Source organism: Prunus persica, chromosome G8 (genome assembly GCF_000346465.2).
Source record: "Prunus persica cultivar Lovell chromosome G8, Prunus_persica_NCBIv2, whole genome shotgun sequence".
In the NCBI taxonomy this organism is placed as follows: Eukaryota; Viridiplantae; Streptophyta; class Magnoliopsida; order Rosales; family Rosaceae; genus Prunus; species Prunus persica.
The window spans coordinates 6,680,035-6,745,414 of NC_034016.1; the positions used below are offsets into that span (position 1 = coordinate 6,680,035).

At 41.7% G+C, this 65,380-nt stretch overlaps 2 protein-coding genes and 1 pseudogene across 2 annotated transcripts; 2 read left to right on the top strand and 1 right to left on the bottom strand.

Moving 5' to 3' along the window:
• Positions 13,143-14,583, top strand: LOC109946322 (annotated as a pseudogene).
• On the top strand, positions 38,793-41,070 carry LOC18766373 (histidinol-phosphate aminotransferase 1, chloroplastic). Its single transcript, XM_020570562.1, has 4 exons — positions 38,793-38,908; positions 39,160-39,317; positions 40,027-40,169; positions 40,682-41,070. Exons 1-4 carry the CDS (start codon positions 38,880-38,882, stop codon positions 40,811-40,813), a joined length of 462 nt encoding a protein of 153 aa, XP_020426151.1. The 5' UTR covers positions 38,793-38,879; the 3' UTR covers positions 40,814-41,070.
• Positions 42,009-49,993, bottom strand: LOC18768289. Its single transcript, XM_007199655.2, has 7 exons — positions 49,471-49,993; positions 48,229-48,990; positions 47,070-47,425; positions 45,598-45,809; positions 43,150-43,406; positions 42,872-43,050; positions 42,009-42,550 (listed from the first exon to the last, which is right to left on the bottom strand). The coding sequence occupies exons 1-7, from the start codon at positions 49,736-49,738 to the stop codon at positions 42,467-42,469; spliced, it is 2,118 nt and encodes a 705-aa protein (XP_007199717.1). The 5' UTR covers positions 49,739-49,993; the 3' UTR covers positions 42,009-42,466.

The window sequence follows — 65,380 nt, forward strand, 5'->3', positions numbered from 1 at the left end:
ATTCATGGTAGACTTGGTCAATAATTCTTTCAGTCTTGAATTTATCCCACCATTTTTCTGAGATTTGTCTTAATAAGATTCTGGATTGAAGACTGACTTGATAGGACCATTTGAGGATCCAATGGACTTTATATTTGGCAACAAAAATTAATAGGACTGGGAAAAAATTGTCTTCTTCTTTGAATTTGAATTTAGTGGAGAAATAGTTGACTGAGTTGTTGAGATCAGGAGGTAGAATTTCAGTGACTGGACCATGCTTTTCCCACCAAGAAAGAAAACAGAATGGGAAAGAGCATCGAAATTTACTATCAAAGTTGACAAACAAAGAGTGACTGAAGTCTTCAGTGTGATGTAAGAAAAGAACATTCCATGCTTCAATATAATCATAATTACTATACTGGATTTTTGATTGAAGGGTTTTGAGAGAGTAGGGGCGATCACCCCAATCGGATTGACTAAGAATTCTATGAATATGCATGGAGTGGTAAAGAATAATTTCTGGGTTATTTCTGTCTTTAATTTGTTGAGGGATGAAATGGAAATGGGGGGCCAGGGGCCGATGGGTGCGAGGGTGGCAGTTTGTAGGATTGGAAAGATAATTGTAGCAGGGTTCCATGGTAAAAAGGTTGGTGTTACTTTTGGGGTGATAAGGAGAAGGTTTTTTTTATGACTAATGGGTGACTAGGTTGAATGTGGAGTAGAGACTTGAAAAGGATCATAATTGGAAATTAAGGCTGATTGGTAATTAGGACGAATACTACTAGCAGTGGATCCTAGGCTGGTGAATCTGTTGGTGATTTGAATAGGTGAGTGTCCGGGGTAGGGGACTATTTGGGAGGGCTCTGTTTTGACTGGGTTCATGGAAGCTGGGTGGCTTCTGACTGATTTGTCGTCTTGTTTACTTGGTCCTTTGCTTGCCATTTGTTTCCCTGTAGAAATTCTCGGGTAAGAAAATCGGGAATACTATTCTCACTTCCTCTCAAATACTCAATTTCAAAATAAAAAATACTTAGAATAGCTTGCCACCGTACAAAAATTTGTTTGGATGCAATATTTTGAACATCTTTTTCTAAAACATGTTTAGCACTTTCACAGTCAACTCTTATTAAAAAAAAATTGATTAAGTAAATCATCTTGAAATTTTGAAATACATAATACAATAGATAGAATTTCTTTTTTAATAGTACTATAATTACTTTGTGACTGAGTCCATACTCCAGAATGGAATCTAACTATTTGTTCTGTTTGACTAGGAGAGACTCTTTGTTTGAGGATACCTCCATAACCAATTTCAAAAGCATTGGTTTCGATAACTTTGAAGGAATTGACTGAAGGAATATCAAGACAAGGCAAAGTCTTGACATGAATTTTGATTTGTTTGACAATTTCTGTATGAGTAGAAGTCCAAGGAGGAGGGTTACTTTGGAGTCTGTCAAATAAAGGTTTACATTGTTTTCGCAGATTCTGATAAAAATCAGAGATATAGTTAAGAGATCCTAGAAACCTTTGAAGTTGAATTTTGTCAAGAATTTGATCTAGAAATTTATCGGCAAATTGGATGACTCGATCAATTGGACTGATTTGTGACTGACAGATATTGAAACTAAGAAATCTAATGTTGGTTTGGAATAACTTGATCTTTTTAGCGGAGACAACTAAACCATTCTTCTTGACTATTTGAAGGAATTTGTACAGGTGTTTCCAATGTTGTTCTATTGACTGAGAAAAAATGAGGACATCATCAATGTAAACTATGGAGAAATCACTGAAAGGGTTGAATATCTCATTCATTATATTCTAGAATTCAATAGGCGCATTTTTTAGGCCAAAAGGCATGACATTCCATTCATAGTGACCGAATGGGGTGACAAAGGCGGTTCTATATCAATTTGACTCTTGGATTTGAATTTGCCAAAATCCACTTTTCATATCAAATTTAGAAAAAATGACTCCTTTATCTAATCTATTGATTAAATCTCTCTTGTTGGGAATTGGATATCGAATCCATTATAATACCGTATAAAGGGGTTTATAATTAATAACTAATCTTGGGGCTCCTCTTTCTAATTCGGCATTTTTCTGAACATAAAAGGCTGGACAGGACCAAGGTGACTTGCTTTTACGTATTATCCTTTTTAAAGTAATTCTGCAATTTCTTTTTTGCAAAATTCCATGACTTCTTGACTCATTTGGATTGGTCTTTCTTTAGTGGGAATATTTTTTTATTAAAGGTTTTGACGTAAGGAAGGCTCAGTACATGTTGTTTCCTATGCCAAAAGGCATTGGGGAGATTATAACAAATTTCCTGCTTTAATTTTTCTTCAAATTTTTGAATTTGTGACTGTAAAGACTTATCAGTAAGCTGTTGTTCAATTCTCCTGAATTTGACTTCTTCTTTAAGAAAATCTAGTTGTTTATTTTTATTCTGGATTATTTTGATTGTTTTTGAAACTGCATTTTGCTGCAAGACTTTTAAATTATGTAACTCAGGTTTTGTTAGAAATTCAAATTTGACTTCTTCTTCCATATGGGTAGACGTGGCTTTGTCATATTCTACTTGGAAAGGATATAGGAGAGCGATGAATGGTAGACCAAGGATGACTTCGTCTGTAATATTTTTAACTAAAACGTAAGAAATTTTGAAACATATTTTATTTTGACAAATATGGGCTTTTGGAATTTCGTAGTCTAACTGAAGTGGTTTGCCAGAGGCAGTGCCTAACGTTTCTTTTGACTTTTTGTAATATTTGGTGGGGATCACTTCTTCTCGTATGCAATTAAGGTCGCCTCCTGAATCAAAAGAGCTATTTTATTTAACTCAAATTTTTTTATAAAAATAGTGACTTTAGAGTACCATTTTCTAAAATTTATTTGTTTTATTAAATTAATGGCTGCTTTATCTCTGCGTGAGGGTTCCTCATCTCAATTTACTGGGCTTTCAGATTGACTATGGGAATCAGACTTTCTTTTTTCCATTAAACTAATTAAATCTTGTTTAATTTAGTAGTTTTCATTTTGTAACTTGTGACTCATCTGTCTTAACTCTAGTATCTCTTTTTTGACTGCTTTTACTTCCAATTGTAAATCTTGTAAAGTTACTTCTTTTCTTTTGTTGAATTTTTCTAAGGTAGTATTTAGAATTATTTTTGGGGGAATGTCGTTTCTTCCTGACTAAATATTCTGATTTTAATTCTGGATAATTCTGGATTTTCTACTTTACTAATTAAATCAATTCATAATTCTTCTTGCTCTTCTTGTTTTGTAAGGACTTTTATTGACTTAGTTAAGACATTACAACAATTATCTTTACAACCAAATTGGACTTTTGGGGAACTTGATTGAGAATCTGAGGAACTATAGTCTGCTGAACTTGTTATTGGGGTCTCGATTTCACTAGACTCAGAGTTTCTTAATTCTAACACCTTAATTAATTGGGCTTTTTCTTCGTATGTGATTTTCAATTATTTGATTGTGTCTTTAACTTTACATTCATTAGCATAATGACCATGTTTTTTATAATTCCAGCACTCAATTTTTCTTTTGTCTGTATTTTTCTTTTTCTTGTCTCTTTTCAGTGCTTTTGACCAATTTTTGCGAGGGTTAAATTTCTTTTTACTGTAAAATTCATCATTATGTCCAAAGGACTGTTTTTTACGTGAATAATGCCTATTTTTACTAGTTTGTGGGTTATTGTACCTAGACTTGGCTTTTCTAGAGGGAGGAATATATATTAAACCGTATTGTTCACAAAAGTCTCCTAATTCATATTTAGCTAAATTTCTTTTTGATTGAATTTGTTTACCTATTTTCATGTCAACACACATTTTCATTCCTACTTGGTTAATTATACTGATAATATTTCCATAAGTTAAATTATCGAAATCTATGTGACCTTGATCATTACTTAGAACTGTTCGTATCTTGTAAGCAAACAAATTAAGAAGACCATTAATAATGGTTGGTTACTATCATCTCTTAACATAACTCTAGAAATAAAGACATCTTTATACCATATGAAATCACTTAATTTGGGACATCTGAGATTACTGAGCTAGTCATGGATTCTAGTAGTAATATTACTAGGTGTTCCTAGAAAGTGTTCAATTATGGCATACAGTAAAGTATTGACTCTGTCTTCTATTCCTGTACCTAATCGTTCGTCAAAAATAGGGAGACCTTCTTCATTTAGTTTTACTGCATGTGTGATTTGTCGTCTTGACTCTTCAGTTAAGTGCTTGTCCCACCAAGAACGTAAGGTTCCGATGAATCCTGTTTCTAAAAGAGGAACAATTTGACTGTCAGAAATTGTGATTGGTTATATAACTATTGGCTACCATAGACATGTTTTGAAGTTTATTCAAGATTTCTTGCCCTAAAAGACCATCAATATTCCATTCGTATAGTTTATCAGATGAGACTGAGAATTGACTCTGAGAATTTCTTTATTCAAACTGGATGTTAGGAGGAGTTGGTTTGGGGTACCAATTTTTTGTGAGACTAGTGAGATTGACTTTGTTTCTTAGCCTATTAAGTTTCAGATCATTGGTCATTTCTAAATTTTTAAAGGCATTTTCAATTATTGATATATTACTGGAGTTTGTTTCATTACTGGTTATGGACTCGGCTTCAGAGGAATTGACTAAAACAGAGGATTCTAGGATTTTAAGACTAAAAGGCTCAAGTTTTTCTTTAACTGGAGTTAGCTGTTTAAGCATTTCTTCAATTTTTACCATTGTGGGAGTGGTCTTGAGGGTGAAGCTTGACTTTAAGTCTTGGAATTTTACTAGAGGTTTTTCTCTTTGAGACTTAAGGGATATTTGTTGAGGAATTATTTTGTCAATTGTTGTTTCTATTTTGTTTAATTGTTTTCCAATTACTATCAGACTTTGGTTTGTATAATTATTTTGCTCAATTATTTTTTTGTCATTCAATTCTGGAATTTTGAAAGTACTGGCCTGGAGTTTAACATTTTTATGGGTGATAACTATAGTTTCGACCGAGAGGTGATTGGGTAAAACTTCAGTGTTACCTTCTTTTTTCCATTTTTCTTGGGTTAAAGTTTTTAATTCTTTGGACAAGTAGTGACTTTCAACAAAATCAAGGTAAAATATTTCTGATTTGGTGTTTTTCATGAAATTTGTCCATTCATTAAAGATTTTCTGCGGCATTTAGATGATTGTCTAAAATTTTCCAATGAAGTTTGAATTCTTTGTTGAGGGTTCATAACTGGTTGTTTACTGGAATAGCTTCGGCTTCAAAATCAGTTTGTGCAGGATAATCTAGGGAATCTAATTTCTCATATTCTTGTTTGGGCCCAAAATTCGGCACACCCAAAACCAAGAGACAAGCCCATGATGAAATTGCCTGCCCAGCCCGAAAACTTGAGAAAAACAAAATAGGATCCAGACAGATTGGGCTTCACACCAAGAATGTTGAAAACAAAGCTTCAGCCCAAAGAAAGGCCCAAAGAGGAAACTGACAAGATGGGCTTCAAAAGATCAGCCCATGAATTATTGATTAGGTTCAGACCCAAGGGATCAGAAACACACCCACGTGATTGCCTCAGCTTTAGAAAAGTCAGCAATACCGACTGAAATTTAAAAATATGAAAGGGACGTCTCTGAAACACTGCTAATTGAAGATCAAAAAACCCATCTATGTTCAAGATTTTGCTCCAAATCGATGCACCACCCCCCCAGGGATTAACGGATCACGCTTTCTAAATTAGAACGGGAAATAGGGAACCATTCAGAAAATATAAAAGAAAAAGCCAAACCGCCATAAAAAGCCTACACAGATGGTGGCGGTGGTTTGAATTAGAAACTGCCACCTAGGAAACCAGGGAAGGGACTGCTTTAGGAGGTGACTGCTCAGAACCTATCTGTCTTGATTGATAAGAAATCCTTCTTACTTTATATTATAAGAGATCTTTTTGCCGCCCATTATTTAGGATTAAAAATCACCTCCCCAGGAGGGTCTCTTATAAAAACGAAAGTAGGCAAAGGAACAAAGGACACTCAATTCATCAATCAATCAAAAAAAACAAACAAGAAAAAGCTCACTTGGATCCAAAGAAAACCAGCTTTAGATCAGAATTCCAAAGTTCAGACTTAGAAAATAAGTCCTCTGAAAGCGAGATCCCTCTCGTTACAAGTTTGGTTCAGCAAAAGCCAAGACAAAAACAGTTTGAGTTTTCACAAATATGAAAACCTCAACAAATTTTATAGCATAGTTCCAGCTTGCTAAATACGGATAGCCACTTCTGTCCCTTCAAACTGAAGAAGTCGCAGTTCTGCCTGCTTAAAAGTCTCCCAAGGCTTGAAGTAGATTGAAGCTCTGCCAAAATTGAACTTTGGTATCGATTTACAGCTGAAGCCAAGCAGCTAAAGTTGTTGACAGTACAGTCCAGCATAGACATGCCCAGTCCGGCCCGGATCAGAAGTTTCCACCCAGGCAGAAATGGAGTTTCAGCCATCTTTTTGCCTTTCTAGAGTCGATTTCTCCCTGCTTAATTTTGTAAAAGAGAGTTCTGCCTGGAAAAAGTACTTTATTATTATCCATTCTGGCCAGAACAACCATTTGATACTGAGATAAATTGTGAAAGTCCTCACCAGCCTGAGGCAAGAAAAGAACTTACTTGGGAGATATTCCTCACCCAAATTCACAATCGTTTTGTTTTAGAAGCCAGTAACTTGAGGCGCAAGTTATCCACTCTCAAAATAAGTCTGCTAGAATCTACATTGCTAGCAGTGGCACGCTCACACACCAAAGAAAACTGATTTGTCGACCAGCTAGTGGTCTTCAAGCCAGTGGGGAACTTTGCCCTTCCACATCAGGAGTTAAACACGAAAATGGGTGAACAATTTGGCACGCCCGGTGGGACTTCTCAGTATACATATTCTGACGGAATCATTCACAGATTTACAAATACCGGAAGATCTAGTCAGAACCCACACCAGATATGGAGAAAAACAAGATGGTCCTCAGGGAGGGCCTCGAGTCAGAAGAAAGCGATGCTAGGCATTCTGCCCACGGCAGTACAGGAAGTAGACGTTCCAGGACTGGCTCCAAAAGGATGGATCAAGTGCAGGAGTCAGTACTCCGACAAGAGATCACAGTACAAAGGAGCCAGGAGACTCTCAATAACATGACAGCCATGATGCAATGGCAGGTGAACAGACAATTCCGGAAGGACCGAGAATCCGCCATGGCCAGAAACCCAAACCCAGATCCTGTAATCCAGCAGTTGGATCTCCCTTATGGCCCTCCGCCAGGACTAATATGGCCATACCAGGAAAATCCCCTAGTTGCACAGATGGCTGGAGTGCCAGACCACAGAGAAATTCAGGCTGGTCCGAGGGAAAGAGCCCTTCCTAATCAAGAGTATGAGGCCCCAGCCCAACCAGACAACCAGGCACTGGCTAAGAACCAGCCAGAACCTCAACCCATTCCATATCATGTGGCCCCGCTTGATCAACCTTTGGCACTTCTGCCTGAGCCACCGGCAGTATTGCCATATAGACCCAGAAGGATGGACCCTAATCCATTCCCTCCACTTGCAAGAGGGAGGAGAGGCCGAGGAGGGAACAACCTCTTTGCTAATCATGACAGGAATAGACCAGGGGCAAATTGGAGGAATCATCCAGAAGTCGAAGAGCAGGAAGAACACAGGGAAGGAGTTCCACCCAGACCACACAGAGCAGAGCCCAGATTTGATTACGTTCAGCCAGAACAGGGACAAAATCTTCCCCCAGTCAATGCTTTGAATAACATAGGGGCATTACAAAGAATGATCAGAGAGATCATGGAACCCGAGGCTAGGAGAGGAGAAAGGCCTACTTACAGGAAGCCATACCCAGCCTATATTGATCAAATACCGCTGTCTCCAGGTTTCAAAGTGCCAAATTTCACTTTGTTCAATGGGGAAGACCCCCATGCTTCTTCAGTTGAACATATAGGCAGGTTCTCCGTCCAATGCATAGCTATAGAGAATAACCCTCTGCTGAAATTAAGGCTTTTCGGCAACTCTCTCTCTGGACAAGCTTTTACATGGTACACCAGCCTGCCAGCTAACTTTGTTCAAACCTGGGAACAGATGGAAAATGTCTTTCACGACTACTACTACAGGATTCAGCCGGAAGTCACCATCAGTGATCTAGCCGCCCTCAAGCAGAGTGAAGATGAACCGGCACAAGATTTCATAACTAGGTTCAGAAAGCTCAAGATGAAGTGCCGAATCCCTATGGAAGAAAGACACTTCATCCAGATGGCCCAGGCCGCCCTTAAAATCTCTCTCAGGAAACGGTTCGACGGGATATTGTTCGGAGATCTGACAGAACTGGCTGATAAGGCATCCAAATATGAGGAGTTACTCAGGGAAGAACAGCAAAGGAGGAACTCCTCCAAAGGTACATACTATAAAACCCCTTCTTCTTCAGTCCACCTGATCGAGGTGGAATCACAAGAAGATGCGGAAGAATCAGAGGAGAAAGAGGTTTCAGTGGCAGAAATGGCAAAACTAAAACATCCCATTAGTTGCAAAGCCCTCACAAAGCCACCTAAAGACCAAAAGCCGCCACCATTCATAGGAGGATTCGTTCCAAATAAACCAACACAAAACAAGGTTTACTCTTTTGACTTAACCAAGGTCGATGCCCTGTTCGACGAAATGCTACTGCAGAAGGCAATAGAGACGCCTCACAGAATACCAAAACCGGAAGAACTCAAGGGCAGACAGTACTGCAGGTGGCACAACTCTTGGAATCATTCTACCAATAGTTGTGTTGTTTTCAGGGACGTGATACAAGAAGGGATAACGGCAGGAAGGCTTAAACTGGCAGAAAAACCACCATCGGTCATAACGGATCCTTTTCCTCAACCTCAAGTCAATATGGTCAACTTAAATTGGCCAGAACAGAGGAAAACCCAGCCAATCACAGATGCTGGCTGCAGCAGAGGCAGAAGAATCATAAGAGAGACCAGTCAAATACCAAGAGCGACCATCTCAGCTGGGGTAGTGCTCTGCAGTAGGTGCAAATGTGAAACAGAGCTAGAGGTGGTTCTAGACAGACAAAATCAGCCCACACCTAGTGTCTTTGACAGGATTGGAACCTCATCCCAAGACAAAACAAGGCAGAAGAGTTGTCTTAAGCCTACACAGTACAGCGAGAGGAGGATGGAGCAACCCAGAAAGGAAATACCAGTCAAGACACCCGGAAACGAAAAACCCTTGGCGACGATCATAGAAGGGAGATGGTATTCCGTAGGAAGAAATGGTAGGCCAACTCTGGAGCTGACCAGAACTCAGAAAAGAAGAATCCAGAGGCAATACTGCACATATCTTAAGAGCCAGGATAATACGCAGGTACGTTCACAACCCAGTTCTGCCAGGAAAGGAAAAAATCCTAAATCACTTCCCCAGACAGAACAGAAAGCTTGCCAGTCAGGGGAATTGCTGAAAACAGAACCACCAGCCAGATCTCTTGCCCATATAGCCTCATCGTCCAGTAGCTGTCCTGACACCGCGCAGATACCAGAGATATCCGGGTCTACCCCGTTACAAGGAGAAGACGACTACATAGAGGAAGAAGAGCAATTGGACTATGAACTTTCTGCAGATGACCAGAAAGAGCCCCCTGAGGTAGCAGAACAGGATGACTGGACGGAAGAATACGGGGAAGAATTAATGGAATTTGGTGAAGAATTGGACCCAGAGACAGAAGCTTTTGGCGCAGAATTAGAAGACCTCCTACAGGGTGATCTGGGAATTAACATGGTATTTATCCTACCAGGTAAATTCAGGGCTACCGAAGGACAAGAAAGCACTCTGGAAGGAGATGTTTTCTCTCAGGAAAGCTTTGAATGTAGATTGGCAGAAGCAGAGGAGCCACCAGAACCACAAGCAGACAACTCCAGGACAGGCAGAACAGCCGATAAACCAGCTACAGAGCAACCTTGGTTCGCCAAGCCAACCAGAGAAATGGCAAATCACCTCAGACCTTTGTTTATAACGGCAAATCTTGGGGGTATTCCTATTTCCAAGATCATGGTAGATGGAGGAGCAGCCATTAATCTATTACCCCACAGAATGCTGACCAAATTGGGCAGGACAGAGAAAGATCTGATTCCAACACGATTGACCTTCACCAACTTCGCTGGGGGCATCACCAAAATATATGGCATCTTGGACGTGGATGTCATAGTCGGAAGTAAAGAATTGAAAATAGCATTCTTTGTTATAGGCACTACTTCCACCACCTACAATGTACTGCTTGGTAGGGATTGGATCCACCAGAGCCTTTGTGTTCCTTCCACCCTCCACCAACAGTTAGCACTATGGAATGAAGAAGGCTGCATGGAGATTATAGAGGCCGATCCACGGCCATTCCTACCCTCTGCCATGTGCTTTGAAGCAAGGTATTATCATGATGACCTCGGTCCTTTCACTTTCCTTGGAGTCAATCAGAACGGCCGCCCACATGGTGTTACGGCCCAAAGACTCATTGAAGAAGGTTTAGCCAGTTCTCTAGAGGATTGGAATAGACCTTTCTGCGCGAACTTCCAGAATTTTGAAGTTTAGTCCCAATCAACTAGACAAGGATCGAGCTGCAACAATCCGATCCATCACAAAAAGATTGTTGATATACTGGGGAGGAAGGGGGCTTTTCATGCAGAATCCAGCCATCAATATGGCAGAATTCACCCACGAAAGCACAAAAGAACAAGAGGAGGAAATTTTACAGGAAGAAGTATTAGATTTTGCACCAGCAGCACTAGACGACTCCCTACCAGAAGTGGAGGACCCTCTGCAAGAAGTAAACTTAGGGACAGAAGAAGATCCAAGACCTACTTTCATCAGCACACTTTTGAAGGAACCACTCAAGTCTGAACTCATGACACTTTTGCAGGAGTTCAGAGACTGTTTTGCTTGGCATTACCACGAGATGCCAGGGCTGGACAGGCAGTTAGTAGAGCACAAGCTGCCAGTCAAAGATGGCTACCTTCCAGTTAAACAGGCCAGAAGAAGAATGTCTATGGACACAGAACTGAAGGTCAAAGAAGAGATAGAAAGGCTGCTCAAAGCAGGATTCATCAGGCCAGCCATCTATGCAGATTGGTTAGCAAATATTGTGCCTGTTCTCAAAAGAAAAACAGGGGCAGTTAGAATTTGTGTGGATTACAGAAATCTGAATGAAGCATCTCCCAAGGACGAATATCCTATGCCAATGGCAGACATGCTAGTAGACGGAGCCGCTCACAACCAAATGCTATCTTTCATGGACGGCAACGCAGGTTATAACCAGATTATGATGGCAGAACAGGACATCCACAAGACAGCCTTTATGTGTCCAGGACATATAGGTGCTTTCGAATATACTGTAATGCCTTTCGGTTTGAGAAATGCGGGAGCCACCTACCAAAGGGCAATGAATTCTATTTTTCATGATATGATAGGACATTCCTTGGAAGTATACATAGATGACGTGGTGATTAAATCCCCTGAAGAAGGAAATCACGTGGCAAGCTTAAGAAAGGCGTTCCTAAGAATGAGGCAGCACAGACTAAAAATGAACCCCAAAAAATGTGTTTTTGGAGTCCAAGCAGGAAATTTCTTAGGATTCTTGGTCCACCAGAGAGGTATAGAGGTTGACAGAAATAAAGCAAAATCCATCATAGAAGCTCTACCACCTCGGAACAAGAAAGAACTTCAAAGTCTCTTAGGAAAAATCAATTTTCTAAGGAGATTCATATCCAATTCTGCAGGAAAAATCCAACCCTTTTCTTCCCTGTTAAGACTGAAGCAGGAACAGACATTCAAATGGGAAGAACAGCACCAACAGGCTTTCCAAGAAATAAAGCATTACCTCTCAAATCCGCCAGTTCTGTCCCCACCAAAAAGGGGCAGACCCCTCAAGCTTTATGTATCTGCATCAGAAGTATCCATTGGAAGTCTGCTAGTTCAAGATAACAAAGAAGGGAAAGAACAGGCAGTCTACTATCTAAGCAGAACATTGACAGAAGTGGAAAGAAGATATTCCGCGATAGAAAGGCTTTGCCTGGCCTTATATTTCACTGCTGTAAAGCTCAGGCACTACATGCTGCCACACACTATTTACATCATTGCCAAAACAGACCTAATCAAATACATGCTAACAAGACCAATGCTGAGGGGCAGAATTGGGAAATGGACTTTGGCTTTGACAGAATTCACCCTCAGGTATGTTCCCCAGAAAGCTATCAAAGGACAAGCTGTGGCAGATTTCTTGGCAGAACACCCGGGAGAGGAAATTGAAAACATGGATTCTTTGGACATAGCAAATGCAGATCTGCTAACTAGAGCTCATGTTTGCCTTAACAATCCAATCTACTCGATTCATCTCACACCTTGGAAATTATATTTTGATGGATCAAAAACAGACAAGGCTTCAGGAGCAGGAATTGTGCTAGAAGAACCCTTAGGGGTCAGACATTGCTATTCCTTCCAGTTAGATTTCCAATGCACCAACAACAGGGCCGAGTATGAAGCTTTAATTATAGGGCTCGAGATGTTGGTAGAATTGGGAATTCAATCCGTGGAAATCTTGGGAGATTCCATGCTTGTCCTAAAACAGATTGCTGGAGAATACAAGTGTCTAAATCCTTCTTTGGCTGTATATCTGGTAGCAGCTAGAAATCTGCTAACAGAATTTAGAGAAGCTACTTGGGAACACATCCCAAGGGAAGAAAACTTCGCAGCCAATGAACTGGCTCAGGTAGCATCAGGCATACAAATGCCTGAAGACTGCGTCCAGAGGATCATCAAGATAGGAAGGAAAAGTCTACCGTCAGTTCTGACTAGAGGAATGGAGATAGAAGTCAATTCTGCCTTGATCACTAAAGACGATTGGAGGGAGCCTATCATGACTTACTTGCAGTATCCCACTTTACCCTCTGAGAAAAGAGTCAGAATCATGGCTACAAACTATCTCATGTGGAATGAAGATTTGGTCCGAAAAAGTGAGGATGAGGTGCTATTAAGGTGCCTCGGAAAGACAGAATATATGAAAGTCATGGGAGAAACCCATGAAGGGGTCTGTGGGGCTCACCAAGGAGGAAGAAAGATGTGCTGGTTAATTAGAAGGTATGGCTACTTCTGGCCAACCATGTTGAAGGATTGCATCAACTATTCCAAGGGATGTGAAGCTTGTCAAAGACACGGCCCAATCCAGCGGGCTCCTTCAGTCCCCATGAATCCAGTAGTGAAACCATGGCCTTTTAGGGGATGGGCAATGGATCTCATTGGCAAAATCTATCCAGCCAGCAGCCAGCAGCATTGTTTTATCATTGTTGCTACAGACTATTTCACCAAATGGGTAGAAGCCAAGCCAATCAAAACCATAACTTCTCAAGAGATCATCACCTTTATAGAAGAACAGATCATACAGAGATTCGGCATTCCAGAATCGATCACAACTGATAGGGGTTCTTCTTTCATATCTAGGGATATGCTAGATATGGCAGAAACATTCAAGTTCAAGCTACTCCAATCCACCCCCTATTATGCTCAAGCTAATGGACAGGCAGAATCAAGTAACAAGGTGATTATCAATATCATCAGAAAGATGCTGGAGAGGAATCCGAAGCAGTGGCATGAGAAGTTGTCAGAAACTTTGTGGGCATACAGAACTTCAAAAAGAGAAGCAACTGGCATGACTCCCTATGCTCTGACCTACGGCCATGATGCAATTCTGCCCATGGAGATAGCAGTCCAGTCTCTTAGAATTGCTCACCAGTACGATCTCACAGGAGAAGATTACTCTCAAGCCATGCTACTTGAATTAGAAGAATTGGATGCAAGCAGGATTGACACCCTCAACAAACTCTTAGCAGGAAAATAGGTTGTGTCAAAGGCATACAACAAAAGAGTCAGAGATAAGAGTTTTGAAGAGGGGGAAATAGTCTGGAAGGCAATTCTGCCCCTTGGAGCGCACATAGCTGGATATGGAAAATGGTCACCTACGTGGGAAGGTCCTTTTGTGATTAACCAGATCCTCGGAATGGGGGCATATAGGTTGCAGGACAGAGATGGAGTTATTCACAACGCCCCAATCAATGGCAAATGGTTAAAGAAATTCTACCCAACCATGTGGGATTCACAAGCTGTACAGACAGATCCCGGGATAGAAGAGGAACAAGGCTAACTTCTTCTATTTTTTTGAATCCATTTTTGCTTTAAAGATTGTTTCGTTTCTGCTTTTACAGTATTGTTTTGTTTATTACGTCAAGGGTAAATAAAAATAGTGAAATGCTATTTAAAAGGAAGGTAGAACAAACTTTATTTAAAAATAGCCACCATAGCGGCAAAGGTGTCCAAGAAAATAAAATAAAATAAAATAAAGAAACAGAAATGAAAAACTAAAACCCTAATTTTCTAAGGGTTTCCTGCAGATTCGCCTTCTTGACAGAGAGTTCTTTCTGGAGCAGCACTCCTTGATGAATCGAGGCTTCTGCAATTTCCAAAGCTGGCCTGGAAGCTGCAACCATGCTCTGCACAAGAAAGGTGGCTTTGGTTTTGGAACTCAGTCCAGCCCCAAGCTTGTTCTGCACCTCCCTACATTCTGCCAGCTGTTTTTGGAGTTCTTCAATCCGCTTCTCCAACTTATCCGCGGTAGCCTTGGCCTCCTTATATCCAGCCACCATCTGGTCCAGTTCTGTTTTCTGCCTAGCAAAGTCAGCCAGATTGGCTTCATGTGTGGCCTTACAGAACTCAGAAGTTTTGAACGTAGGCCTAAGATCTTCATAGCGATCATGCAGATTAAGCACATCCCTGGCCAGGCTTAGGCCCATCTCAAGAATAGGCCTCGGAGCCATGTTCTGTCTATGCAGCAGGTCCAGGTCCTTCATCAGCTGATCTAGAGCCCCTGTATCTTCATCAAATTCCAGCTCAGTGGACCGCCAGATTTTTAACCTCTCCATGGCCTCCTGCACTGCTCTAGATTTTGCCTTGCTCGGAGGAGAGCTGAGTTTCTCCAGCCTCTCCAGTTGAGCATCCAGGTCCATGGCTTCAAATTCTTCCAGCTCTAGATCAGCAAAAGAAGTCGTGGCAGATGATCCTGGAAAGGAATGAATAGGCATCTGCAGAAGAGAACATAAGTTAAGACCAGGCAGAAAGTGGAAGATAAAGGAGGCTCAAAAGTTATGAAAACTTACAGCGACAATGGGAGGTTTCAGGGGGCTGGATACCGCAGCCAGAGCACCAGTAGCCTTAGGCACTTCCACCTAGAAAGACTACAACTGTTAGAACAGACAGAACAGCAGAAAAACATGAACAATCAAGGAGGAAAATTACCACAACCACAGGAGCAGCTGCAGTCGTTCCCACCTCAGCCTCCGGAACCACAACAGTTAATTCTGCCTGGTCCACAGGGTCTGATGCAGACCGTTCCTCCTGATCCTCAGCCGCTGGAACGGCAGTAGAATGCTCTGCCTCGGCATCCTCAAATAGGGCTAGTTCTGAGCTAGTCAGCTCAGCCCTTGGACCCCCTTGTTGCTTCTGCGCCAAGGCAATGCTCTCTGCAATCACCTCAGCAGGAATCTCCTCCTACAAAACGGGGGTCAGAACGAAAGAAACAGGGCAAGAAGGGAACTGATGCGAATCATAGAAATAAAACTTACCTCTTCTTCCACCACTGCCGTTTTGTTCTGAGGCGTTTCTTCCAGCTCCTCCAATTCTTTTTCCTGCTCCACCTCCTCAAAAGCCTCTCGCAGCTCTTCATCTGTCCCAGAGGTAGTGGTGGGGACTGCTGCCGTTTCTTCCGCAGCGACATACTCCTCCTCACTCTTCTTTCTAAGTTTTTTCAACTTGGTAGGAGGAGGGGAAGGACTTCCAGCTGCACAGAAAAGCAGTATTAGGGAAAAGAAGGCAAGACAGAATAAAAAATGGTTGGAACATCATGAGCTTACCTGAAATACCAGGCCGAATGATATTATCCGAAGGAGGGGCAGGCCCTTTCCTTTTTCTTCTGCCAGAAAAAGCGGCCTCGGCAGGTGTTTGTTCTGTCTGGACCTCATCTCCTTCATCTGCAGAGGGGAGCTCCAAGTCCCCGGCAGCAATAACAGAAGAGACTGCACCAAGGCATTAGACATTAGAAACCAATCCAGCTGGAAGGGACAGAATAGAACTAAAAGAAAAAGACTTACCAATCACTTCTCCAGCATGAACAGATTGCCCACCTACGCTAGTCAAAGAAGGATCTAAAACAGGCAGAACATATGTTAGAGATCGACAACCAAGACAGAACAAAATCACAGACAGAATTAGATGTCTACCTTCTATGATCTGCGCATTGATATCTTTGATGGTCTGGATCAGGTGCGCTCTAGCATCCCCATCCACAAAAGTGTGCCAGTTCTCCCAACCATCAAAAAGCACTTTGAGAGCAGTGACAGAAGCCGGCAGACTCTGGAATCTGGCGTGCCACCAGGCATCAAAATCGGCGGAACTGCAGGAATTTGGTTCCCACGAGGGATAGAGGGCATCCGTGCTATTGTTGATCTTATTCACTGCACACCGGGCATCCTTGTGCACCTCCAGATCATCTGCATCCCTCCAAGAAGAGGCCTGATTGCAACTACGGTATGATTTCAGCGGAATAAGCTGAGGACAGCCAAGCTGCCTTGCACAGAAGTTAGGATGATAGACTTCTGCCCCCAGATGATAGTTTGGAGGTTTGCCCCCACCATGAGGCAGATCTCTAGGCAGAGTAATGCTCAAGAACTTCTTCCTAAAGTCTGTTCTGGCAGCCTCATCTTCTGGCTCCTTCTCAAAAAGCCAAAATCCAGTCTGGAACCAGGGATAGGTCCTTCTGATCACCACTTGCCACTGAGCAGCCGACCTCTTGGTACAATGCCTGAAGAACATCAAATACTCCTCAAGAGAGCGCTTAGGCACTTCTGCAGACATCAGGGGAAGAGCCAGAACTTGGTTTTCAGGCAGAACTATGTCTGGGAACCTTAACTCAGGGAAATATACCTGCAGCCAGATCTGGATCATCCAGAATGCGCCAGGGGCAGACAGGTTCAGCGGATTTTCCAGAGTGGCAGTATGCAGATTCTTGAAAAGGTGGGCCAGAACTGTTGGTCCAAGCCCCACATCAGTGTGATTGTGAAGAGCTTCTGCCAGATGTCTATACTCAAGCAGAACTGCCGAAGACCGATTGGGGAAGACAAATCGGTTCAGCCAATATAGAAGGAACAACATATGTTGCTGATCTTTGTCCTTCTCAGCACTGAATCTCTTCAGATAATTGGAGAAAGAACAGTTCTGGTTGATCGTGGCTGGGGAGACAGTGAAGGGGGTAGCCACTTTCTCTTGGTTCTTTTGCCTGTGATAGTCCCCAACAGCATCAACAGGTCTGCCATGGGGCCTAAACCCAAAAATCTGAGCCATATCTAGCAGAGTTGGAGCCATGGGACCCACACGGAAATCAAATGTGTTGCTGGCAGAATTCCAAAAACACAGGGCAGCAGCAAGCAGGTTCTCATCTCTGTTAATCGACTGTTTGGACAGAAGAATGGCGTCATAAATCCCAGCTCTCCTCCAGTGACCCCCATATCTCGGGAGAAGTCTGTCAATCCAGTCTGCCCACTTGACGGAACTGTTCCTCACCTCGCTGGACGGGAAAGATCGACTCAAATTCTTGCTAACCCAAGAATGATAGGCCAGGGCAGAAGAGCTCTCAAAACACAAAGGAGCCTCGGCATCCTTTTTTAGCAGTTCTGCCATCTCAGCTGGAACAGGACCAAACCAGTGAGGCCCTAACACCAGGGTATTCTCGAACAAATGGAGGACATTCTCGTCCAGATTCTTCTGGGCAAAGGGATGAAGCTTGCTCCTGATTTCTATCGCGTGAGCATCAATCCCGCTCCCAGTGATATAATCGGGAGGAATTGGAGCGGAAGAGGATTGAGCACGAGACCTTGGGGAAGACATTTCTGATTCAAAGGCAGAAACAGAAGAAGGAGAGGTTTGAAGAAAGATATGGAGATCTCGAAAGAAGCTCGCAGGAATAAGAGTTGGAAGGTTTAGGGTTTTTAGAGGCTATGAATTTGAATTTCTTTTAAAGAGGGGCTCGAAAACGTGGGAAGAAGAAGATGGGACGGCACCTGATGATTATTAGCTAAGTAACTAGCTAATAACTAGCCGTTTTCCCACGAACTCTAGTTCGTAGCAAGCAAACGTGGCAGACGTGGGCGAAAAGACGGAAGAAACTGGCGCGCGAATTAAATGGCAAAACATTAAGTCTAAAACCGTCCAAAGAACGATTCAGACTTAATGGGGGCATTGTTTGGGCCCAAAATTCGGCACACCCAAAACCAAGAGACAAGCCCATGATGAAATTGCATGCCCAGCACGAAAACTTGAGAAAAACAAAATAGGATCCAGACAGATTGGGCTTCACACCAAGAATGTTGAAAACAAAGCTTCAGCCCAAAGAAAGGCCCAAAGAGGAAACTGACAAGATGGGCTTCAAAAGATCAGCCCATGAATTATTGATTAGGTTCAGACCCAAGGGATCAGAAACACACCCACGTGATTGCCTCAGCTTTAGAAAAGTCAGCAATACCGACTGAAATTTAAAAATATGAAAGGGACGTCTCTGAAACACTGCCAATTGAAGATCAAAAAACCCATCTATGTTCAAGATTTTGCTCCAAATCGATGCACCACCCCCCCAGGGATTCACGGATCACGCTTTCTAAATTAGAACGGAAAATAGGGAACCATTCAGAAAATATAAAAGAAAAAGCCAAACCGCCATAAAAAGCCTACACAGATGGTGGCGGTGGTTTGAATTAGAAACTGCCACCCAGGAAACCAGGGAAGGGACTGCTTTAGGAGGTGACTGCTCAGAACCTATCAGTCTTGATTGATAAGAAATCCTTCTTACTTTATATTATAAGAGATCTTTTTGCCGCCCATTATTTAGGATTAAAAATCACCTCCCCAGGAGGGTCTCTTATAAAAACGAAAGTAGGCAAAGGAACAAAGGACACTCAATTCATCAATCAATCAAAAAAAACAAACAAGAAAAAGCTCACTTGGATCCAAAGAAAACCAGCTTTAGATCAGAATTCCAAAGTTCAGACTTAGAAAATAAGTCCTCTGAAAGCGAGATCCCTCTCGTTACAAGTTTGGTTCAGCAAAAGCCAAGACAAAAACAGTTTGAGTTTTCACAAATATGAAAACCTCAACAAATTTTATAGCATAGTTCCAGCTTGCTAAATACGGATAGCCACTTTTGTCCCTTCAAACTGAAGAAGTCGCAGTTCTGCCTGCTCAAAAGTCTCCCAAGGCTTGAAGTAGATTGAAGCTCTGCCAAAATTGAACTTTGGTATCGATTTACAGCTGAAGCCAAGTAGCTAAAGTTGTCGACAGTACAGTCCAGCATAGACATGCCCAGTCCGGCCCGGATCAGAAGTTTCCACCCAGGCAGAAATGGAGTTTCAGCCATCTTTTTGCTTTTCTAGAGTCGATTTCTCCCTGCTTAATTTTGTAAAAGAGAGTTCTGCCTGGAAAAAGTACTTTATTATTATCCATTCTGTCCAGAACAACCATTTGATACTGAGATAAATTGTGAAAGTCCTCACCAGCCTGAGGCAAGAAAAGAACTTACTTGGGAGATATTCCTCACCCAAATTCACAATCGTTTTGTTTTAGAAGCCAGTAACTTGAGGCGCAAGTTATCCACTCTCAAAATAAGTCTGCTAGAATCTACATTGCTAGCAGTGGCACGCTCACACACCAAAGAAAACTGATTTGTCGACCAGCTAGTGGTCTTCAAGCCAGTGGGGAACTTCGCCCTTCCACATCATGAGTTAAACACGAAAACGGGTGAACAATTCTTTTACTGGTTTTTTTTTACCGTAACAAGGGTGGTTGACCTAGACTTACTTCCGACGACTTAATTGTATGGGGGACTCTTATATTAGCAACGGCTTCACTACTTTGAATAAGTAGGGTTTGGTCTTTTGGACTTTTATTAAGAGCTTGGAAATTCATATTGGTTCCGGTAACTTTATAATAAATTCTATAGACTAAGGCAAGAGGTTGGGTACCTGGTAAGACTTTATACCCTGAAGTTTTAATATCTAATTCAGAGTTTTTAGTATGTGGGGATCACTAAGGCTTACTATGAAATCTGGGTAACAATCAAAGTGAATTGGACCATTAAACAAGCTTGACTCTATTATTCCTAGGGTACTATCACTAAAGTTGGTAAATCTGGCATCACGTAGACAAAGAAAAATAGAAGCATTTAATCCTAACCTGGTAAGGATATTTTTGAAAAAATAAAAAAATCTAGTCCTAGTACAAGCATACACCGAACGCAGGATAAGTGTTATCCAACTTAGACTAAGTTAAGCAAAGCCAAGACAATCCCTAAGCACAGTCCATGCCAAGACAATCCTGAGTAACAAACGAGGTCATGAGTCATAAAAACACTTTTAGGTGTTTTTCCAAAAATTTTTTTTTTGAAGTTCTAGTAGAAGGGCTTCTAACAAAAAATGCTTATGAGTCGAAGTGTTTTTCTAGGAGGACTCATATTTAGTCCGATTTACAATTTAAGTCTAAAATCTAACGAAACCAAATTGGACCACTTATTAAAAGTAATCAATACCTTATGGCCCACATTATTTTGCTTGAGAAAAGTCTGTGCAGTCTACAGTAAGCCTGGTGTTGAGGCCCAAAAAATCCAAGGTTGGGCCCGAACATATTTCTAACTCAGTACAACACTTAACTGGAGCCTAACTAGCATACACAAGAATTTGTTGTACGCACTTGCACAAGTTATGGGCCACATGCCACCCCAAGCAAATACATAACCTGCTACGCAGAAAGGCCAAAATGAACCCATAAAGCATACTGACTCTGTGAACCCAAGCTTACTGACATGCTAAGTGCCATTTGGCCCGGCCATAGCCCATTACAATGCGGTAGAACTCGAGCATAAGCACGCCAAATAGCACGCAACGTCAAGCGAAAGACTTTTATTTTGACACCAAGTCACGCTACAAGCTTAAGTGGGCCCAAGCCACTCGAATGCCTAGGGCTTGCTAAGCAAGTTGTGGTATGGATGGAAGTTTTGGGTTACTTGGGAGCATCAAAACTCAAGCTCATTTTTTGAGCCCAAATATATGGGTAAGCAAGAGAGATAGAAAAGTGGTCCAATGCCTTAGGAGAATATCCAAAGGTCTGCAAAATTTAGAAAAATCCTACATCAGCTAAGACATCCAGCACCTTGTCAAAAAATAAAGCAAATAAGCTACTTCCAGCAGCTTGACGAAACCAAACTCACAGGCTGCTGGAAATAAAATGCCAATGACCCAATACCTTAGAAAAAAGCCCAGCCCTGCACCTTATAAAATACCTAGCATCGTATCTAGTGTTGTCAAAAGCTTCAGAACCAAGTCAAATGGTAAGCCATTGCAAAAACCAAAGGAAATTCATATGCACAGGAGGAATACCCATTAGACTAATGCCCCTACCCATTTTTCTTTCTTCTGCAAGCTCTAATAGGAAAACCAGGGAGAAAAGTGAGTGGTGCCTCACCCACATGAAGAAGTCCAGCTATGTGAAGATCTTGGAACCTCAAAAAGCTTCATTCCTATGCGCTCAGGCTGGGAAAGTTTCACCAAATAAGATTAAATGGAAGAAAGTGAAGGAAAAGGGAGAGGGTAGCTTGATAAAATTCAGAGCTCCAGCGCCTATACAAGGAGGCACCTTCTACCCAGCAAACAGACCATCCAAGAGTGCGACCAAGCTTTTGTCGAGCAATTGAAAATTTACTCAAGATACCCCATTCTCTATTTCCATCTCTCCCTCTCTTCCTTAGTCAAAATCAACACCCCCCACATCCCCCCCCCCCCCCCCCCCAAATTTTTTTTTCTCTCTCCCCTTACTCTAAACCTTTGTTTCCATGAGAAATTCAAACCCTTTCTCTGTAGTGCTAAACTTGTGAAAGCTTAGCTCCCATACCACAAGCTTCTCAAGTCAAGTCATATTACTAATTGTCATAATCGTCTGATTTATTGGTGAAAGGGATCCAAAATGTTTTCTACGGCTCCATGAACCTTTCAAAACACTCTTGAGGCATGGTTCTCGAACTCAGGCACAGAGGAAACTTTATATGTCTTATCTTTACGGCAGCCTAAGCCCATTTGTTAGGTTGCTGGAACAAAAAGACCCATACACCTGGGCATGGTGCAATTCGGCCTAATTCTCAATCAAAATCTAAATTGAAACTGCTAATGTTTACTTGGTCCGATTCAGTTTGAGTTTTAACTAAAATGCCAAAGAAAACCAGACCAATTCAGACAGGTTTAGGTCCAGTTCGGTGTCAATTTTCATGGTTTGAACCGGATCTTTAGCCTAATTGATATTTTTACAAAAAGCAATGGAACAACATATCTTAGTAACCAAAAGTAAAATAAAAGAATCACAGATTGTTGACTGCGATGGGAGATGGGCAATGGGCGATAGGCGATGGGCGATGGGGGAAGAGGGAAGATAGATGAGCAATGAGGAAGAGAGATCGGCGATGGGCGATGGTCGATGAGTGGGTGATGGGCGATGAACACAAAGAATGAGAGATGAGGGAAAATGAATGTTGCGGCTAGGGTTTAGGAAAATGTTGGGTGGTAGTTTATTAATGCTTGGAATCTGAAATTGGTACTTAGGTGATGAGCGGCAAATTTAAATGTTATTCAAACAAACACAACACTATTCACACACTTTAAAACTTGACCAAATATAATTATAACTAGTCAACTGCTAGTCATGAAAATCATAACTAAGAACACACACACAGAGAGCATAACAATCTACACCTACAAGCCTAAAAGATTACTGGTGACAACCTAGGCACTGAAAAGGGTCCGTCAATCTAGACATCCCCTGTGCTAACAATAACTATAGTAAAAGTGTGTGAATACATCATAATCAAATAAACAGCAAATATCAGATAACGATTACTAGTCAACCACAGGAACACAAACCCAGAAATGCATGAACATCATGCGATGACTAGTGAACTGTCAAGAACACAAACTCAGAAAATAATGAAATTGCAAACCAGAAAATTGTTCACCCAGAAACCCACCACTGGGAAGAACTGGGGGTTATCAACCGACCAGGCAATCCATTAAGCAAAGAAAATCCTTACAAAGAAACTCAAGTATGCTCAAAAAATTCAAGGTCTATTTAGGAAGATAAGCTGTACCTCTTTTGTGCAATCTTCTTCTCCAACTGAGCAATGCTAGCAGCTTAGTCCTTAATGTCAATGGCAACTCCTTCTTTAGCTCTTTCATCCCATGACACCAATTAGCCAGCTCAAACTTGAACAAAAACCAACAATTTGGATTAAAGGAAAAATAACCAATTTATTCAAGAAACCAATCTTGAATCTAACCTAGATATATATGAGAATGTGTTTGTTCTAGCTAGATGCAGATTTCATATTTCAAAAACAGTTTTCGAAATCAATTTAAAAAACTCATAGATGAAAATGGTGGTTTTCTCTTGAGGAAGAAGAGCAAAAAGTTAACAAAAACCTTTTCAAAATCTCACCTCAAAAGTGACGGTTGCCAAATGAGGAATCAATGAGCATATACCCAAACATTTCTAGGTCAGAATAGTCTGCGTGGCAGTTGAGAAAATTCGTAGAATATGACAAAAAGGTTTGTTATGATCCAGCTGGAAATCCTACTGATACAAAAGATGACTAGTCATAATTTTAAGAATTCTAATGGATGAAATACACAAATTACCTTTGTCAATTTGACTGATCCTCCATAAGATAGCAGCCAGATAAGAATACTTAGAGCAAACTATTCTTAATCTAAACTTGAGCTTGGGTAATTACAATGTATTTCCTATTACAATATTATTAAGGGAAGCAAAAAAGAAAAACTTAAAAAACATAAACTTAACAGAATCTTCCACCAAAAAACAAATAAAGGGTTTGGAGTTGGGCTTACTTGCTTAGAGTAGTATTTGGGTTTGAAGAAAGATTAGGCTTGGAGAATAAATTGGGTTTAGGCTAATATTATATATATATATAAGACAGTCCAGTTTGGCCCGATTCGGTTTTTTCATTATAAGAACTAGAACTGGACCAGTTTTTGGTTCGCTTTTTGGTCAACTCAATCCAGTTTTTGGTCAACTCAGTTTTTTTTCATTTTTTTAAAGCCAAATTCAGCTCGATTTTCTGGTTTTCGAGTTTGATTGCCACCCCAGTCTATAGGTCAACTCAGTTTTTTTTCATTTTTTTAAAGCCAAATTCAGCTCGATTTTCTGGTTTTCGAGTTTGATTGCCACCCCAGTCTATAGGGTAGAGGCTTTTGGATTTTTCTACTACTTTTCCCGCCTATATTCGTCATAACGTTTCTTCTTGTATCTCTGGTTTTGTTTGTGAATTAATACGCATAAACATAATTGAATTTTTATTTTTGTTCTTTTTGGTCTCTAAACTGTTAGAGATGTTGGTACCGTAACTAACCGAGCAACTAGCTAGGCTAGATCATTCACGTGCCATGCCTTGAGAGGTCATCACCTTAGCCAAAAGGAGTCCCACATCGGAAAACTACAAGAGATGGAGACTCCCCCTCACCTATAAAAGAAGACTACTCTCCCCTGAGAGAGGGACACTCTCTTCTGGATCTCATGACTCAGCTGGGCTTCTCACTTGTTATCTTTATATTTGGGTCCAACCCCTTCTACAAATGTAAATAAACATTATCTTAATGAGAACATCTTTCTCCGTGGACGTAGCCCATTCATTAAGGGTGAACCACGTATATCTCGTCTTCTGTGTATTTATCGCTTGCCCAACTCTTCACACACATGCTGAAGGTCCTCACCTTCACCCATCATCCATCATCCACCATTCCACCTTTATTTAAGTTGACCTTCCCTAAAAGAGCATCAACAAGAGACTAATGGGTGTGATCACTACTAAATTTTAAGCTTTGTGCGACGAAGAGGATTTTGTCGCGCAAAGTCACATTTAGTCGCACAAATTTCAGCGCGACAAAATATTCGTCATGCACAATCTGTCGCGCAAAGAGCGTGAAAAAATACTTTGCGCGACCAAGTTTCAGCATTGATCGCGCAAATCTAAGCGACGGGATTAACCATCGTTGCACCAAAGGTTTAGGGACAACACAATTATTCGTCGCAAGTATATTTGAGCGACGAACAGTATTGCGTGATGAAATATTTATTCGTCCCGCAAAATATTTTCGCGAGACGAATATCTTCATCGCGCAAGAATAAATATATGTTTCGTCGCGCAAACTGTTTTCGCGAACAAATATCTTCGTTGCGCAAGAATAAATATATGTAATTAAAATGTTGTTTTTAGTTTTTTTATTTTGTAAAATGTGAATTTGCGCGACGAAATATATATTATTTAAATTTAATATTAAGTTTTTTTTAATTTTGTAAAAAAATTAATTTGGTTTTTTTTTTTTGGTTGGCAAAAAATGAAATTGCAATCACAAAATGAATTGAAGAGAACAAAATTATATAAAATAAAATAAATGTGTTACAAGAGAAATGTTTAAAATGTAATTATAAAAATAAAAAACTAATCAAATAATGTTCCAAAATCTACTTGGTCGTCAAGCATATGCAGCTCGGAGGTCTGGAGGTCCACAGGGGCAGTGGTCTAGAGGGCATGCTCGGGGTGGATGGGCTCGGAGGTTGACGCATCAAATTGCGGGACTGGAATGCCGGACTGTGCGAGTGACTGCAGAATCACCGACATCTGACCCTAAAGCGTGGCCACTTATGCTGTCAAAGCATTCACCTGACTGTTTGACTGCGCTGATGAACAGGGTCTAGGTTCCCTCCGCTGGGCATTCCTCATCCCTCGACAATATGTCCCCGGCCTCCTCCCGAAAGTCTGATCCAATGTCTCCGTCAAGATCTGAAATCTAGCATCCTGTGGAGGATCCACAGACTCAATCGGAGTCTCGGGAGGAAGTTGGGAGGCGGACTCCTGAAGAACCAATTGGCTCCTCTCCACCATTGTCGTCTGTTTAACATAACATAAAATATAAATTAAAACATGCATATAATTGAATGCGTATCATAAGAATTAAAATTAAATAATACTTACATGAAGGGACTCGGCCAACTCATTCCCAGGTCGAACATAAACGTCACCAAAGACGTCGATCTCTGGGAATTTGGACCCCACCTAAATTGAACAAGAGAAGAAAAATATTAGTATGAAAAAAAATAAATTAATAATAATGACATATTAAAAATTAAATATAAATTATTTTATTATTACCCGTCGCCATGCATCCATCCTTTATGAGAAGGGCCTGGATTGAAGAGGAAAGGGTTTTGTATGGAAGAGTTTCTCTTCTGTTGTTCTTCCTTAAGCAACTCCTCATACTTAGATGCTTTATTTGCCAGTTCTGCCAAATCTCCAAATAGCATCCCATCAAATATTTTTCTCAGAGAGATTTTAAGAGCGGCTTGAGACATCTAGATGAAGTGCCTTTCTTCCATAGGGATTCGGCACTTCATTTTGAGCTTTCTAAACCTGGTTATGAAGTCTTGAGCAGGTTCATCTTCACTCTGTTTGAGGGCAGCAAGATTACTAATGGTGACTTCTGGCTGGATCCTGAAATAGTAGTCATGGAAAACATTTTCCATTTGCTCCCAGGTTTGAACAAAGTTAGCTGGTAGACTGGTGTACCAGGTGAAGGCTTATTCAGAGAGAGAATTTCTAAAAAGTCTTAACTTTAACAGAGGGTTATTTTCTATGGCTATGCACTGGACATAAAATCTGCCTATATGCTCCACTGATGAAGCATGGGAGTCTTCTCCATTGAACAAGGTGAAGTTTGGCACCTTGAAACCCTGGGATAGAGGTATTTGATCAATATAAGCTGGATATGGCATTCTGTAAGTGGGCCTCTCTCCTCCTCTGGCTTCAGGCTCCATCATCTCCCTGATCATTCTCTGTAGTGTCCCCATGTCATTCAAAGCATTGACAGGGTGTAGATTTCGTCCCTGTTTTGGCTGGATGTGTTGAATCTCATGCTCCATTCTGTATGGCCCGGCAGAACTTCCTCCCTGTATTCTTCCTCTTCTTCATAGTCTAGATTGTTTCTCCAATTTGCTCCTGGTCTGTTCCTGTCATTGTTGGCAAAGGGGTTAATCTCCCCTCTACCTCTTCTGCCTTTTACTGGTGGAGGGAATGGATTGGGATCCATCCTTCTGGGTCTGTAAGGCAAAACAGCTGGTGCCTCAAGTAGAAGTGCCAGGGGCTGATCACGTGGGGCCACGAGTTGTGGAATAGGTGGAGGTTCTGGCTGATTTTGAGGAACTTGAACCGGTGCAGGGCCTTCTGGCCTGATTGTACCCTCATGCTCTTGGTCAGAAAGGGCCCCTCCCCTCTGTCCAGCTCGGATCTCTCCATGCCCTTGTACTCCAGCTATCTGGGCAATGAGAGAATTCTCTTGGTACGGCCAAGCCAATCCTAGTGGAGGGCCGTAAGGGAGATCTAGCTGCTGGACTACAACATTTGGGTTTGGAATTCTGGCCATGGCAGCCTCTCGGTCCTTCCTGAACTGTCTGTTAACTTGCCATTGCATCATGACTGCCATGTTGTTCAGAGTATCCTGGCTCCTTTGTGTTGTAGCCTTCTGTCGAAACACAGCTTCCTGTATCTGATTCAATCTTCTGGAGCCGGTCCTAGAACGTCTGCTTCCAGTGCTGTCATGAGCTGAGTGTCTGGCATCACTTTCTTCTGACTCTAATCCTTCTCGGAGAACTACCTGATTTCTTTCCATGGCATGGCGTGGGTTCTGGTTAGAGCTTCTAATATTCATATACTTGAGAAAATTTCTGTCAGAGTATGTATACCGAGAAGTCCCACTGGGCGTGCTAAATTGTTCACCCGTTTTATGTTTTTATTCCTGTGATGGAAGGGCAAAGTTCCCTATTGCCTTGAAAACCATTGACTGGTCAACAAGCCAACTTTCTTTGGTGTGCAAGCGTGCCATTGCTAGCAATAATAAATCCTAGCAGACTTCTTTGAAACAGATAACTTGTGTCCCAAGTTACTGATTTCTAAACAAGCGATTGTGAATTTGGGTGAGAAATATCTCCCAAGTAAGTTCTTTTCCTGCATCAGACTGGTGAGGACTTCATAATTTATCACAATATAAAAGTGGTAGTTCTGGCGAGAATATATGATAATAAAGTAGACTGTTTTAGGCAGAACTGCCTTTTACAAATTTAAGAAAGGAGAAATCAACTCTAGAAAGAAAAAAGATGGCTGGAATCCCGTTTCTGCCTGAGTAGAAAATTTTGATCCGGGCTGGACTGAGTATGTCTGTGCTGGACTAAGCTGTTTTAACAACTTCAACTGCTTAGCTTCAGCTGTAAATCGATACCAAAGTTCAATTTTGGCAAAGCTTTAATCTACTTCAAGCCTTGGGAGGCTTTTGAGCGGGCAGAACTACGGCTTCTTCAATCTGAAGAGGCAGAAGTGGCTGGACTTGAGGACTTAGTAAGTTGGAACTGCACTGTAAAATTTGATGACGTTTTCATATTTGTGAAAACTCAAGCTCTGCTTGTCTTGGCTTTTGCTGAACCAAATTTGTAACGACAGAAGTGTCTTTTTGAATGACTTATTTCTCTAAGTCTGAACTTTGGAACTTCTAATCTATAGCTGGCTTCTTTTGTGGCTCAAATGAGTTTTTGGTTGCTCCAGTTTGTTTGAAGGTTCTCAGTGATCAAGTGATCATTTTGAGTTTTTTGCCTTTGGTTGATTTTTGATTATTTGATTGATTGTTGAATTTTTGTGTGTTTTGCCCTGTTCACCCCCTCTCATATGTATAAGAAATGCTTTGGAGCAGGGTTTCTTTCTTTTAATAATGGGCGGCAAAATTCTCAAAAGATCTTTCATTTTTAATAACAAAGAAGAAGGGGTTCTTATCAATTCTGGCAGATAGGCTCTTAATAGTCAGTTTTTTTAAGACCAATCACTTCTCTGTTTTTTGAAAGAGAACCTAACCCCTCTTTAATTCCAACTGCCCCTTTGTGAGAACTTAAACCGTGATGTTCAGTTTGCCTTTCCAGTTTGAACAACTCCCTGTTTTCCTGCTTATCTCTTTTTGAGAACTTAGCCTGTGTATCCCTTGAAAGATGGTGCTTTCTTTGGAGTAGAAACAATATATCTGAATATATAAAAGGGTTTTGATCTTCTGGTGGCAGAGATTTCAAAGACGTCCCTTCTTTTTGCCTGCCTCTGTCAACTCTTTATCAACCCAGTTGAAATCTTTGACTTTCCTAAATCAGAGAAAAAGATTCACGTGGGTCTGTTTCCTTTTGGGCTCCTTCTTCTCTTTTAATCATGCTCAAGCCCTTTTGATTTTTCTGGAGCCATAGGCTGCTCGCTTTTTTTCCTTTTTCGAGGCCCAAGTTTATTTGTAGAGTCTAGACTGCTTGGGCCCTGTGGTTTGCCTTTGTTGTTTTTGGGTTTTTGGGTTGGGTGTGCCAAATTAGGCCCAAACAATGCCCCCTAAGTCTGAATCGTTTCTGGAATGGTTTCAGACTTAATGACTTGGCCATTAATTTGTGCGCGTCAGTTTCTTCCGTTTAATCCACATCTGCCTACCACGAGCTAGACTTCATGGGAAAATGTTCAGTTACTAGCTAGTTACTAGCTAGTCATTATCAGGTGGCGTCTCGTCTTCTCCTTCCTACGATTTCGAGCCTTTTTTAAGAATTTCAAAAATTCAGCTCCTGTTCATTTCGAAACCTAGTTTTTCAGACCTCGACTCTCTTAGTTTTCCCTATAATTCTCACTTTCTTCTTCGACCAGACTCTGCCTTTCTTACCTATTCCATTGTTCCTAGCTCAAAAAAAACTTATGAACATGTCTTCTCCCCAAGACTCGTGCCCAGGGTCTGTCCTCCTCAATTCCTCTTGATTACATCACTGGGACTGGGATTGACAATCACACGATAGAGGTTAGAAGCAAACTCCATCCCTTTGCTAAGAAAAACTTGGACAAGAATGTCCTCCACCTGTTCAAGAATACCCTAGTCCTGGGACCTCATTGGTTTGGCTCTGTCCCGACTGAGATGGGAGAGCTGATTAAAAAAGATGCTAAAGCTCCTCTTTGTTTTCAAAGTCCTTCTGCTCTGGCCTCTCACACTTAGGTCAGCAAGAACCTGAGCCGCTCGTTCCCCTTGAGTGAAGTGAGGAACAGTCCAGTGAAGTGGGCTGACTGGATTGACAGGCTTCTTTCAAGATATGGAGCACACTGGAAGAGAATTGGAATTCATGATGCCATCCTCCTATCCAAGCAATCTATCAATAGGGATGAGAATCTGCTTGCTGATGCCCTCTGTTTTTGGAATTCTGCCAGTAACACCTTCGATTTTCGCGTGAGCCCAATGACTCCAACTCTACTGGACATGGACAAAACCGTCGTGCAAGGTTGTTATTCTGCCAGAAATTTTTGGGTTTAGGGTTTAATGAAGGGTCTGATCATTTTTCGCGACAAAAATACTCTATCATCGTGCAAGATTGTGTCAAACCCTAAACCCTAAATTAACAAACCTTGCGCGACATAGAAGACATTGTGCGTCGCGCAAACCTTTGGCAACGTAATATTTTAAATTTAAATTTAAATTTTTTTTGGTGTTTATTATTTTTTATTAGAGTATATTATTTTTAAAAAAATAAAAATGCCTAGAAAAATATACTCTATTAAAAAATAATAAACACCATAAGAATGTTTTAAATTTTTTTTTATACAAGGAAAAATACTCTAGTTCAATTTGCTAGCTGTGCCCAGTTAGATTTCTCATAAATGCCCAGTTCACCTTTAGGCTTCCCTTTACCAAAACTTAGACCATTAAAAACTTGGATAGAACCAAAAGAAATGCAAAACCAAAATTGGGCAAGAGTCTTAATATATGCCTTAAAAAATAAAAAATAAAAAATTAAAAAATTTAGCATTTTTTTAAAAATAAGGCCGTGCACTTGTATGACTTAATATATGCCTTATCCTTTTTCTAAAAAATAAACCCTAAATTTTTTATTTTAAAAAATATATGTACTCTATTAAAAAATAATAAACACCATAAGAATGTTTTAATTTGTTTTATACAAGGAAAAATACTCTATTAAAATAATAAACACCTTTGTACAAAGAAAATCACAATGATCAAACTTTAATTCACAAATCAACTACCAATAATAAAAGTGATCTCAAGTTCAAGTTATAAAACAAAGGGTTAATAGTTTTTTAGTTATTTTCATACTCCAATCTCACTCACATGGTCTCATCTCATCTCAAAGGCTTATCTTCCTTGAACAAGCAGCCTCACTCAACCCACTTGAACCCAAGAGTAACCACCATTGATTTGAACCACTACAACCTCCACTGCTTCAATCAAACCTATTCTCTCACATCGCAGAAACCTTATCGACTCGATTACGCTTGGATACTCACATAACTTGATCTAGTAACCGAACCTAATCCAAATTAATTGAGTACACCTTTATGTAGACAATTATATTAAACTTATATTTTAAATTTAAATTGTATATCCGTTTTTTAAATATATTCGAATATCACTTATTATTATTCTAATATACCAATTTTATTTTTATTTTCAAAACGCATCTTGGAATGTGGATGAATTGTGGGTTAAATCACAAAGAGGATCAACACTTTATTTATGCAATTGTGATTTATAAATATGTTTTGCACGACGAATATCTAAAATTTCGTAGCGTAAAGAAGTGTTGGGCAACGATAACTATACTTCGTCGCACAAGGTTGAATTTTCACTGGCAAATTAGCGCAACTTGTGCGATGTAAATGTTAACTTCGTTGAGTGAAGAAGTGTTGCGCGACGAAGTATGTCTTTCGTCACACACCTGGCGCGACGTACAAACTGCAGTGACGTCGCGCAAACCATTCGCTTTTTCGCGCGACGAAAATATTCGTCGCGCAAGTTTTAAACCATAAATTAGGACAACTTGCGTGACGTGGTTGTTCTCATTACGTGTCGCAAACCTCTGGCAATGTTTTTTTTAAGTTAATTTTTTTATTTTCTTTATTTTAAATAATTATTATAAAAATTACACATGTTACCTTAATGAACTTAAGTTTCATACGAATTACCAAAAAAATTCAAAGATTTTGGTACAATTGAAAAGTTAAATGTTTATATTTTAAATTTGAATTATTATTTTATTCTCCGATGTGAGACTTAATTTACACATTATAGTTTGCATAATAGTTTAATGCTTGATTAAATCATTAAATAAGACGGGGTTGTGAGACCTCAGGGCCCGATTCTTTTTTTTTTATTCATTCAATTTGAAGATTTTAAACACAAAAAAGAGAAAACCCTAATTCTTATATTCATAAAGACCACTGAAAATCAAATAGACAGATTCAAATCTGTTTTCAAATTTACGTATATATCTAAATTTAAATTTATATATTATATGTTGTAATTTAATTTGTGATTGCAAATTTTGTGTGCAACTTGATTTTAATTTGTTATTGCCATATTTACACTACCATAATTACATTACAAAAAATTTCATTTACTATGTTTTACATGGGTAGTCACTAATAAATTGCATTATTCATCATATGAACTATAATAACCTTTGTTGTCCTCGCTATCATCATTTTCGGTCTCCCAATCCTCCTTCTCATCACTTTCGTTGTTCGGGCCCACTGGAACTTCGTATCGCGGAAGATCACCGAGGTTAATTATAATTGACTGAATCGGTATTTCGATTGAAGACACTCCTTGAAGCTGAAACGGTTCTTGTATAACATTTGTATCTCGAAGTGTTTCTGCATCATTTTTCATGGAAGATTCCAACCGTTGGTCATTGACGTTGTCGACGTAGTTGTCAGTTGGTTCTAGTTTTGGTACAACATACACGTTCCTCTGATCCATCTGTTGAGTAACTTTCCAACCGCTTCCGGCTTTAGGGTCATCTAGATACACAATCTGTCTTACCATGTTTGCCAAAATGTAAGGGTCGTCATCATACCAAGTTCTGTTAATGTTCACTGATAGTAAGCCACGGTCTATTTTAACACTTCCCTACCCATTGTGTTTGTATCAAACCATCGACACTTAAACATGATCACTTGGTATCGGTCTTTGTAAAGCAATTGCACGACAGTTGTGAGTTTGCCATATAAATCAATGTCCGTACTTTCGCCTCCACCTGGGACACGGAAACCGCTGTTTTGCGTACACAACTTGTCATCTCGTGCAGTCCCCAAAAACTTGATGCCATTAACATGGCAACCCGAGAATAATTCAGCGTGAATCGGGTTGAATGCCAAGTTATATAACTCTTCACTGTAAGAGGGTGAATTTGATGATTTCAACTTATTCACCTAATATTATACAAAAACATTCACATGTTAGTTTGATAACATTAAATAATACAATATATATATCAAATACAAAGCACTTATAACTTACATATTCCAAAAATCATTGTGGAAACAAATCACGGTGTTTCTTGGCATACAAATGTGATGGATGTTCTCACTTCATCATCTCTTCATGCTCATCTAAGTATGCCATTATCTCATCACAATTGTTAAGTACAAACCCATACGCTACCTCCATGTCATTTCTAGAAAACGACTCTCCTCGTATAGGATCTCCAAAGGGTCGTGCGCTTTGGGCAAAAACAGAAAGTTTATCATTTCTCATACCTTCGTCATTATTGCATTCAGGACGACTGAAAGCCGTGTCCGCATCTTTTAAATACATTCCACAGAAAGTAAGCGACTCATATTGAACCCAAGCCTCTATAATTGATCCATCGGGCTTTGCCCTGTTGCGTACAGTTTTTTTCAGCTATCCAAGAAGCCTGCCAAAACGAAACGATACAAATTAGCGAGCGTGGGATAAGGATGCATAAACAAATGATGAGGATTATATACTTTTCCATTGGATACATCCAGCAATAGTTGATAGGACCAGCGAGCAATGACTCTTCTGGCAAGTGAACCATCACATGGATCATACTTGTGAAGAAAGCTGGAGGGAATATCATCTCAAACTTGCATAGGACTTGGACAATGTCATGGCGCAACTGATTAATGTCTATCTTTCGCAATGTTTTTGCTGTCAGTTGGGAAAAAAATCTGGACAACAACATAATTGGTTTCACTACATCTTCTGGCAAAAAGTGTCGAATACTCACAGGAAGTAGGCGTTGCATAAACACATGGCAGTCATGGCTCTTTAGTTCAATAAATTTACCCCCGTCAACATTCACACAATGCGCGATATTAGAAGCATACCCATCGGGAAACTTTACAGACGATAAAAACTTTAGAAAATCTTTTTTGTCATTCGGTTTCATGGAAAAAAAATGTCAGATCCCTTCTAGCTTTATCACCGTCCATGTTCATCTATAAACCTCTTCATATGCCCATTCTTTCCAAATCAAGATGAGCTTTGATCGTGTCCTTTGTCATACCCTCGATATCTAGAATCGTGCCCATCAATATGTCAAAGACATTTTTCTCAGCATGCATAACGTCGAGATTGTGCCTCAATTTTAGTTTCAACCAATATGGGAGCTCAAAAAACATAGGCTTGTGCGTCCAGTTCAAATGTGTAGAAGGTCTGATCCGAGTAACTATTTTTCCAAACGGAGAAAAATCCAAACGGTTAAGCTGTTCCAAGATCTCATCACCGGACCATTCTCTAGGTCTGAGGCGATGCTCTATGTTCCCGTCAAACTCTTTATCCTTTTCCCGCCATCATACATGATGATCCTCAGTTATCAAAACAGTCATCATCATGTATTCTTTTTTCATACATTTCCAAGGCGGCAAATTATATGGGAATACGAAAATCGGCCAAGTGTTGTGATGTTGGTTTAGAACCCCGTATGGATTGAATCCATCAGTGGCAAGTCCCAATCTAACATTTCGGGGATCAGCAGCAAACTCGGGGAATGTTCGATCGAACTTTTTCCATGCCTCCCTATCTGCAGGATGCCGCATCACATCGTCGTCTACCCGTTTTTCCTTATGCCATCTCATGTCTGTGGCCGTATGAGTCGACATATGCAATCGCTGTAGCCTAGGTTTCAGGGGCAAATAACGCATGACTTTTTGTGGGATCTTAGTCGTTCTATTCTGAGATGTCATCTTGAACCTCGACTCTTTGCATATAGGGCATGTATTCAATGTTCATACTCTTTGTAGAATAACATACAATTGTTTTTGCAAGCATGAATTTTTTCATAACCCAATCCAAGACCATTCAACACCTTTTGCGTGTGTCTATGGTCTTTCGGCAAACAATTGTCCATCGGAAGCATTCTCTTGAAAACCCCCAAAAAGTAATCGAAACACAGGTTCGACATACGATACTTTATTTTTCCGTACATTAGCTCCACAATGGTCGTGAGAACGGAAAAGCTCTCGCACCCCGGGTATAACTCTTGGTTTGCATTTTTTTAACAGTTGTTCATAATGTTCGAACTCCGCACTGTCCATTGGGGTAGGCACGCTATTTTCCCCTTCCTAATTGATGTTGGTCGATGTAAATGGAAAAACATCATTTATAATATCCATGACTTGTTCATTAGGATCTACAATAGGTTTAACATTGTCCACCCTTGTGGCATTTGAAGACGAAGCATTGTCTAATTGTTCTCCGTGAAGGTTCCAAATGCTATATGTCTCAATCATTCAATTCCTTACTAAATAAAATCCAACATTTTCAATTGTCTCCCACAACGTGTTGTTACACCTCCTACAAGGACAACGAATTCTAGTTGCACCCGGGTTGTGTCTACGTGCAAACTCAATAAAATCCTCGATTCCATCCAAGTATTCATCTGCGCATCTATTCGGGTTCTGTATCCACATTCTGCTCATAATTCCTGATACCACAATCACAACAATCTCATATGAAGTTATAATGTCACCTTATACCTCCGGTAAGGGCCCTATCCCATTCGGGGATGCATAGTCCAGTCACGTAACCTACGGCTACATGAGATTAGATTTCAACGTGGATGAATTTCGACAGCATCTCGATACAGTTCTTGAGGTGGGCATGGTATAAATACCTACGTACCACTCCAAGAACGTACCGAGATGACACTGAAATCTCCACAATCGAAACCTAATCATGTAGCCGTAGATTACGTGACAATATTATGCATTACCAAACTGTCCAAATAATGGGACAACTCAAGAATTAATTGGACCGCAGTCATGCTTTATGCATCCATGCACGAAATCCAACTAATCTCGAACGGGAAACTAAGTGTTACTAAAAAATAATAATAAAGTTAATTTCAGTTAACTTCGTAATTTTAATTAACTTCGTACATCACAACACATTGTACTGCGTCACGCACAATTTAACAACATAATATAAATATCATTTCACAACAAAAAATATAAATATAACAAACTAAGTTCAACATAATGTAATTAATTTAATATAAAATGAATAAAATACATTCTCAATCGTTCTCCACAATCGCTAATTACAAATATCTATAATGAGAACAAAATTAATAGCGTTGGTATGAATTTACATTAATACTTTTAAACAAACGACAAATAATACTTACCCAATGAGCATATTAAATTCCCAGCAGAGGCAGCAGCACAGACAGAGAGAGTTTCCAAAAAAATTTTGCATTCTGCCTCTGCAATGGCAGAATCCAGAGATGTAGACGAAGGATTTTGAGCAACAAAACAACATTTTCGTCTTGCAAAACTATTTTTTTGTCGCATAAAATAATTTTTTTCGTCGCGCAAGCACTTATCAACATCGGGTTTTTGCGTGACGAAATTTTCGATTCGTTGCTCAAACCTGCGTCGCGCATACGCAAATTTTTGTCGCACAAGAACGTGCCGACATCAAACGTTACACGACGAATTGTATTTCCATCATGCAACTATTTGCCGCCAAAAAAAAGATATCGCACATTTTTCTGTCCACCTTTACGCAACGAAATTTGAAACCGTCATGCCAAGATATCTTTCGTGACAATCAATATCGTCGCGCAAATGTTTGGCGCCAAAAAAAATGAACCCGGGTTTTTCTTCCCCACTTTGCGCGACGACTCATTTGTTTGTCGTGCTAAGTATCTTTGCGCGACCAAAAGTTTTGTCGTGCATGTTTTCGTCTGTTTGCGCAACAAATTTTTATTTCCGCCGCTGGATTGTATTTTGCGCGACGAATTTTCTTTCGTCGCGCAAATAGTAAAATGTAGTAGTGGATTGATATATACAACGCTTCCTCCCTCCGATTGACTAATACCAACACCAGCCGAGGACCTAGTTGTGCAAAAGGGAATAAGAGGAGGGTGCTGGCTATGGCATCCACAATCCCTGTGCAGCAACAAGTCAAAGAGGGTCAACAGCGTTTGATCGGTGACTCATTCATTCGACCCCATTTGAAGAATTTGTCTCCTTATCAGTCGATTTTGTCATTTGAGGTATTGCAATCCAAACGCAGCATTTTTTCCCCTGTAAAATCCACTAAAAGTCAGTTTTGGAGTTTTGGTGGATATTTGTGAGAAAAATGGTGAATGGGGTTGGGCTAGACTTGATAATGATTGTTGCTGAGTTATATGATCTTGGTCTCTACTTTCTGGGCTCATTACTAACTTTTTATTTTGGGTTTTTCTTGCATATCATTTTAAAGGGTTCAATGGCTGAACAACTCACTAATCAGTTCTAAATATCTGTTTGTTTATGTCCATCCAATCGGTTGATACATAGTTCAACTTTGGTTTAAATGAGGATAAGTAACTGTCTGTGAACTCATAATTTTAGTATTAGCATCTAGACTCTATGATCAATTATAGTAAGAAATTCTGGACAAATTTGAGCTGGAGCAGCCTGTTCTTCCTGGACCTGGGTTGAGTTCCAAAAGAATTTCCTGCCACAATAAATTTTGTTGTTCTCTACTTCATTGGACCTGATCTTGATTCATCTTAGTTATTTGAACAAGTAAAAGTTAGGTCTTTGTCTATGGGGGATATCATTTTTCTTCTGCATGTCAGTGGAGGTTTTACAAACTTATATTTATGCGTTCTTTTAAAGAAATGGTTACCCTGTAATTTCTTTTTGTTTTTTCCCGGTGGCTGTGTGTAATGATTCACTTAATTGGTGCCTTTAGGGAATGGTTTATGTTGAATTAGATATTATCTCTCACATGTTTTAAGGCAAAGGGAATGGTTTATGCAAATAATCCAGATGGGAGGTAACTAAAAATTGTTTCTTTTCTTGCATATTTTTATATTGAAATGAGGGCCCTTCTGTGTTTTATATTGTACAGTCCTCTAATGAACATTGTAGGGTACTCAAACAAAAATTATTACGGAAGTTGATGTTCTATGTTTTATATTTTACCTATTGAGAGCGATTCATAAGCTATGGGATTTTATCCAAATCAAGCACTTGAGGTCGAATCAAGATCAGCTTGATAAGAGAAAGTGACAACTAAAATGATTACCAGTTGGCTTGATTAACAAATGATTTTTGAATATCTTGAAATTGACATTTTTTTTGGTCAACTCTTGAGATAGTCTTGGTTTATTCTAAACTTGAGAACTCAAATTGCCTGATTGACTTGACTTATCCACATATCTAGCCCTTGGTTGTAGAGCTGGATGAGCTTTTGTTTTAATATGGGTTGCGTACCGGTTTGTTAAAACTACTGGTGCAACTAGGAAACATGCCTGTTTGTTTGAGCAAAAAGGAAAGGATAAGAATCTTTCCAGCTGTCTCGCTGAGAAAGTTATCAAGCAAGAAATTGACATGATATTGGTGTTTGACTGGGATTTAAGGTTAGTATGATGAGCTGTAAATAATGTCAGACATATTGGAAGTATTATAAGTAGAATTGCCTCTTGGGTTATGAAAATCTTGATAAAACTGGCTCTTGATTTTTTGTTGTTGTTTATCACTCTTAATTGTCCTCTATGCTTTAGACTAATTTAATTTGGTTTATGCTGATTTAAAAACTGTGCAGACTGTTCTAGAATCTGTTTTTCACACTAAGATATTATATTTTCATGCTCTACTTATTTTATGACAGTATAATCAGTGACGAGATTCTCTTGAAAGTCCTTGAGCTTCCTATATTGGTGGTGCTGGATGAGGCATATATTGAGTTTTCAGGTCTCGAATCGAGGCTGCAATGGGTGAAAAAGTATGAGAATTTAATTGTTCTTCGGACATTTAGCAAACGAGCTGGTATTCTTTAATTTCTTTTGTTTCGGTATTAAATTATGATTGCTGGAATACCCCATAAATGTCTCAAATCGTTTTATCTGTTCGTCCAGTAGTGATGCCTTGAAGTTGTGTCACAGTGCCAGCCAAGTTTATGCTTATAAAGGGCAACTCAAAACTTGAATGGGTAAAATTATTAAATTTAAAGAGAGAAACTTAATTTCTCTGCCAGATTCGAACTATAAATTGCTGCTTTTACTGATGATATTGCATGCATGTCATTTTGATGTTTCATGTGTATGGATGTTGTGAATTTAACAATGAGTGTAGGGTTAATTTATCTTATGTTTGCCAAAGTTGATTTGTCATATTTTCATGTTAATTGTTTTTTCAGTTTTGAATTGATTTTGTAAATGTTTTAGTTTCTTAGTTTCAACTTTTATATAAATGGTAAATTCTTTTGGGAATGGGCAAATGGTCCGCGTTGGGTATGGAGCATTTCCATTGACCATCATTGAATATCTTTGGCGAGCAAAGCAACCATATAATGTGTCTGTTGCTGCTGAAGTTTCTGCTTGCGCAGCATTGGAGAACCCCACCTATCTCGAGGTTATGATTCTTAGGATTAATCCCATGCCTGTGAATGATAATAATTGAAGTATTTTAAGACCAGGTCTTGAAGGTATCATTTGTGCTTATCACCATATCTAATATGGGTTGCCAAATATACCAGATGGTGAAAGAAGCTTTGCTACAAGAAAGGGAGAGGCTTTATATAACCTTGTAAAGGAGCTGCCGTTTCTCAACCCGTATCCAAGCTATTCCAATTTCATTCTTTGTGAGGTTACATCAGGAATGGATGCTAAGAAGCTGAAGGTATTTTTTTCATCTTTTCCTTCATATAGCATTGTGTCATCATCTTAGTAAATTTGAGGTTCTTTATCCAATTTATTGCATTCGAGCAATGCATATTATTAGGGTTTCAGTAGTAGAGTGAGAAGAAAGAAAAGAGAAGCGTGGAAAGGAATTCAACCCTATAGTAGTTTTAGCCATTCTGCTACGTTTGAGTGCCTTAGTGTAAACTCGTGTTGGACTAGTTATGAAAGCCACAATTCATCTAATTCAATAATAGAACTTATGAAGCTGCCAACACCACCACCAACACCCCCCAACCCCGAAAAAGATTTAACAGGAAGTTTTTTTAGTTTAACAGGTGAAAAGAAGTCTAAATCACAAAGATAGCTCTGCACAGTTTGGTGTTTACCTAAGTCAGTTTGAGGTTGTATCATGTGCCATATATATTGGTTTGATCCACTGTAGGCCCAGAAAAACACCACTGAAATTTGCATAATGCTAACGTTTTTAGCGAGGTTTAAATTTTGATGCAGGAGGACCTTGCAAAAATGGGTGTGATGATTCGTCATTACAACAACAAAGAGTTGAGTGGTTATGTTCGCATATCTGTCGGGAAGCCGGAACACACTGATGTCTTGATTGATTGCCTCAGACGATTGTCTTAGTGCAGTACCTCTATTAGGCATGATTTACTACTTCTGCAACTCCTTTCTTTCTTTTTTTCTTTTTTTTTATGACAAGGAATGGTTCATTTGATCTCCACTGAAATGATTTATCACCTTGCTAAAATAGAATTTTCTATTGTATTTTAGACTTATTACTAACAATATATTTATATGTAATAAAAAATGATTGGCAATTATTGTATTATTGGTAGAAAAGATGGATTATTGATGGTACATGATCACCAGCATTCACAATATTACGCATCATTGATGGTACATGATCACCAACATTCACAATATTACGCATCACCATAGATTGAGTTATTTACACTAACATCCCTTTGAACTTTATATTTTGGGTTTTAGAAATTACACGAACACGCCTAAGGTAAATTATTTTCACAAAACCCTTTTCCGTTGATTTTTGGTCCAAAGATTGATGATTTTATATATATATAAAAATTTCAAATGACATAATTACCCTTTAAGATTAAATTACATATACATTCATTGAGGTTAAATTTGTTATTTGCATAAGTTGTTTATTTAGGAAATCATCAATTTTTGGACGAACAATCAACGAAAAGGAGTTTTGTGAAAACCATTTGAAATCTCAGGGAGTGTTCGTTTAATTTTAGAAATCTTGGGGGGTTTTACGAAGACACCACAAAACTCAAGGGTGTTAGTGTAAATAACTCCCATAAAATCTCATCGTTAAAAGTTCGTAGTGTGGTTGCTGATTTTCTGACTCTTGTTTTGATTCCCAAAGTGTTGGTAAACACTAGAATGACCTTGAATGGGAGTGACTCATTCTTTCCACTTCCAAGTAAACATGCCATTATGGTGTTTTTTGTTTTTAGGTCAAAATTTGGGAGGGGATGGGAAAGGTATAATTAGGGTTCGAACTTGAGACCGCTACAAATGCTCTTACCACTGAGCTATGGACCCAATGTCAAACATGCCATAATAGTTATCAAACCAATCATGTGCAACTCCGCAATGTACACTATCTTGGATTTGTAGACTGATTCAAAAACTCTCTTTAGAAAAGACAGGTAAAATTAAACCAGAATATGGGTAAGTTTTTGTTTTTGTTTTTTTAACTTTTTGGCCAGGTAGATAAAACTATCTTTAGAAAAGCAGAAATCAAATCACATTGCACAAACTAAACCAAAATATGAGTACCAAAGTAAAATCCAGCCAAATTACTCAACAAAGTCAATTCAGTGAAATCAATTATCAAATTGTATTGCCTAAAAAAAATTATATATTGTACATGCTTGAATGACCCATTACAGAAACAACAAAACCGCAATATCCATTTGCTGTAAAATACATGGGACTATGATTTGGATATTCCTACTTGAGGTATTCCTACTTGCCTCCAGAGGGATCAATGAATGAAAAAATGGGATGAATACAACAAAGCTAATGCAGCTTGCATGCAGAGTTAAGTTTCTTTCCTGAAGAGGCACTCAGCGTGGTGGTAAAAGCAACTACTGCAGTGCTTACTTCGCCCCTGAGAACTCTCTGAAAAAAAAAGTTCGGCATCATTGTAGACTTCTTTCACCATGAGACAGTCGGCACAAACACAGTGAAAAGTGTGACCAAACATATAAAAGCAGGTTTCAGAACAGCCAATCTAGAAGAGATTCACTCTGTTGCCTTTTGCCGAATATTCTGCTTCTCGTCTGACCTGTGGCGAAACAACTTAGCTATGGCTCTCCTCTCACAATCCTGCAATATTGACGAACCCAGATAAAGACTGTTAGATCCAATCCATGCTCTTTTTCCTCTATTCTTCATAGAAAAATGATTGGCTTCTAAAGAGTCATTCTTCCTTACAAACTGAGGTGGCAAACGCACTATTTGACTTGTAAATTGGGATTTACCCACCTCAGCTTGTAAGGAGAATACTCCTTAGTCTTTATCCATAAGGGATCCAAGCATCTTTATCCACTCATGTTGGTTGTTGTGGAGAGGTAAATCTTACAGTCAAATTATTCATGTATTTTACATTCATTTTGGCTATAAACAATAATCTGCAGAAATTTTCACCTTGAACATATTAAGCTGAAAAGGTTTTCCAGGATTCATCCTTCTTAACTTCTGGTATGTATATGCAAAACTTAGCTGATCACGAGGAGTAAACCGCTCAACCTCATTGAACCATAGACATGAAAACAAATTTGACATAGGAGTGTGTGCCCGGACAATAAAAGATCCTTCTGGTACATCTGCAGATGCAATAAGACAAATTATGTCATATACTGGTAAAGGAAAGTGCATTGCAGCCATAATATTTTAATGAAAATGTCTTTTGAACAAAATCATACTGCTGGGAAGAAGCTTGTTGGGATCCAAGGCGTTGAATCTTGTCAGGCCATCAGCCTGGTAGAATGCAAATTGTTGATCTATGATGGTATGGTTATACTTATTCAATCTCTTATTCTGTGCAACCTCTTCCCATACACAGTGTCGGTCATAGTGATTCGAAATTGCATACTCATAACCTTTTCGCCACAAGAAGTATTCCAAAATGAGCAAGGGATCAAGTTGGAGGCGCAATTTGCTGTCCAACCAGATTGAATACCTGAAATTTTATGGAATAGTCTGAGACTAGAGCTAGTTTTCATAAGAAAAAAATACAAACTCAGCAAAATAAACAGACAAATCCAACAAGCAACACGTACAAAAGCACAAGTCCCACTACAGTAATATGCTTCTTGTTAGATTTTGGTCTAGATCTTAGAGTTGAGTATTCGGGTTTTCAGTTAGTCCTTTATGACGGTTATCGTGTTAGGATAGTGGGACAGGGGGAAAATGTTTAGTGGTCACATCCATATCCCATTGTACTCAAAATACTCAAGACTTTTAAGACCTGAATTTAGAATATTTGAGTAACGATTCAAGTTTTCCATCTCTCTCTCTCTCACACACACAAAACAAATTCTTTGTACAATGTTCTTTAAATCTTCAATTGCTAGCTTAATGTCACAATCCTTAGTGTTCTGTGTTCTTCAATACCTGTATTATTTTGGAAAGATTTATTAACTGAAATCTGAATTCCATAATTCTCATGGACACATGCATAATCTAATCTACACAATTAACATGTATAAATCCACAAGTTAGTGATGAGGACATCTTTGTCAAACCCATTAGGGTTTACAAACGAAAGAGATGGAAGAGGGAATTATTAATTAGTTTCCTAATTTATTTGTTAGTTCCTAGGTTCTCCAAGTTTTCCAGATTTCATTAGGATTTTTAGTTTTTCCAGATTTCGGTAGGATTTTTAAGTTTCCTATTTTATTTGAATTAGGATTTCTTTCCTAGAATAAGTTTAATTTTCCTTTTCACTCTAGGGTTAGATTATTATAAATACCCCGTCTATGTAATTCATTATGGAGTTGAGTTGTTGATTGGAGACTACTTGGTGTGAAGCCAAACCCCTGGAGAGATTCCAGACCTATCCCTTTTGTTCTATTTTCTGTTTTTCATTGTTTTCGCTTCCGCTAAACTACCTAAATACTCAATTCACCCATATCCTACATCAAATTTGGTATCAGAGCCAGGTTTTCGTTTTCCTTGGGTTCGAAATTTTCAAATCTCTTTTTCTGCATGTTGTATGTCGAGTGTATGGCTCCAACTACAGTTGGTAAGACAAACATGCCAGCAATGGTCTATGAACGGATTGTTCATATGCTGGAAACTCTAACAAAGCAAGTGGCAGATTCCAAAGAACGATTTAGACTCATGGATCATCGTCTTGCAAAACTAGAAGCATCCAAGCACCCTTATGTGGATAAGTTTGACGTGATCAATATTTGTTCAAAGAAGGAGTCTCGAGAATGTCAATCCATTGATGTTTGGAAACAAGGAGAAAATTTTCAAGACAATACCACGGAGATTCAAGTAGAAGCTGCTGGTCAAGGTGAGTTTAAGGAAGAAGTGTGTAAGCCTGAACTTCTTGCTAGTGTTGTCGACATTAAGGTTGAATCTGGTGAGATTTTTCATCCTATGATGACACTAGTAAGTTGCCCATTGATTGAATCACCGTTCAGCAAAGGAGGGAAAGTGTGACTGATCAGTCAGCATTCCCACAACTCATTGATTTTATCAGATTTGGGAGGGAGGCAGAGGATGAGTCTATATGTTTGCACGCTGATTCCGACTTCCAGGAATGTTACTACAATTCTAACTCGCCGGAGTCGAGTTCTTCTCAGCCAGGGAGAATTGATGAGGACATCTTTGTCAAACCCATTAGGGTTTACAAACGAAAGAGATGGAAGAGGGAATTATTAATTAGTTTCCTAATTTATTTGTTAGTTCCTAGGTTCTCCAAGTTTTCCAGATTTCATTAGGATTTTTAGTTTTTCCAGATTTCGGCAGGATTTCTAAGTTTTCTATTTTATTTGGATTAGGATTTCTTTCCTAGAATAAGTTTAATTTTCCTTCTCACTCTAGGGTTACATTATTATAAATACCCCATCTATGTAATTCATTATGGAGTTGAGTTGTTGAGATATAAAGGAAAGTTTATTTTCCAGAGATTGGAGACTACTTGGTGTGAAGCCAAACCCCTGGAGAGATTCCAGACCTATCCCTTTTGTTCTATTTTCTGTTTTCCATTGTTTTCGCTTCCGCTAAACTACCTAAATACTCAATTCACCCATATCCTACATCACTTAGCATAGTAGTTAAAAGCTTTAAAGACCGCTACCAAGTATAATTAACTGCCCAGAAGATGACAATTCAGTACAGTTTACTAGTTACATTCTCACCTTGCAGAAGGAAAAAGCCGATGAGGCAAAAGTTTTGGTATTTTTCCCACTCTCCGCATATCAGTATATGGTAGGTTCTTCACCACCACAATCTTCCATAAACCAATAAAACCCATCCGATCTGGAATTTGCCCTTCTGAAGAAATGGTTTGCAAAGTAACTTCATCGACAAACATAACAAAGCAAACGTACTTCCTTGACAAACGAGACACCTGAAATTAAGAGAATTTCAATTGAGTCAATGTTCATTTTATCTGTTTTTTTTTTTTGGTCTATGCCATTTATCATAACTTTATGTCTAAATGAAAGAATATTGACTAACGTTGAGGGGGGTTACCACAGTGGTTGTGGCTCTCCCCCTTCCCCCCTGCTTGGCACCTAGGATCGAAACCCGAGGGTTTCTTTCCTCCCAATGTAACCACACACAAAAATTTGATTAACAGACACAATAAACTCAAAGTGGCATTGGTATTGAAAATTTCCAATGGATAACTCAACTTAATGTAGAGATGCTTTGAGAAATATTTAGAAACATGGATAGATTCACTTTCTTTCTAAAAAGATAGAAACTTTTATTAGCACAAACTCAAACTGTAAAGTGGGGGACAACAAGCCCATTTCTATTGTAACAAAACGAAACAAAAACAAAACAGAACAGCCATATAGCTGCCTTCTAGTCTTAACAAATGGCAGAAAATTAGTGCATTAGAAACTTTGGCCCAAAGAGATGACTGAAAAATCACTCTAACGTACAACTCTTCCCCATCCGCCAATTTTTGTAATCATAGCAAAATCCCTAGCCCTCTCACATGGCACAGAACAACTTGCATCTTTGGAATGAGACAATGTAAGATATAGGTCTGATATGTCTGATTCGTGACAGCATTAACAACCCAATTTCTATAGCAACCCCCATTAACTACTCTTTTATTTCTTCATTCTATTTGTCAAACTAACTGTTAGATTTGAAGCTTTAGCTATGAACACGATGTTCACCAAATTTCAATCAGATCTGACAGCAACTACCCCCCATAAATTTGATCCAAACTCTTGGGTCAAAAAGTACGGGCAAAATGCTAATATCGTATGCAACATAGATGGATAGTTATGGGTATTGGATTGGCTTGAAAATTTATGAGCAAAATTAAAACTTTGAATCTAATGGTTGAATTGATTATAAACAAATCTTATGAGTTAAAGTTCCATCTATTGTATTTAATTTCATTTGTTACCAAGTTAACCGAGCCTAAAATGTCATGGTGCAAAACTTGTATTTACATGTGTGCCAATGGCTGTTAAAAGCTCAATGCTCAACAAAGACAATATGCCAATATGAAATATATAGTTTCATTTCTACTTTTTTTTTTTCTTGATAGAAAGATTATATGAAATTTAGATGGCCTAAAACAAATGAAACATCATTAAGAAAACAGTAGACAATTTCTTTTCCTCGGGAAAGGGATTCTCCTTACCGTTTTACCATAAGGCATCCTCAAGCGATCTGAATTTCCAAAGATGCAAGACATAACAGCAATATGGCATCTGCTGATGTAATTTGTGTCATCTTCTGCCAAGTCAAATCCAGTGCTTGGGGATTCTTTAGGACCCTTAACAAAGCCACACTTTATTTTTTGATCATTTGCCAAAAAGGAATTTTCCCGTTCTTGCAGAGTCTGATGCCCTGCAAATCTAGGTTCCCAATGCTCTTCTCCTTCAGGCTTGTCCTCTGCTTGAGTATACTGCATGCTGAACCTTGCAAACTTTCGACTTTCTAAAGGCTCTATAAGCTGTGCAGTAGAGTTTAAAAACTTCATCTCACAAGAGGAACCTGAAGAATATCAATATGACAAGTCAAGAATACAACAACAACAAAAAGGAGCAACCCCTATTAAAGCACCTAGATTGAAGGACAACTACCGTCATGACGTTGCATTCAACTATATGCATAGATCAATCCTTCAGAAACTGAGCCAGAACCAAGAAATCCAAAAACAACTAAAGTGGCTCTTCTAAACCACCATGGCCTTACTCACAGCATTTACTCTTAACGACAATTCCAAGATACATACAAATATCAATACAGAGCAGTACAGATTCATTAATAAAAAGCACAGAAGGTTTCTTTTCAAGTAAATGAAGTTTAAGTTTTTCAGTACTACGCTCATGATTTTTTTGGAATACCTACATCTTTTTTCATTTTTGTCTTTCTAACTAACGGAAATAAAACTAAGGAAATAAATATGGGTAGCAGATAAGTAGCCGCTTTCTAAATAGTACCATTATACTGAAATGTATACAGTTACCTAGTTGCAACAAGAATGAACTGTTTTGTCTGTACTAAGTCGACTTATAGGATTTGCAATAAGAACTAACTCTTTTCTTTTGTCTGTACTGAGTAGCACTTCTATGATTTGCATAAAGATTCTAATTTGTAATCAATGACATGCAGAAAGCAAGAGACCAAATGTCAAAATGAATGTCTAATCTAGAAGCAGAAGCCAAGTGTAATTCACTTATGCAAGCTGAATCAAATATCAATAATTGAGAAGATAAATATTAACTAGACGTGGTTCCTTCCACACACACACACACACACACACACAAATATGCAACAAGAAACAGATATGTCACCAGAATATTTCCGGCGCTTAGGTTTCCTTTTTGAAGTTGATCGTGACTTTTTTGAAGATTGACCAGAATGTATACTGACATGCCTGGGCTTTGTGTTAACTTCATCAAGATTTCGAGAGTGCTGAACAGGATCATCTTCAAATGAATTGGTGGAGACTTTCTCAACCTTGTTGGCAACATTTTGATCATTAGTTCCAACATCAGGAAGATCAATGGACTCTCCACTATCTTCATCACGTGATTTTTCTTCATCAAAATGGTCATTCTGATGTCCCATATCTTCATATTCATCCATGTGAGTTTCATGAAAATCAATCCCATCATCATACTCGTCATCAACATCAATTACCTCCTTTTGCTTATCCAAATCTTCATCCTTAGATTCTCGACTATTCTTTAGAGAGGCCTCATACTCAGCTTCATAAATTTTCAACTCATTGCGCCCAGCTTCATTGTACAATCCACCTTTCCTACTGGAACTTTTAGGAAAGTCATCATTCAAGGACTTCTTGTCACTGTTTTTAACTCTCACATGAACATCACCCTTATCAGTGGCTTCATCACTAACACCTGCACTACCATCCTCATTATAATCTCCATCCCTTCTCCTATCATCTTTATCCCAATACCTAGAATCTCGACCATGAACTACTGAACCCTTCCCAAACCTAAGGACTTTAGAAGTCTCCGTGCGTGTCACATTTGTGAGAAAGTCAGGATCATTCTTTATGTCATCTTCCTCAGCATGATAAGTATTTAGTTCTGCACCAACACAAGAAAGCAATCACTTGATGCTAAACTAGGATTCATATAATTCCAGTACCAGATGCTGCTGAATTAAGTATACCACTTTTTCTTCATAACAAAAAATTAAAATAAAAAAAAAGTTCCAACAACCATGGAAAAGGGAATCAAACAATTAAAATGTATCTGAAATGTTAATGGGAATGATCCTTTTCCTTTATCTTCTCAACAATCAAGCAAAGTCATTAAATAATCAAAATTCAAGTGAAACATAACAAGATCAAATGCACAGATCTTTCAACCTAGATAGGAAATAGGAAATCAACTAAAAAGCAAACTACAGTGTGATCCTTTTTCCTCTATTGTCTCACCAGCCAAATAAAGTCCGCCATTGACAAGTAACTAACTACTTTCTTTTCATTTCCTACATTTTCCCGGGAACCAAACAAACCAATATTAAACACACACACAAAAATGAAACTTGAAAAAGGAAAATACCTCTGCTGTTTCGGGAGAGGTAATAGAAGGCCAGAAGAGTAAAAACGAAGACTAGCGCGAGAACGAGGACGACGGCTCCAATAGAGATTCTAAATGGGCCCTTGTCGGATCGACCCGATCGGCGGCCCCGACCCGGTTTGTGCGGGGCGGTGCGGATCCCGACAGCGACGTGATCTGGTCCTCCTCCTCCTACTCCGCCGTTTGAATGGTGGACATCGTGGCCACGTAACCCCAACCTCTCCATCCCTGGCTGCCTGTGCTGAGCCATTCTTGCATTGTAATCTTGAATTTAACTCCTCCTCTCTCTCTCACTCTAGTCTCTAGAGTCCAGACCAGAGAGTCCTAGGATTGTTTATTTTTCTGCGTTTTTCTTTCCTTTTCTTCTCTTTTTTATTATTTGTTTTTGTGGTTTTCTGTGAATATTTAAAAGAATAAAATAAAATAAAAATAAAAAACCAAAATAATTGGAGTTGTGTTTTGGGAGGGAGTGGGAAGGGAGGAGGGACGATGATGACTCAAATTAAGATCTTGTTAATTTGATCTGTTAGTGCCAAAATTGCACATGAGATCTGTTAGTTTCTCTAAAATAATGTAATTTGCTACTTTTTTTTTTAGAATAGGATTTCATTCATAAGCCCAAAAAGTATACAAAGATCGGAACAAATACAGTAGCCTAGTTAAAATCTTCCTAGGAAAATTACATGAGACAAACCTTAGGTAGGAAAGAATATTACACATGTCATGAACTAACAAGAGAGTTCGACACATGCTACTTTGAACTACTACAAAGAACTTGTAACAGACGAAAATAAAGCACAATTCAAAGCCCCGCAAAGAACAACCCACTACAACATAATACTGCCAAAGAAAAACTCCTATGCACGCATAGTTCGATGTACAAAACAATGTGTCGTGAGGGTCAAAACATAGCCAGTAGAAGTACCAATACCAACTCCATGAGTCTACAAAGAACCAAAAGAAGATAGACAAAACAAAGCACAACTCCAAGCCCCGCAAAGAACAATTCGCCACAACATAATATTGTCAAAGAAAAACTTCTATGCACGCATAGTTCGATGCACAGAGCAACTTGTGGTGAGCGTCCGAACATAGCCAGCATAAGTACCAATACCAACTCCATGAGTCTTAATCTAGACTCCTACCCGACAGGGCATGGGGGATCAAGATTGGTCTCTTAGCGCGACGAACTTCCAACAGAATAGCATCATAATAGGAACGTTTATCGGATGCGAAGCCCACAAACGTTCCAATGAACACATTAGAGAGAATTGGGAGACTCCTCAAGGTTAACCTCCATCTTTTTTTCAGCAAATTCGGCGAAATATAGCTAAACAATAGTAAAGGCTCTATCACCACTCGGATCCCAGATCCCCACCACAAAAGAACTCAGAGAGATGGGAATAAAGACTGCAACCAACAACCCTATCCGCCGAAAATCGCGCCCAACACCGAGGATCCTAGAACACACCAGATCCATTCGATCCAAGAACTTCTAGAAGCTAACCACCAATAAACTCCCAACTAGCACCACCAGCACCTCGCGAAAATCCCTATCACAACCCTCATCACCAAGTCAACATGAAGGCTACAGACCCACACAGCCACACAACCACGCAAGAGTCGAGAACTACACACCAACGCAAAAACCAGACCAGACCACCAGCGAAGCACTAACCTTAAGAACACCACGACAGAACCACCACGTCAAACATACCCCGCCGAAAACATGCGAATCAGCAAAACATGAGCTCTAGGACATGACGACAGAACCACATGCCAAACAGTCTTTGTTGTAAACCAACGAGTAAGGCGTTGAGCTACCCACCACAATCCTAAGCGGCCATAGAGATAAACGATTGCCCAAGACCACACCGACAAAAGAGAAAAGTGAGATAGCGGAGTACGAGGAAGCATTGGGAGAAGAAGTTTGACGACGGCGGCGGCCAGAGGGCATAACCTATATCCAAACTCTAACCCTAACACTAGTCTCTCCTCGCGAGCGAGAGAGAATGCAAACCCTTACTTTGAGTTTTTCAATTTAATTTGATTTGCTACTTATTAAACAAAAAGGATTAGATAGGAATTTCAGTGGGACAAATTAAAGTTATTTAGATATTGAATTAGGATACTGATCGTAATTCAGATACGAATAGTGTAGAAAACTTTTTTTAAAGTAATATTCCTTGAATTGTTACACATTTTTTTCCCACACTCTAAAGATTTTAGGGTTATTAGGAGCAATAGTCCCATAACTATAGCCTGATTTGTAGTTCCCTCTATTTTGATGTCATGTTGGGGTGCACTGAGTAATTGTAGGAGTTGGGGACCTGGGGTGGGAGGAGCTAGGGTGGGTCCGGAAAGATGGTCGCTGTGGTGGTTGGTATGGTGGTGAGAAGAGTTAAAGGAACAAGCATGAGTTAAAAGCCAAGTAATTTCTATTTTTGACCCTCAAATTGGCAGAAGAAGCTAAGCATAATTGACGGTAGGACCTCTATTGCTAATGAAAATGGAGTTGAAGGACCAAAGTGTAAAACATGTTATAATTCAGTGACTATTACTCCTAATAACTCAAGATTTTAAAAATTCAAAATGTTTCATAACTGTTTGTAATCTTGGTTTAATTAAATGAAGCTCCACTTACAGTTGTAAAAACATTAAAAGTAAAATTATAAAAACATTAAAAGTACTCCTTTTTCATTTTAATTTTTAAAAAAAATGTATTTGCAAACATGGGTTTAGTCATGTTGAGCAGATGTGCTCCCCACTCATCACTCGAGTTCGAATCCCCTTTTCCGTAGTTTACTTTACAATAGAATATTACTTGTATCAAAACAAAAATGTATTTTACAATCTCTATCGTGTCCCATACTACAAAAATGAAATTTAAGTTTACTTTTTTTCAAAAGATAAAATTTATGTTCTTTTTTTTTATGTCAAGAGATGAAATTTAAGTTTACACATAACGGAGTATGGAAAATTCATCCTCCAATGAATAGAAATTGCAATGATACAGAAGGTGTTTACACCATAATTAGCCAAGCGCATTCGGTATTAGAAGACTGATAACTAGGTAGGCACGTCGGCTGGCAAAAGGAAAGAGACACTCCAAAGACACTCAGACAGCCTTTAGAATACGAGTGACATCATTACCTTCTCAACCCACTGAAGGAGGACCTCCTTTCGAAGCGGTAGCCGCTTGCCGATGCTCTCAACTATAGAACTTAGAGTCATAGACACGTGTCTCTACCACGGTGATTTGCACAAAGTCCCACATCAAAACTTTGTGCAAATTCTCAGTTTCACTTCCCTATAAATGGGGAACAGTACCTAGTTAAAAAGAGTAACTATTTTTTACCTTTATTGTTACTCTGTCAAAATTACCACATATCTCACAATCGCTGATTTAAGCATCGATAGCCTTCGACAGGTACCACATCGGTGCCCGAAACTTGATGATTGCTTCTTCTTCATTTTCTTCTGTAGGATCCCTTCGTGCCAAAGATTCCTAATCTTCTTGTACTGCTAAAGATCCAATACTCCTTCATCTAAGTTGACCTTCCGAAAAAGAGCATCAACAATTTGGCGCCATCTGTGGTAATCGACTCATGAATCTCACTTTTCTACCAGTTCCGCTGACTCCATCTCCTATCCGACCCCATCATCTCTTCTGCCCTTCGCACTCCCCAATATTGAGCGAAGCTAGTCTTAGCACCCAACTCCATACCCCACATGTGGAGTCCTCCCAAAGGAAACCTATTTAAGAGGAAGATAAGATGCTCATACTCTTAGAGCGAATCTTGAAGCCAAGAATGGTGTTCAAGTAAGGGGAGTGGTCCCTTTGTTGTTGGCTCTCCCTTTGATGTTGATTCTCCACCTTGTAGCTCTCTAAATAGGTGCAAAGATATGCACCTCCCCAAAACTCTTCACCAATGATTGAATGGGATGAGAGAATGAGTAGACAACAAGTGAAGAGTGGTGCTAGCACCCTCACTTGATGTGATAGATTCAAGGGGTTAGGGAGAGAGAGCTTGATGTTTTCTCTCTTCCAATTTCACCAACTTGAAAACCCTAAGATGATAGGATACTATAGTTACACACTTATATGATAAAAAATGTCACAAGAGTGACAAAAATACCCCTATGCCCTAGTGTAGCCGCAACCCCCCTTTGTGTGTCATCTTTGAGCTATCTTCGTCCAACACATTAATCCTATAATGTGTCACATATGTGCCTAAATCCATATGGTCAAATCCCTTTTGAATTTCCAAGTCATATGGGACCTTTAATTAAAATTCATAACTTTAATTGAATAATTAAATTAATCTAATTAGTTTAATAACTCCAGTGATTTGACAAATTCAATCACTCACTTGTCTAACGAGTGTTAGTCCCGGTCATCCTTAGTTGACCGTGTCAAGTGTTGGGTCAACCATTTGACCTTTGACTTTGACCAAGTCACAAAATCATTCATTCTCTTCTTAATTTCCCAATCAATTCCTTTTCGGTGTGCAATTTTATAGGTTCTAATTAGTAAGGTAGTGGGTATGAATGATTCACTTTGAATCAAGTGTGAATTGTATCCCTCCATACAATTCTCCCTACTGGCGAAGGCTAATTATAATTAGTCCTTACAGGGCTTCTACAAGCCATGAGTGACACCTAGCAGTAGGTCATGGCTACCCAAGCTAAAAAGAATTCATTTAGAGAACCTAGTCAGTTTGTGACTACAATGCAATTCGATCCTTATCTAATTCAATACTCTATGTCCTATTCTCGGGATATGGTAAACTTGTGTCAAAATCCCTAATATGACATCTCTAGATTATATGATTCAATTTGATGAAATTGCAAACGTACTTGTTTCAATTTCCATATGATACTTTGGCCAAAAATTCACGAATCATATCTTTAGAGTATTCTCTCTTCTTACTAAGAGCAGAGATTCCTTGTTGTACATTCACCTGTGTCTGCGTATATGTTGAAAATCCTGAGGAATGCCTTTAAGTCTCATTACTTTGATACGACCGTGTGGTGCTCTTAAAGAGAAACAACATATATACAAGACAACTGTGATGTCTCAAGTCTAAGGATTAATTGGCATTATCACAACTTAGAATTCTTTGTTTGACACTTGTAAGTAAGACTTACATACAAGAATTCCAAAGTTGATCATGTTTAGTGGACTCCATCTTTTATAGAGCACCTACACATCTATCGCAGTGTCTCTACACGAATGACATGAGACTAGTCATCCTCCCAATTGAGCATACATAATGTGTACCAGTCTTTACGGATCACCATTGTCCAATTGGTGATCCTATGACCAGGAACATTTTTAGGATACGATATTTATATGTATGGAAAGGTCTCGTGCATCTAACTTCTTTTAACCACTTTCCATTTATATCTTAATCCATGGACTTGTTACTTTGTGGACGTTATGTATCTAAAGCAACGTTTTTGCCCCTTTGATTATTATATATATATATTATTTCCTTTGAATTATTCATTTTTATATTGGCTTCTAGGGCATATATCTAACAATAGTGCCCCGAGACAACCTAGGCCTGACAAGGGCAAGGGCTACCTTCATCCTGAAGAGACCAAGTCGCGACTCCTTCAAATTTCCCCACCAAAGGATCGGCTTCATGCCCCAACCAAGATTTACAAGGACTACAAGGACTGCATCTCGGAGCTTCGGCCAAAGCCCATCCCTATTCCTGTAGACCTTGATAACCCACGGGTGGCTCACCTTGGCCCCTTACCAAAGCCCACTCGTTTAAATACCTAGGAGGGGGTTGGGGACTCGAAAGATTGGGAACTTTACCATCATGAGGACTGGAAGCCGTACCATTCCAAAGCTTTCGAAGAACGGGAAAGTTATCCACCTCCACCCACCCAACAAAACAAATCTCCAGCACCCGACGCCCTCCCTTATACAGATCCTGCCATGCGACTTCTTTTCAAGAAGGTTCGCCGTCTTGAGGACGAGTAACACCACAACCATCAACCACTTTGCACGAAGCCACGCCCTAGCCCCTTCACTGAGAGTATCCTCAATTATCGTCAGGAAAATAACGTTCAACCGCTTCGCATTGTCTTCTACATAGGTAAGGAGGACCCCCTGACCCATATCCATTCTTTTTAATCTGCCCTAAGGTGCAAAGGTCTCAATGATAAAGGCATGTGCCTCATTTTCCCCTCTACCCTTAATGGCGCCGCTTTGAACTGGTTCTACCAGCTTAACCCTCGAACTATCAACTCTTTCGACCGCCTGAAGTAGAATTTCCTGGACCATTTCAAGACTTAGACTGATCGTTTGTACTCAGCGGAACCTATATATGCTTCGGTAGGGTAAAGACGAGCCCTTGCGGGAGTACGCCTCCCGCTTCAGCCACGAACATTCCCGCTGCCCGGAGATAGACGATCGTGCTGCCTTCGGCGCCTTCAAGACTGGCCTTCGTGAATCTAACTTCCGTGGTCCACAACAACCCGTGGAACGCCTATGCTGAATTAATGAAGCTAGCGGCCATCCATGCCAAGGCCGAATGATAGAATTTTTAGTACCTGTGCAAATAGGGTAAAAATCACATAATACTTGTAAGAATGCAAGGCTATTGTATTCTAGATGCTCATGCAAGATCGTTCTCCTCAAGGACTATTTAGCAATTTATGTAAAAACAATTTCCAACTAACTACCTAAAATTAAAAGTTGAGAAAGATGCTTATGAAAATGTTTGATACTAAAAACAAATTTAAACAAAAACAATTACGATTGAAGGAAAGAGTTTTAAATATCAATTTATAAAAGCACTAGGGTTTCACCATCACCTAGCAATCCTCTGAATTTTCACAAATTACTTATGATTTGCACATGCCACTTTAAAGGTTAGGTTTTCCTAATTCATATTCTACTTGGGACCTCCAACATAGAACGTATACCCAACATGCAACCTGTCCCGATGTTCAGATGAAATCTGAACATGAAAGACTCATTATGTTTTGTGAACACCCTTTGAAAAACCATGCAACCCTTAAGACGTGGTGTTCACCTTAAGTAACTGAAGAGGAGCTGGAGTGGCGCGCGTGCAGCGGCAAATCGGGTAAACCGCAGATCTGGGCTCCGACCTCATAATTGGGCCCACGAACCCTCGACCAGAAGAGAACGGAGTAATGAGTAAAACTCATCGCGTTGCCATGACCTGTGGGCTTTTTCGGGCATCCGACATCGTTTACTAGCCCGAAATCCAGTTCTCGCAGTTTTCGAAAACTCTGTTATTTTACCGCTTCAATTCCGCTGTTAATCCCAGGCTTTGTAGGAGTATTTGAGCAAACTTTACCCTGATTGCCACGCTGCGTCACGGGGCTGTGGAAAAACAAAGAACAGCCACGACGGAAAGCGGACGCCCGCGACAATCAAAACGTCAAAAAAGCAAAAGGGAGGGGATGCAACACGAGGACTTCCCAGGAGGTCACCCATCCTAGTACTATTCTCGCCCAAACTCGCTTAACTTCGGAGTTCTGATGGGATCCGGTGCATGTGAGTTGGTATGATCACATCCGTTAGCTTATAACGCCAAATTGTATAAGAGCCACGTTTGTGCCGTGCCATGTGACCATGGGTTGGCTATCCAACGCCCCCCTCCGGGCCGCGTGAAATCACATGCCGTCGCATGGAATGGCATAGGCTGTCAGGCCTTGTCGTCCCCACCCCGGCCCTGTGCCCCGGGCAGGCCTGTCGAGACCCCGGTTCCAATCGGCCGCGGGGCCTAGCTAACGACAATTGAACCGAAAAGAAGTTCCCCAACAGTTTCGGCAGTGCGTCGGTCCCGCTGTTTTTTCGTTTTCGTTCCTTTCCGGATCCTAGTTAGTTGGAGGCGAGCTCCACGGGGTGACGTAGGACAGATGGCGGAAGCAACTGAAGAGGAGCTGGAGCGGCGCGCGTGCAGCGGCAAGTCAGGTAAACCGCAGATCTGGGATCCGACCTCAGAATTGGGCGCACGAACCCTCGACCGGAAGAGAGCGGCGTCACGAGTAAAACTCATCGCGTTGCCATGACCTGTTGGCTTTTTCGGGCATCCGACATCGTTTACTAGCCCGAAATCCAGTTCTCGCAGTTTTCGAAAACTCTGTTATTTTCCCGCTTCAATTCCGCTGTTAATCCCAGGCTTTCTAGGAGTATTTGAGCAAACTTTACCCCGATTGCCACGTTGCGTCACGGGGCCGCGAAAAAACAAAGAACAGCCACGACGGAAAGCGGACGCCCGCGACAATCGAAACGTCAAAAAAGCAAAAGGGAAGGGATGCAACACGAGGACTTCCCAGGAGGTCACCCATCCTAGTACTACTCTCGCCCAAACTCGCTTAACTTCGGAGTTCTGATGGGATCCGGTGCATGTGAGTTGGTATGATCGCATCCGTTAGCTTATAACGCCAAAGTGTATAAGAGCCACGTTTGTGCCGTGCCATGTGACCATGGGTTGGCTATCCAACGCCCCCCCCCCAACCCCGGGCCGCGTGAAATCACATGCCGTCGCATGGAATGGCATGGGCTGTCAGGCCTTGTCGTCCCCACCCCAGCGCTGTGCCACGAGCAGGCCTGTCGAGCCGCCGGTTCCAATCGGCCGCGGGGCCTACCTAACGACAATTTAACCGAAAAGAAGTTGAGAACAACCCCACAGTTTCGGCAGTGCGTTGGTCCCGCTGCTTTTTCGTTTTCGTTCCTTTCTGGAGCCTAGTTAGTTGGAGGCGAGCTCCACGGGGTGACGTAGGACAGATGGCAGAAGCAACTGTAGAGGAGCTGGAGCGGCGCGCGTGCAGCGGCAAGTCGGGTAAACCGCAAATCTGGGCTCCGACCTCAGAATTGGGCGCACGAACCCTCGACCGGAAGAGAACGGCGTCACGAGTAAAACTCATCGCGTGGCCATGACCTGTTGGCTTTTTCGGGCATCCGACATCGTTTACTAGCCCGAAATCCAGTTCTCGCAGTTTTCAAAAACTCTGTTATTTTCCCGCTTCAATTCCGCTGTTAACCCCAGGCTTTCTAGGAGTATTTGAGCAAACTTTACCCCGATTGCCACGCTGCGTCACGGGGCCGCGGAAAAACAAAGAACTGCCACGACGGAAAGCGGCAAAAGGGAAGGGATGCAACACGAGGACTTCCCAAGAGGTCACCCATCCTAGTACTACTCTCGCCCAAACTCGCTTAACTTCGGAGTTCTGATGGGATCCGATGCATGTGAGTTGGTATGATCGCATCCGTTAGCTTATAACGCCAAAGTGTATAAGAGCCACGTTTGTGCCGTGCCATGTGACCATGGGTTGGCTATCCAACGCCCCCCCCGGGCCGCGTGAAATCACATGCCGTCGCATGGAATGGCATGGGCTGTCAGGCCTTGTCGTCCCCACCCCGGCCCTGTGCCACGAGCAGGCCTGTCGATCCGCCGGTTCCAATCGGCCACGGGGTCTACCTAACGACAATTGAACAGAAAAGAAGTTGAGAACAACCCCAACAGTTTCGGCAGTGCGTCGGTCCCGCTGTTTTTTCGTTTTCGTTCTTTTTCGGAGCCTAGTTAGTTGGAGGCAAGCTCCACGGGGTGACGTAGGACAGATGGCGGAAGCAACTGAAGAGGAGCTGGAGCGGCGCGCGTGAAGCGGCAAGTCGGGTAAACCGCAGATCTGGGCTCCGACCTCAGAATTGGGCACACGAACCCTCGGCCGGAAGAGAACGGCGTCACGAGTAAAACTCATCGCGTTGCCATGACCTGTGGGCTTTTTCGGGCATCCGACATCGTTTACTAGCCCGAAATCCAATTCTCGCAGTTTTCGAAAACTCTGTTATTTTCCCACTTCAATTCCGCTGTTAATCCAAGGCTTTCTAGGAGTATTTGAGCAAACTTTACCCAGATTGCCACACTGCGTCACGGGGCCGCGGAAAAACACAGAACAGCCACGGCGGAAAGCGGACGCCCGCGACAATCGAAACGTCAAAAAAGCAAAAGGGAGGGGATGCAACACGAGGACTTCCCAGGAGGTCACCCATCCTAGTACTACTCTCGCCCAAACTCGCTTAACTTCGGAGTTCTGATGGGATCCGGTGCATGTGAGTTGGTATGATCGCATCCGTTAGCTTGTAACGCCAAATTGTATAAGAGCCACGTTTGTGCCGTGCCATGTGACCATGGGTTGGCTATCCAACGCCCCCCTCCGGGCCGCGTGAAATCACATGCCGTCGCATGGAATGTCAGGCCTTGTCGTCCCCACCCCGGCCCTGTGCCACGGGCAGGCCTGTCGAGGCCCCGGTTCCAATCGGCCGCGGGGCCTGGCTAACACAGTTGAACCGAAAAGAAGTTCCCCAACAGTTTCGGCAGTGCGTCGGTCCCGCTGTTTTTTCGCTTTCGTTCCTTTCCGGAGCCTAGTTAGTTGGAGGCGAGCTCCACGGGGTGACGTAGGACAGATGGCGGAAGCAACTGAAGAGGAGCTGGAGCGGCGCGCGTGACGCGGCAAGTCGGGTAAACCGCAGATCTGGGCTCCGACCTCAGAATTGGGCCCACGAACCCTCGACCGGAAGAGAACGGCGTCACGAGTAAAACTCATCGCGTTGCCATGACCTGTGGGCTTTTTCGGGCATCCGACATCGTTTACTAGCCCGAAATCCAATTCTCGCAGTTTTCGAAAACTCTGTTATTTTCCCACTTCAATTCCGCTGTTAATCCAAGGCTTTCTAGGAGTATTTGAGCAAACTTTACCCAGATTGCCACGCTGCGTCACGGGGCCGCGGAAAAACAAAGAACAGCCACGGCGGAAAGCGGACGCCCGCGACAATCGAAACGTCAAAAAAGCAAAAGGGAGGGGATGCAACACGAGGACTTCCCAGGAGGTCACCCATCCTAGTACTACTCTCGCCCAAACTCGCTTAACTTCGGAGTTCTGATGGGATCCGGTGCATGTGAGTTGGTATGATCGCATCCGTTAGCTTGTAACGCCAAATTGTGTTAGTGCCGTGCCATGTGACTATGGGTTGGCTATCCAACGCCCCCCTCCGGGCCGCGTGAAATCACATGCCGTCGCATGCCGTCGCATGCAATGGCATGGGCTGTCAGGCCTTGTCGTCCCCACCCCGGCCCTGTGCCACGGGCAGGCCTGTCGAGGCCCCGCGGGGCCTGGCTAACACAGTTGAACCGAAAAGAAGTTCCCCAACAGTTTCGGCAGTGCGTCGGTCCCGCTGTTTTTTCGCTTTCGTTCCTTTCCGGAGCCTAGTTAGTTGGAGGCGAGCTCCACGGGGTGACGTAGGACAGATGGCGGAAGCAACTGAAGAGGAGCTGGAGCGGCGCGCGTGAAGCGGCAAGTCGGGTAAACCGCAGATCTGGGCTCCGACCTCAGAATTGAGCACACGAACCCTCGACCGGAAGAGAACGGCGTCACGAGTAAAACTCATCGCGTTGCCATGACCTGTGGGCTTTTTCGGGCATCCGACATCGTTTACTAGCCCGAAATCCAATTCTCGCAGTTTTCGAAAACTCTGTTATTTTCCCACTTCAATTCCGCTGTTAATCCAAGGCTTTCTAGGAGTATTTGAGCAAACTTTACCCAGATTGCCACGCTGCGTCACGGGGCCGCGGAAAAACAAAGAACAGCCACGGCGGAAAGCGGACGCCCGCGACAATCGAAACGTCAAAAAAGCAAAAGGGAGGGGATGCAACACGAGGACTTCCCAGGAGGTCACCCATCCTAGTACTACTCTCGCCCAAACTCGCTTAACTTCGGAGTTCTGATGGGATCCGGTGCATGTGAGTTGGTATGATCGCATCTGTTAGCTTGTAACGCCAAATTGTATAAGAGCCACGTTTGTGCCGTGCCATGTGACCATGGGTTGGCTATCCAACGCCCCCCTCCGGGCCGCGTGAAATCACATGCCGTCGCATGGAATGTCAGGCCTTGTCGTCCCCACCCCGGCCCTGTGCCACGGGCAGGCCTGTCGAGGCCCCGGTTCCAATCGGCCGCGGGGCCTGGCTAACACAGTTGAACCGAAAAGAAGTTCCCCAACAGTTTCGGCAGTGCGTCGGTCCCGCTGTTTTTTCGCTTTCGTTCCTTTCCGGAGCCTAGTTAGTTGGAGGCGAGCTCCACGGGGTGACGTAGGATGAGGAGCTGGAGCGGCGCGCGTGACGCGGCAAGTCGGGTAAACCGCAGATCTGGGCTCCGACCTCAGAATTGGGCCCACGAACCCTCGGCCGGAAGAGAACGGCGTCACGAGTAAAACTCATTGCGTTGCCATGACCTGTGGGCTTTTTCGGGCATCCGACATCGTTTACTAGCCCGAAATCCAATTCTCGCAGTTTTCGAAAACTCTGTTATTTTCCCACTTCAATTCCGCTGTTAATCCAAGGCTTTCTAGGAGTATTTGAGCAAACTTTACCCAGATTGCCACGCTGCGTCACGGGGCCGCGGAAAAACAAAGAACAGCCACGGCGGAAAGCGGACGTCCGCGACAATCGAAACGTCAAAAAAGCAAAAGGGAGGGGATGCAACACGAGGACTTCCCAGGAGGTCACCCATCCTAGTACTACTCTCGCCCAAACTCGCTTAACTTCGGAGTTCTGATGGGATCCGGTGCATGTGAGTTGGTATGATCGCATCCGTTAGCTTGTAACGCCAAATTGTATAAGAGCCACGTTTGTGCCGTGCCATGTGACCATGGGTTGGCTATCCAACGCCCCCCTCCGGGCCGCGTGAAATCACATGCCGTCGCATGGAATGTCAGGCCTTGTCGTCCCCACCCCGGCCCTGTGCCACGGGCAGGCCTGTCGAGGCCCCGGTTCCAATCGGCCGCGGGGCCTGGCTAACACAGTTGAACCGAAAAGAAGTTCCCCAACAGTTTCGGCAGTGCGTCGGTCCCGCTGTTTTTTCGCTTTCGTTCCTTTCCGGAGCCTAGTTAGTTGGAGGCGAGCTCCACGGGGTGACGTAGGATGAGGAGCTGGAGCGGCGCGCGTGACGCGGCAAGTCGGGTAAACCGCAGATCTGGGCTCCGACCTCAGAATTGGGCCCACGAACCCTCGGCCGGAAGAGAACGGCGTCACGAGTAAAACTCATTGCGTTGCCATGACCTGTGGGCTTTTTCGGGCATCCGACATCGTTTACTAGCCCGAAATCCAATTCTCGCAGTTTTCGAAAACTCTGTTATTTTCCCACTTCAATTCCGCTGTTAATCCAAGGCTTTCTAGGAGTATTTGAGCAAACTTTACCCAGATTGCCACGCTGCGTCACGGGGCCGCGGAAAAACAAAGAACAGCCACGGCGGAGAGCGGACGTCCGCGACAATCGAAACGTCAAAAAAGCAAAAGGGAGGGGATGCAACACGAGGACTTCCCAGGAGGTCACCCATCCTAGTACTACTCTCGCCCAAACTCGCTCAACTTCGGAGTTCTGATGGGATCCGGTGCATGTGAGTTGGTATGATCGCATCCGTTAGCTTGTAACGCCAAATTGTATAAGAGCCACGTTTGTGCCGTGCCATGTGACCATGGGTTGGCTATCCAACGCCCCCCTCCGGGCCGCGTGAAATCACATGCCGTCGCATGGAATGTCAGGCCTTGTCGTCCCCACCCCGGCCCTGTGCCACGGGCAGGCCTGTCGAGGCCCCGGTTCCAATCGGCCGCGGGGCCTGGCTAACACAGTTGAACCGAAAAGAAGTTCCCCAACAGTTTCGGCGGTGCGTCGGTCCCGCTGTTTTTTCGCTTTCGTTCCTTTCCGGAGCCTAGTTAGTTGGAGGCGAGCTCCACGGGGTGACGTAGGACAGATGGCGGAAGCAACTGAAGAGGAGCTGGAGCGGCGCGCGTGACGCGGCAAGTCGGGTAAACCGCAGATCTGGGCTCCGACCTCAGAATTGGGCCCACGAACCCTCGACCGGAAGAGAACGGCGTCACGAGTAAAACTCATTGCGTTGCCATGACCTGTGGGCTTTTTCGGGCATCCGACATCGTTTACTAGCCCGAAATCCAATTCTCGCAGTTTTCGAAAACTCTGTTATTTTCCCACTTCAATTCCGCTGTTAATCCAAGGCTTTCTAGGAGTATTTGAGGAAACTTTACCCAGATTGCCACGCTGCGTCACGGGGCCGCGGAAAAACAAAGAACAGCCACGGCGGAAAGCGGACGCCCGCGACAATCGAAACGTCAAAAAAGCAAAAGGGAGGGGATGCAACACGAGGACTTCCCAGGAGGTCACCCATCCTAGTACTACTCTCGCCCAAACTCGCTTAACTTCGGAGTTCTGATGGGATCCGGTGCATGTGAGTTGGTATGATCGCATCCGTTAGCTTGTAACGCCAAATTGTATAAGAGCCACGTTTGTGCCGTGCCATGTGACTATGGGTTGGCTATCCAACGCCCCCCTCCGGGCCGCGTGAAATCACATGCCGTCGCATGGAATGTCAGGCCTTGTCGTCCCCACCCCGGCCCTGTGCCACGGGCAGGCCTGTCGAGGCCCCGGTTCCAATCGGCCGCGGGGCCTAGCTAACGACAATTGAACCGAAAAGAAGTTCCCCAACAGTTTCGGCAGTGCGTCGGTCCCGCTGTTTTTTCGTTTTCGTTCCTTTCCGGAGCCTAGTTAGTTGGAGGCGAGCTCCACGGGGTGACGTAGGACAGATGGCGGAAGCAACTGAAGAGGAGCTGGAGCGGCGCGCGTGAAGCGGCAAGTCGGGTAAACCGCAGATCTGGGCTCCGACCTCAGAATTGGGCCCACGAACCCTCGACCGGAAGAGAATGGCGTCCACGAGTAAAACTCATCGCGTTGCCATGACCTGTGGGCTTTTTCGGGCATCCGACATCGTTTACTAGCCCGAAATCCAATTCTCGCAGTTTTCGAAAACTCTGTTATTTTCCCACTTCAATTCCGCTGTTAATCCAAGGCTTTCTAGGAGTATTTGAGCAAACTTTACCCAGATTGCCACGCTGCGTCACGGGGCCCGCGGAAAAACAACGAACAGCCACGGCGGAAAGCGGACGCCCGCGACAATCGAAACGTCAAAAAAGCAAAAGGGAGGGGATGCAACACGAGGACTTCCCAGGAGGTCACCCATCCTAGTACTACTCTCGCCCAAACTCGCTTAACTTCGGAGTTCTGATGGGATCCGGTGCATGTGAGTTGGTATGATCGCATCCGTTAGCTTGTAACGCCAAATTGTATAAGAGCCACGTTTGTGCCGTGCCATGTGACCATGGGTTGGCTATCCAACGCCCCCCTCCGGGCCGCGTGAAATCACATGCCGTCGCATGGAATGTCAGGCCTTGTCGTCCCCACCCCGGCCCTGTGCCACGGGCAGGCCTGTCGAGGCCCCGGTTCCAATCGGCCGCGGGGCCTGGCTAACACAGTTGAACCGAAAAGAAGTTCCCCAACAGTTTCGGCAGTGCGTCGGTCCCGCTGTTTTTTCGCTTTCGTTCCTTTCCGGAGCCTAGTTAGTTGGAGGCGAGCTCCACGGGGTGACGTAGGACAGATGGCGGAAGCAACTGAAGAGGAGCTGGAGCGGCGCGCGTGACGCGGCAAGTCGGGTAAACCGCAGATCTGGGCTCCGACCTCAGAATTGGGCCCACGAACCCTCGACCGGAAGAGAACGGCGTCACGAGTAAAACTCATTGCGTTGCCATGACCTGTGGGCTTTTTCGGGCATCCGACATCGTTTACTAGCCCGAATCCAATTCTCGCAGTTTTCGAAACTCTGTTATTTTCCCACTTCAATTTCCGCTGTTAATCCAAGGCTTTCTAGGAGTATTTGAGCAAACTTTACCCAGATTGCCACGCTGCGTCACGGGGCCGCGGAAAAACAAGAACAGTCACTGCGGAAAGCGGACGTCTGCGACAATCGAACCGTCAAAAAGCAAAAGGGAGGGGATGC

What these genes read in the sequence shown, in the direction of transcription:
- LOC18766373 (XM_020570562.1), top strand. Translation starts at nt 38,880, where the DNA reads ATGATATTGGTGTTTGACTGGGATTTAAG. An exon ending in GACATTTAGCAAACGAGCTG is followed by an intron (nt 39,318 to 40,026) that starts GTATTCTTTAAT and finishes CAAATATACCAG; the next exon opens with ATGGTGAAAGAAGCTTTGCT. An exon ending in TGGATGCTAAGAAGCTGAAG is followed by an intron (nt 40,170 to 40,681) that starts GTATTTTTTTCA and finishes ATTTTGATGCAG; the next exon opens with GAGGACCTTGCAAAAATGGG.
- LOC18768289 (XM_007199655.2), bottom strand. Translation starts at nt 49,738, where the DNA reads ATGGCTCAGCACAGGCAGCCAGGGATGGAGAGGTTGGGGTTACGTGGC. An exon ending in CCTCTCCCGAAACAGCAGAG is followed by an intron (nt 48,991 to 49,470) that starts GTATTTTCCTTT and finishes GTGTTGGTGCAG; the next exon opens with AACTAAATACTTATCATGCT. An exon ending in TTCAGCTTAATATGTTCAAG is followed by an intron (nt 42,551 to 42,871) that starts GTGAAAATTTCT and finishes TCAATATTGCAG; the next exon opens with GATTGTGAGAGGAGAGCCAT.